The sequence below is a fragment of the Carassius carassius genome, chromosome 2 (genome assembly GCF_963082965.1).
Source record: "Carassius carassius chromosome 2, fCarCar2.1, whole genome shotgun sequence".
Lineage (NCBI taxonomy): Eukaryota > Metazoa > Chordata > Actinopteri > Cypriniformes > Cyprinidae > Carassius > Carassius carassius.
In genome coordinates this window covers 39160584-39232672 of record NC_081756.1, presented here as the reverse complement: position 1 = coordinate 39232672, position 72089 = coordinate 39160584, and the positions used below count along the sequence as shown (strand labels likewise).

The following is a 72089-nucleotide window of genomic DNA, read 5'->3' as shown; positions in this document are numbered from 1 at the left end:
GCGTTGTTCCTAGATGGACAGAGAGTAATAGATCAGATGAGGAGATGGAGATAGAGGAAGAAAAAGAGGGAAATGTAGAGGCACAAGTGACAGAAAGAGTGCAGGTAACAGCAAGCCAGGAGACAGAGGCTGGTAAGAAAGAGGAACATGTAGAGGCATGAGCGTTTTCTATAGTTTTTACTATAACCGCTGTTCTTTATTATTCTGTAGAACAGAGAAGAAAAAGCCATCAGGTTGGGACAATTTAAGACATTTCAGTTTCTAATCCCAGAGCTATTATTATTTTAAACTTAAAATTGTCTTCTCTATTGTTTCTTTTTCAAAACTGCATCAAAGCGTTTGATGCTGTATCAATACATAATCATCCATATCGATACGCGAATCAGCAAGGAATGCATCACAATATATTTCTGTATTGATATTTTGAACAGCTTCATTTAAAGTCTTGTTCCATGTGCCCCTTTTATACTTTGAGCACCCGCCCCTCCAAAGGTCTCTTCATGGCCCGGCTCAGAGGGAGTGTCAGCCAAGTTAAAAAAGTTAACTGCTTAAGTAATTTGTGGATTAATGCTTATTGGAGACGTGAACCGTTTCAAACGATTCAGTTCGATTTGGTGAATTGGTTCAAGAAGATCCGGTTACATCGGGTGATTCGTTCGTGAACCGGATATCACTACACTGCAGTGAACGCGCTCACAACAGACCGGAAGAGAAGACAATGCTGAATAAAGTCATAGTTTTTGTTATTTTTGGATCAAAATGTATTTTCGATGCTTCAAATAATTCTAACTGACCGTCTGATGTCACATGGACTACTTTGAAGATTTTTTTCTTACCTTTCTGGACATGGACAGTATAACGTACACACAGTTTCAATAGAGGGACTGAGAGCTCTTGGACTAAATCTAAATTAACTTAAACTCTGTTCAAAAGATAAACAGAGGTCTTACGGGTTTGGAAAAACATGGGGGTCATTAATGACATAATTTAAATTTTTGGGTGAACCAACCCTTTAAAGTTTGAGCATTGTTTGCAAACTGCAATTGAATTAAAATTAATTAAAAACAAAGTAGTTGATATGCTGTGTTGTTTTTGTTGTTTAGTAGCAGTAATATGCAGTTATTAGCCGTGTCCACTGTATTTTTTGTTGGTTTTCATGAGACCCCCCCCCCACCCCTTGAAATGACCAGGACCCCCCATTGCCCCCCCCAATCAAAACTGTCTGGAGCTGCCACTGTTCGTATGCTGGGTGCACATCCTGATTTTGCCAAGTCCTCGTTGTCCTGAGACCAATATTTTTTTATGATGACCCTGGGACATAAAATTCCTCATCCAATCAACGTTTATGATGTCATCACTATGTGCGCCCCACAGAGTCCGCCAAAATAACAGTAAGGCCCCTTACAAATTCCAAAAAAAAAAAAAAAAAAAAAAACAGCGGCTGCAAGCACCGTGATACCAGTGAAGATCGCAAGTAAAAAGGTAAGACTACAACTTTTTCATTTATCCTATGAATTTATATTATTTTATTAAAAATAGTACAATTCATATTTGTTTTTAGATTTGTGTTATTTTCACCACCGAAGTTTTAACGTTAGTTTGCATTGGAAAGTTAGCCTAAATAGCCGTTCCTACTAGTCCAGACTTATGTACCTCACTGTTAACTTTCTGGCTCCGGTTAAAACAATCTAATAAACATTGTTTTTAAATTTATTTTATATTTTATAGTGTGCCAAACTATAAAAAGGCTGCGATTAAATAGTGGCCGTATTGCGAGCTTATTTTCTGCCGGTTTAGCGCTCGGACTGCCGCCACCACAAATTTTCCTAATATTTCTGTCGTTAGCATATACCAGAGCCATATAGAGAAAGAGTTGCGACAACTCCATTGACTCCAATGAAACGCTTTTTTTACAGCAATGGCGGCTCGTGGAGCCTCTCAATAGTTCCCGGAAGTAGCAGCAAACCGATGCCGTGCCGTAGAGATGCAGCAGAACAAACCGTTTGCGACGCACTTTTAAAAGGTAAGACGTTTAAATAATACGATTGTAAATTATTAGTACATCTTAATAACAATAAACTGTAAGTTAAAACCTTCTAGTAGATTATAACTCATTAAATGAGTAGATTTAAGGGATGTTATCAGATAATTAACAGATTAGGCTAGGATTGTAACGTTAGCTGAATAAAGTTAGTAACGAACACCCTATTAATTGTCAAATCTGTTCTCTTAATTCAGTTTCATCCATCATCTTTGGAATTAGAGAAAAGCAGTCTAAAATTTTTTTTTTTCTGGGTGGGGAAAGTTAGCTAACGTTAAATAGCCTATTAGTTCAATATTAACGTTTGACCGCGTGTGACAGCGGTAACTGGAAGTGCTAAAATTAGGTTATAAAGTTTGTTCCTTATTACACGTATTAAATAATTAAAATCCTTAATAATAAAATGCACCCTATTGATGTAAATTTAGAGTGAATTGAGTTTGCAAAAACATGGGTGTAGTGTTTTTAGTCATTGTGATTCATTGACTATTACCTGTCTATATTATATAACCTATCTATATTATAATACTACTGTATTATATACTTAAACTTGTTAGTGTATAAAAGTAACATACTGTAACATTCTGTGGGTGCTGGTAGGTGGAGGATGAGTGGTGCCACTGGACTGTTCTGTGAAGGAGCATCAGTGAGGATGCAGGTCAGGAGTGCTGAGGGGACCATTTTTTTTTTAAAGCTGCATTTTCATTCTTTATTTTTCTTAGTGCTGCCTTTGCATTGTTTGATATTTTTTTTCTTGTCTCTTTAATTTTTTTAATAGACCCAGGTAACTGGCTGATGGTTCACTGGAATGCTGACTGGCTGCTGACTAACTTGCTGCTGGCTGACTGAGTAGTGTCAGCTGTCCCTGTCTCTCCTCTCTAGCCATGTCCTCTATTTCTGCACTGTCACTTTCCCTTCTCTAAGTGTCCTCATTCATTTTTTCCACAACCTTTGAAACTGATAGAGGCAGAATACATGGAATTGCTAATTTTAAATATTGAAAATATCACATCACTTCAAAATTAGAAATATTACTTCAACTAGTACGAGTTTGTACTTATTATATATGTATCACCTGAAATAATATAGCTGTAATCAGCAGCGATTTGCTGTATGTTTACAGGTCTAGGGGTGCATCGTGGAGCAGGGGCACTCCTTTTTTTGACCACAAAGGTTGTCGGAATAGCACCTGGTCTCAGCCTACTCTTTAATTTTTTGGTCATGACAAATTGGTTTTCCTCAAAATGTGCCTGCAGAGTGACTTGAGTTTAGTTTTCACACACAACTTTTTTTTTTTTTTTTTTTTTTTGTCTACCCACATATTAAATGCACAGTTATAGGTAACACTGATGACTCCCTGCAATGTCTCAGCTCCCTGGGTTTAAATAAATTTAAGTATACTGTAATTACCTAACAATTTTTTGTTGTTGTTGTAATTTTTATTTATATTTAGATTGCTGCTGCTGACTTGATCCAACCATTATTTTCTCCTCTCCATGTCAGCGGGGAAGCCATACATTCGCACACCTTCCTCTGACCGACTGGAGCATCCCCATGCAGCACAGCAAACCATGGTGGAGACTATGCAAGGACTACATGAAAGAAAGGACACATACAAAATGCTTGGCATGCTATTAAATTTATTAAAAATGTATAAATGAATAGCTGTAAATAGTTAATTGCATTTATTTCAATAAAAATACAAAGAAAAAGTCATCTCGTAATATATAATTACAATTTAAAATAACCGTTTTCTATTTTAAAATGTAATATACTCATGTGATGCCAAGCTGAATTTTCAGCATCATTACTTTTGAATGGCAGTGTACATGTTTGTATACGAGTATGCCTGAATATATTGTGTATATTAATAAGTACATAATTATATTAATATATGTAATTGTAAGAATTGTAAACAATAAGCTTCATTTTACATTTACTTAAAATGCTTATTACTGCTGCTAACAGTATAGTGCAGTGCAAGCTGAAAATCAACTGTCACCAGCCTGTCTGCACTATCTAAAAGTCATCAATATGACATTAGTTAACATGAGATCAGTGAAAAAAATAACAATATGTAACGTAAGGCAACCGCAACCCATGTTTATACAACTTAACGTTAGCCTGAAATAAGTTTTTAAAATAACGGTAAGTTAATTGAACACTAATCCTCAAAAATTACCTGATTTGATATTTTAAAAACAACATCGCTATAACTACATATTCATGCTACATACATATGTCGGTGTGTTGTATAAATATATAAAATAAATGCATTTATTGACTCCTTATTACCAGAAATCGCAGTTTTGTCACTCTACTCTTATCAGTTTGAATGGCCGCCAACGCACTTCCTGGAACTATCTGAAGTCTACATGAATCACGTGACAACCAAACATTTCGAACTTTCGTTGTCGCAACTCTCTCTCTCTATGGCTCTGGCATATACATCACTGTGCCATTGCCCGTTTGCGTTTCATTGTGTCCAGTTGCATTCAAAGACAAATGGCTGAAATGTGGAAAAAAAAAACAGCGCTAGTTTGCTCGCCGCACTGACCACTCAGCTTGGTCCACCATCAGACAGTACTGCGATTCGCTGCGAGATCCAGGTAGAAGAGATTTATTACTGATCTATTACTGTAATAATCTGTGAACACTGATTTATTATGTTACATATGAATATGATGACCACAAGTCATCACTGATTTATTCTGTTATTTATGAATATGATGACCTCAAGTCATCACTGATTTATTCAGTTACATATGAATATGATGACCTCAAGTCATCACTGATTTATTCCGTCACATATGAATATGATGACCTCAAGTCATCACTGATTTATTCTATTATATATGAAAATGATGACCTCAAGTCATCACTGATTTATTCTGTCACATATGAATATGATGACCTCAAGTCATCACTGATTTATTCTGTTATTTATTCTTTTAAACAGGTTTTGCACTCATCTTGTTTTCTTTATGACTGTAGTGATGTTTTTATGCACTAGTCAATAGCACATTTGTTGTAGATGATGTTACAAAATTTTGTGTATGACTTTCTATACAGATGACAGCAACCCATTGGCCCAAATCTCTTTGCCTGCATCAGATACTGCAGCACACTCAGGTAACTGTTTTGTTATTGACTGGTTGGATCTCTTGCACCAGTTGTTATGAAGTCTCATTTAGATTATCTCTCACATTTATGTCTTGTGTTTAACGCAGCTGACCCAAACCTGTTAGTCGAGCCCTCTAGATCTGATGAAAGCTCTGCACTACAAAAGGGTAACTTTTCAAATTCTTGCATTTGACTGACCTAACTGAACTTTGACTAAACCTCATTTACACTATTACAGTTACTTCACCTGGCATAGCCATTTTCAACCCTAAGTTTTCAATTCATATTTGATGACTCAGTGTAAACACTATGCACTCTAAAGCCAAGAAATTGCAGGCCAAAACAAAGCCCTAGTTCTCATATATGGTCTGTTTGTTGTTATTTTCTCTAGTGGTCAACCGATATATCGTCAAGAGCGATATATTGGTCGATATTTGTCATTTTTCATATCAGAAATCATGTCAGAAAAGGAGTGTCTGAGTTTAGTTTGTTTATGTGTTAGACACAAGTATTGTTTGTTTAGAAACAAGTGTTGTTAGCTAGTAATCACATACTGTCCCACTTTTGTAAACCTGTGATGTTGACATGGGTTCTGACATATTTTTGAACAGAAGAGAAAGTTATATCAGAGACAATTTATAAGAGACATGCCACTTCCTCAATCCTCAATACAACTATATAAGGAAAACCCGTAACAGCAAAGATGGCGGTTGTATACACATGTCCTGCCCCTCCCGCTGGAAAGCCAATCATCTGCTTTTAACAGTCATGCCGGAAACATTTAACCCTATCGTCTAGTTCCACTGATGTATGTGCACAGTTCAGGAACCCTTGCGCATGCATAGTAAAGGTATAACCTGTGGAGAAAAAGGCGTTTTAAACCTTATTTTGAGGTAAAGTCATCAAACTTTTTCAGCAATTTTTATCATATTTCACTGCTGTTTCTGTACATGCAGTTTTTATGTCCCAGTGACCAGTGAAAGTGCAGTTCTGACTCTATGCCCATTCATTTAGATAGGATCCTGGTCTTGTTAGTCTGAAATAGCTGCCCGGAGGCATTGCCAAGATGGCAGCCGAGTTGCACGACTTAAAGGACCTAAAAAGCCTAAAAGGACTTTGTTTATATCCATGTTGGAGGCTATAGGTAAACCTGTAGCCTGTTGCAGCGAGGAAGAGATGGAGGAAACCAAGGAGGAAGAGAGTCATAAGCACAATGGAGAAAGACATAGGGAACACGAGGGAGTGCAGGAAAAAGAAAAGAAAGTGTATAAAGTTTTAGGAAGGCTAACAGCACAAGGAAAGACCTACCAGGTAGATGAAGATGAGCTGAAGAGAAGGGTCAAAGGAGAAAACATGTCCACAAACGTGTTCAGAGTGTTAATAAGGGTTTGTATTGCATACATTTACGTATAAAAGCACAAAGGTAGTTATAAGATGTAGTGGCCAAATAAAATAGTTTCAGGGCTGCAAGTTAATAAGAAGCATAAATATCACTGTTTTTTTTAAATGCAAGGTGCATCATCTTGGATTATTAGTGGTCACAAATCATACAAAGTTTGCCACATTGCCTCTCATGGCAATTTATTATGGGTGTAACGGTACGTGTATTCGTACCGGACCGTTTCGGTACAGGGCTTTCGGTACGGTGCACGTGTGTACCGAATGACGGAATGCAATATTTTGTGCGCGGAACATAAGTACATTTTCGTGTTTCCAAACGAACATATTTAGTGGCGGAAGTCTCCGCGTTCAGTGCAAATCGTGCCCTGCAGCTGATTCTAAGGCCGGCGACACACTGGATGCGTGGCGCAAGCGTCTCAGCTGCGTGGCGTGTCCGTTTTTAATTCGGCTCAACAGGTTAGAGCTTGCAGACTGCCTGCGTGAGACGCGCATCTCAGGAAAACGCGTGCATGCTAGAAATAGAACCAACGCCTATTTTTCACGCGACACACAAGTGTGTTGGAAGCGTTTCCAGGCAAAATCGAATAGGAAAATATGTTTATTTGTCATTTTGTACACAAATACATATTAATTCATGACACTTTGATGTTTGAAAGTCTATAGGTTGACATAAATTCAGATATAAATGTAATTTAAAAAATAAATTAATAATTATTGATTTTCAAATATTGCACCTGTCAAACATAGTCTATTTTCCCGTCAATACTGTTGACGGTGTCCTTTATCAGTAGGCTTTATATTTATGCTCAACATGAAGTATAGATATTGTTGTCATGAAGACAACAGCCTGGTCCGTCGGCGGTCTCCCTCTATGTCACCTACAGCAGCAGCAGTACGCCAGAGCCGTGTCAGGCACGGTTCTGGTGAAGCAGGCCTACAAGCTGGGATTGGTAATGCTGCACTGTAATCATATTTATTTATTTATATCTTTCATTATATTGTATTATATGATATTGGTTTGAGACTGAGAGTATTTTATTTAGTGGAGAACTTTGCAGCAGTATTTTATTTCTTATTCTATTTTTATTTTATATATATTTTAAAAAAAAGTTTATAGTAATAAACAACCTGCAGTTTAATGTTTGCATTTCTTTCCCTTACTGTACCGAAAATGAACCGAATCGTGACTTTAAAACCAAGGTATGTACCGAACCGTGATTTTTGCGTACCGTTACACCCCTACTATTTATAGAATACATGAGTGATATTTAGAAAGCTCTCTGCTCACATGCTTTGCATCTGTGACACTGTACTTGTTTATACATAGGTTGGCAAAAAAGATGTTCCACCCCATGTGCTGCAGCAGCCTAGAAAGGCAAAGACAAAGGTGACGATAGTCAGCACTTTAACAGAGGGAGAGGCGGAAGACCTTGCCAAGGGGTTTGGTATGGCACTGACCAAACATGTGCCAAAAGACAAACTACTTTCCGGGATACCTGAAGAGGACATCCCAGCAACACTGTAAGTATGTCTGTGTAAGCTCTTTTTCTTCCTCTGTTTGGTATCATGTCTTATAATATATTGGTGGCTGCACCTTTATTTATTTTCTATGAGGAAAACATCCAGGAGTGAGTTAAGATGTGACACTGTATATCAGTATTTATTTTCCCAAAAAAGATTAATTAATTATTGTGTTCAGCCTGACATCCTTTTTGAAAAATAATGATTTTTAAACTCATGTCTGCTTTGCTGAACATTTAAATACATTTTAAAGACTGGGCATCTTGAATGTTGTTTTAGTGTAAGACCACTGGCAAAAGTTCCTTGCTTTTAAGGGCCAGATTTACTAAGGGTTTAGCACAAACCCTCTATTGGCATTAAAATCTTACAGAGTTTAAGTTTTTATTTGCGCACAGTGAAAAAATAGCACTTTTTGGAGATGTTTTAGTTCTTTGTTAAACTTAATTGGCCTAATGTGCATTTCATTCTTGCATTACCATAGTACAAATCTTTTTAGCCTGTCAACTAGTCCCTGTATCAAGAAGTCAGTTAATCAACTAGAGAGCAAAATATTTAATGGCTTTTGTGATTTATAACAGAAAACGGATGATAGCAGCTCAAGTAACATGAACATTTAAAAATGTTTTGCAGGAGGACCATTGAACAAATGAAGATTAATGTGCAAAACCTTGGCCCTGAGTCAGAGCTGGATTTGGCCACTCACCACTTTGGGCCTACAGCAGCTGATTTTTTCTTTTCCTTTTTAGAGGACTGTATGAAAAAAAATCAGCACCCATAAGGGGCACACATATACTAATGTGGAAGCCATCAGCTCAGATTTGTAAACAAAAACAGGAAAGTTCAGATTACTTGATCACAATTTGATGTTTATTTCATTTAGACAAATACAAAATATTTTTTTTTTATTTTTGTGGTCAGTTGTTTTATAGTAAATATTTGTTGGATTACTGAAGGTAACAGAGATGTATTAGATAACAAATACAAAGTTTGATAAAAATGGCAAAAATATGCACTTGAATAAAACATTTATTTTAAACCTTGTCCCTGTTCTTTTGACCAAGAGATATTAAATCCTGAATATGCTTGACTAGCTCTTGACTAATGTTTTCTAAGTGGCCCTCAGAAGAACTTTGATGGGTCATGACCTGAATGAATGGTGTAAAGCCTTTCGACTATAACCAGTTTGTTGAGCCAGTCTGTCCTCTTTTTAAAGGAAACATAGGCCTTGCATCCTTTGGCACATCGACTTCATTGCGTGCATGCTCTAGACCGTTTGCATTAAAACAAGAAATATCAATTTTATTGATTTTGCAGACTTGCAGAATTCACAGTCCTGAAGTTGGCATCTTTGGAGGTGTTTATGGTAGTGAGTCTTTGCTGTATAAATTCAAAGGCATCTAAATCCTTTTCTAAAACATGGACTGTTATATCGGTCTCTTTTTTGTTTCCTTTAAAGCGCTCCTCTTTGTAGACTTTTGTTTTTATGAATTCCTCCATCTGATGTCGAAAGCAAAGGTACCCAAACAATTAGACTAAACATCAATAATGTAAAGTTAAAATCCATTATAATCTCAAGAAAACAATGCTGTAACTTCTTCTAAACAGATTTAAAACAGTAATAATACATTAACATTCATATGATGACTTTAATAACAGACAGAATAAATCAGTGATGACTTGAGGTCATCATATTCATATGTGACAGAATAAATCAGTGATGACTTGAGGTCATCATATTTATATGTTACAGAATGAATCAGTTATGACTTGAGGTCATCATATTCATATGTGACAGAATAAATCAGTGATGACTTGAGGTCATCATATTCATATGTGACAGAATAAATCAGTGATGACTTGAGGTCATCATATTCATATATAACAGAATAAATCAGTGATGACTTGAGGTCATCATATTCATATGTAACAATAAATCAGTGAGGACTTGAGGTCATCATATTCATTTATAACATAATAAATCAGTGTTCACAGATTATTACAGTAATAGATCAGTAATAAATCTCTTCTACCTGGATCTCGCAGCGAATCGCAGTACTGTCTGATGGTGGACCGAGCTGAGTGGTCCGTGCGGCGAGCAAACTAGCTCTGTTTTGTTCCACATTTCGGCCGTTTGTCTTTGAATGCAACTGGACACAACGAAACGCAAATGGGCTATTTTGGTGGACTCTGCAGGGCGCACATAGTGATGACGTCATAAACTTTGATTGGATGAGGCAGTTGCTGTCCCATGGGTCATCATAAAAAAATATTGGTCTCAGGACAACGAGGACTTGGCAAAATCAGGATGTGCGTTTACCATGGTGTAGCATCTCCTTTTCTTTTCAAAACAGTTTGAAGACGTCTGGGCATTGAGGCTATGAATTGCTGGAGTTTTGCTGTTGGAATTTGGTCACATACTTGCCTTATATAGATTTCCAGCTGCTGAACAGTTCGTGGTCGTCTTTGACGTATTTTTCGTTTAATGATGCGCCAAATGTTCTCTATAGGTGAAAGATCTGGACTGCAGGCAGGCCAGGTTAGCACCCGGACTCTTCTACGACGAAGCCATGCTGTTGTTATAGCTGCAGTATGTGGTTTTGCATTGTCCTGCTGAAATAAACAAGGCCTTCCCTGAAATAGACGTTGTTTGGAGGGAAGCATATGTTGCTCTAAAACCTTTATATACCTTTCAGCATTCACAGAGCCTTCCAAAACATGCAAGCTGCCCATACCGTATGCACTTATGCACCCCCATACCATCAGAGATGCTGGCTTTTGAACTGAACGCTGATAACATGCTGGAAGGTCTCCCTCCTCTTTAGCCCGGAGGACACGGCGTCCGTGATTTCCAACAAGAATGTCAAATTTGGACTCGTCTGACCATAAAACACTATTCCACTTTGAAATAGTCCATTTTAAATGAGTCTTGGCCCGCAGGACACGACGGCGCTTCTGGACCATGTTCACATATGGCTTCCTTTTTGCATGATAGAGCTTTAGTTGGCATCTGCTGATGGCACGGCGGATTGTGTTTACCGACCTTGGTTTCTGAAAGTATTCCTGGGCCCTTTTAGTAATGTCATTGACACAATCATGCCGATGAGTGATGCAGTGTCGTCTGAGAGCCCGAAGACCACGGGCATCCAATAAAGGTCTCCGGCCTTGTCCCTTACGCACAGAGATTTCTCCAGTTTCTCTGAATCTTTTGATGATGTTATGCACTGTAGATGATGAGATTTGCAAAGCCTTTGCAATTTGACGTTGAGGAACATTGTTTTTAAAGTTTTCCACAATTTTTTTACGCAGTCTTTCACAGATTGGAGAGCCTCTGCCCATCTTTACTTCTGAGAGACTCTGCTTCTCTAAGACAAAGCTTTTATAGCTAATCATGTTACAGACCTGATATCAATTAACTTAATTAATCACTAGATGTTCTCCCAGCTGAATCTTTTCAAAACTGCTTGCTTTTTTAGCCATTTGTTGCCCCCGTGCCAACTTTTTTGAGACCTGTAGCAGGCATTAAATTTTAAATGAGCTAATTAAGTGGATAAAAGTGTAAAATTTCTCAGTTTAAACATTTGCTACGTTATCTATGTTCTATTGTGAATAAAATATTGGCTCATGTGATTTGAAATTCCTTTAGTTTTCATTTTATTAAAATTTAAAAAAAGGCCCAACTTTTCCGGAATTCGGGTTGTAAATCATCACACACTTAATAGTTATAAGCACAAATAGGTAAGTATTATGTTGCATTGTAACTGTAAAGAACATTTATCAGATGATACAACACAATATAATGTTGTTTATAAGGCATTGCGTGTGCATTATAATGCATTAAGAATACCCTTATGATGCATTATAAATGCAGGCTTCACTGAGTTTTATACTGCATTATACACATCAAATTTATAAATAGGTAAGTATTATAATGTATTGTAACTGTTGTTATGATTATTTCTAAGATTATATACCGTATTAAAATGTTGTTTATAAGTCATTATGCATGCATTATAATGCATTCAGAATGCCCTTATAATGCATTATAAATACAGGCTTCATAGAAAGTGTTACCGACTATTTTTGTTTGAAGTCATAGAAAATAACTACCAAAATATATGTTGGTAACTGCAGCTTGACTAAAACTACAGTATACACCTCATATAACTAAAATGTGACTAAGACTATTAAGCATTTTTGTCTTAATATAATGTCAAAGACTAAATCAAATATCCCTGTCAAAATTAACACCCAGGGCCGCTGCTGGCCAAATGGGTGCCCTAAGCAGGATTGTATTGTTCCTCAAATATGATGATGGAAAAAGAAGAAACACCAACAATAGGGGTGAAAATAGAGCTTTAATCAAACAAAAATTCATAAATTTTATTATTTGCAAATTACAATTGTAGCTCTCGACATTTACCTATGGCTATAACTTTATTATGACCTATGGCTATAAACATGCCCCGTCCCAACTATTTTGAGACCTGTAGCAGAAATCAAAATTGAAATGAGCTCATTTTGTGCATAAAATTGTAAACTTTCTCAGTTTATACATTTGCTATGTTATCTATGTTCTATTGTGAATAAAATATTGGCTCATGTGATTTGAAAGTCTTTTAGTTTTCATTTTATTAAAATTTAAAAAACGTCACAACTTTTCCGGAATTCGGGTTGTATAACACACTGAGCATATTATCTACTTAAGCTATAATGGGTTATATATTGTTTCACATTTTAATTTCTTGACATTGTTTACTTCAGATCTGCACAGTATCATACATCTTATTAGTGGTCTTTCACTGCTCAAAGTAAAGTGATGAAAACAAAGTATTTTAAACATCTAAAAAGCTTTGTAATGTGGTATCAATTTTTATAAGTGGTCTTTGTCTGCTTTAATATATTGTCTTCTTTTTAAACTGTCATAATGTATCATGAAGTGATTATAAGAAAGTAACAACAAAATGATGTGGAAAAGTACACAGAAACATGCAAATTATTTTTATTCATTAAAATGGTAAAATTACACAGTGTATTAAATGTATTGTTACCAAATAAATTTAATTATCCAATGTAAAGATTTATTAAACAGTTTAAGATGCACACAAATATGGTTCTTTGCAGTCCGGTTTACCACATTCATGTAAGTTTTATTTTCTAATGTCATGTATAAGGCAGCCAAGTATGTGTGAGGCATGGTTCCTGGCAAGCCAGTATTCCCATTCAATGACCTTGAGGTGCTCTTTCAAAAGTTTAGTTGTCCCGTTGCTACGGTGGTGCCATATATCCATTTTGTACGTCCTCCATGCACGCTCTAAATGTTGTGTATGGGCTCTGGTTACTGGATCAACAAAATTCTTCTTGTCGCACACTGTGTGATGACTGTGGTCATAGCCCTGCAATAAGCTTGCCATTCATCAGTAATTATGCTGGATCCTCTCCGGATGTGCTTCATAATTCTTGGCAAGAGATCATTTTTTGATCGTCTTCTTACTACTTTGAGAATAGGTTTTCTTCTTTCCTGCTCAACTACTAGCATGCCTGGAACCCATTTTTGTTACGTCACCATGCAGCACCAAATCTGCCATGGTTGTACTGTAAAACAAATTGTAGAAATCAGTACTACACAGTTTTATCACACATATGTCTAATCTTCATTGTTGAGTAAGATCACAATGTATATTGTTTAACATACTGTCTAAATGTACAACTGTAAAATTGTTCAGCTCTAAATATTCTTGTAAGTTGCCACTACAACAGACTTGTTGATGTCTGATGAATTTGCAGTACCTTTCTCTTATGTGAAAATTTGCTCTCATCTATAAGGAAAAAGCAGTGACAACCTTCAACCTTCATTTGTCCTAGGTGCAGAAGTTTATTAACTGCCCTACAGACCTTAGTAAAAAACAAAATATACTGTTTCAGTTAGACATTCCCAGTATGCACTGTGAACAAAACATTTTAAACAATATGGTGGACAGAAAACATTTCAGTAAATGTTCTATTCTTATTAAAGGGTTAGTTCGCCCAATTTGCAAAATTATGTCATTAATAACTTACCCTCATGTTGTTCCTAACCCGTAAGACCTCCGTTTATTTTTGGAACACAGTTTAAGATATTTTAGCTTTAGTCCGAGAGCTCAGTCCCTCCATTGAAGCTGTGTGTACGGTATACTGTCCATGTCCAGAAAGGTAAGAAAAACATAATCAAAGTAGTCCATGTGACATCAGAGGGTCAGTTAGAATTTTTTGAAGCATCAAAAATACATTTTGGTCCAAAAATAGCAAAAACTACGACTTTATTCAGCATTGTCTTCTCTTTTCCGTGTCTGTTGTAAGACAGTTCAAAACAAAGCAGTTTGTCATATCCGGTTTGCCGGTCATATTATATATTTTTCCAGTAACACTTTCTATGAAGCCCGTATTTATAATACATTATGAGTGTATTCTTAAGGCATTATAATGAATGCATAATGCATTATAAAAAATAAAAAAAACCTTATAATGTGTTGCATCATCTTATATATAATATATTATAATATTTGCTTATTTGTGGTTATAGCTTTTAAGAGGATGATGATGGCGGATGATTAGTGTTGCACGGTGCACCGATACTTCAAAAGTATCGCGATTCTCGGAAATTAAAAACGTCACGATTCCTAAATGTATTAGTATCGATACTTCAAAGAATGACTGCGTTCTAGATTAGTAAGAGACGTATTTCATGTTGGTGTGTGCAACGCACGCTTCCAGTCTATGTTTTTTTCTCCTCACGCAAGCAGCAAAAAAGCAGTGTGTAGTAGTGGCTTTACTAAACTGATTTGGCTTTACTAAAATGTGTGCATAATCGCATTTAATAGTTTAAATAAGTTGGTCAGATGAACAAAGCACGAGGTTTTCTTGCATAATTAACATTTTAATTGTTTGGTCAGACAGTTCATATTATAATATATTCACATTAATAAATCGGGGATTAAACTTGGAGTTATGTTCTGTATGCTAAATATGAAAACGAGCGTATCTGCACAGCACCTATAACTGCGCTTTGTATCTCCTGATTGCTGATCGAGATTTACATGTTCACTGACCCGGCATACTCTCAATAATTTCATTCACGAACGAGAGGTGTCAGTTCATTTAACTCATTCACGAATGAGAATATCTCTTGATCTCGTTCAGTGAAGGGCGTATGTACAGTGGCCCAGTAGTGCACAACACAACGACATTAAAAAAGCAAACATAAGCTCACAACACAACAACATTAAGCCACAACACAAATACATTAAGCCGCAACACAACGAAATTCTCACAACACAACGAAATTAAGCCACAACACAAATACATTAAGCCACAACACAACGAAATTCTCACAACACAACGAAATTAAGCCACAACACAACGAAATTAAACCACAACACAACGGAAGTGCTCCCGACCACTAGGGGGCAGTGTTGAAAGTTAAACACCGATATTTCATCGAGACGTATGTGTAACTTAATATGTGTAATCGATTTTTAAATGAAAAACTTGTTTTTATTAAATGTTTTGATATCCTGATAATCTTAATGTATCGATTCATGAATTGAGCAAAAAATAAATTGATAATATTTTCAATTTGGACCGTTTAGCTCTGCTCTTGTACACAATGTTTTTCCTCAGGGGGCTTATTTAAATCCGGTGCTGTGCGGGGAAACCATTGCTTTTTCCGTAGAGCTTTCAAATTGACAAAAGGAGAAGATTTTTCATCTTACAAGAACTTCCCCTGATGACTGTAAATGAATTTCATCGCGCGGAGAAGGGCATTAAACGTTACATCAACAACTTTAGGGTGAGTATTGTTCTATCGTCTTCTAGCAAATCTAGCTAATAAGGCTGGATAACGCTGCTGCACTGACTTGATCAGCTCAAAAATAGCAGGGCTAAGTTAGTTTAGCTTTAAACTCCGTCCACCTCATCTTTTTATAACTCGTAAGAGATAGGACTCCCGTTAATCCACGTTGATTTGCATCGGTGGTTCTGATAGGTGTTTGCTGTGATAGAAACTTCTTCACTTGATATAAAGTATTTTAAATACTGTTGCCATTTTTAGATTGCCATGTATCGTAATAAATCTCAAAGGACCGTTCACACCAAACTATAAAGAAAACGATAAAGATATTTAGTTTTAAAAATCGTTCTCACTATTTAAAAAAAGAGTCCACACCACAGCTATAATGATAAAGACATAGAGAAACAATATCATTGGAATCACTTTAAGAACTATTTTTTTCCAGCTGATGAACGATTGAAAACATTGACAGCCAATCAGAATCCTGCTATAATGAGCTCGAGAATGTAAAGCAGCGGACGAGCGTGTGCGCGCTTAGAATAAATCGAATATATCGTTCGCTGCTGTGGACGCTATCGTTATCTTAATAGTTATCATTCATTGTGTGAACGGGGCTTTAGGCTGACAGTTATTGTTATATTTTCAAATTATATTATCTGTAACCTGAAGCTTGAATTAATTGTTCACATTTATATAGCAGTTTTCCAGGGATCCCCAACACAAGCATGATAAAGCTATTCAGTAAAAAGCAAAAAAGATCAGAAATGGTTAAGAGAGATAGGGACATCCTTTGAAATATTACTGATCTCTTTACAGTCTATTGGCATGTTTGTAACATTATATAAAATATTAATTATTTGTCATAATTTATTTTAAATATAAGTAATTTACAATGTAATAATTTAAAATGCAACTGAAAGTAATTCAAAATGTATCTGAAATCAATTAAATATGTAAACCAATGTTATTATCTTCACAGATTGTTTTAACGGACTCCCATCCATACTGTTGCAGCACTGTAGCAGACAGCACACTATTCAGAACTGAGAATCAGTGCAGTTCCTCCTGTACAGAGCTGCACTGAAGGGAGCAGAGCTGGCACAAGCCTAGAACAATGGTAAGTAAGAGAATTATCAAATTATTTAATGTATGACATAACTAATAAACTTTGATTAATAATATTAACACGCCCCATTGGTATGCCTAGAGAGTCAAGCCAGGTCCTGTCAGTGGGATGGTGGACCTGTTTTCAAGAGAGGAAACTCACTGAGTGGTTAAGGTAGGAGGAAAGTGTCTAATATTGATACATCATCTTTTCATATCTTGCTTTTATTCATAATGTATAACATGCCTATTTGATTAGCCCTAACAGAAAAAAGACAAAAACACAATCATAATGATTATGGCTCTATTTATTATGCATGCAACTTGTAATGATGGTGGAAATTTTTTATTTTTCTTAATGGTCAATTTACACTATACCTTTGTTTTTCATCTCAGGAGAATGTTTACAGTGATGTCACCAGTGATCTGCCTGACCTATCAGTCCTCCAAGTGGCAGAAGTGTTATAAATATAGTAGTGTTATAAAAAATATAGTAACACACCATTACACTGTCATAGTTATTAGTATTTGTATTTTACATAACTATTAAAACTGTATCAAAGTTTAAAAAATTTAAGTGTGGATATTTACATGTTTACACTACACTGGTGAGCAAGAAAACATATTAAAGTTACATATATTTGCACTTACATAATATTTAATTTACAATTTATATTGTAGTCTGTACAAATAAAACCAAATGAATCCATCCCAAGTTTTTTGTGTAAGGCCAGATCTCTCTGTGGAAGATCGACTGAAAGGTGGACCATGAAGAGGAGGAACTCATCGAAGGGCTGCAGAGACTGACACTGTCAAAATAAATGTTAAATAATTATGATACATGCATGTAACGTGTGCATTAAAAAGTGAAAATAAATATAACATTTTCTTTCTCTGTCACAAACAATACAATATCAATATTTACCATTGCATTGCTTGTTATTCCAACTTCTCTCCTCGCTTTAGCTGTCCTTGCTCTGGTCTCACGAACCATGTGGAATGCAGGTTCAATAACTCTCCAAAAGGCCATTAAATGGATCTACTTCTCAAATCTAGATTGGATGAGATATGTTTTCAGAAAATACACACCAAACAATGTAAAAAGTTTGTTTGCCTACACTGAACCTGAAGGATACTTAAAAATGTATAATGTATTGACATACAAGTGGAAAAAAGGTAGGTCTGTAAAAATATTTTAGCTGGGGTTTTAGCTTATTCTCCCTCGTGTCATTCTAAACTGTTCTGAATTTATTCTGTGGGGTCTATCTAGATAGCTGACTGACGGTAACATTATTTACAACATTTCTGTATGCCAATGAACAAAGCAAGCCATATGGGTTTACAGCGACATAATGTTGAGTATATGATGACAGCTTTATTTTTTTATTTTTGGGCTAATCATCTATTAACACATATTGCCTTGATCCACGGAAGAGGTTTTTAAACAAACAGGCAACCACAGCGACAAAAAATAAATAATGACATTAAAAAAATTCACAATAGGCCTACATTGTGCTCGTTAATATAGTAATAAAGGTTTAGATCTTACCTAGTGTAAATTCGCATGCTGTTGTCATTCTTGAAGAGGCGCCTGCAGACTGAAGTATCAGAAGTGATGTTGAAATCCTTAAATCTTACATTACTAATTTGAATCCACTTATTTCGAGTTTCTACATCCAGGGGAGAAGTGTGAAAAACCTTTGAGGAGCCTCAAAAAACGGGTCACAGCAGTAGCTGTGTAAACCACCCTCACAGATGTTTATGGAACTCTTCATTAAATAATTATATTGCTGTGGTATACTTAATTTGTTGTATTATAGCAAAATGTATAAATATTATTTAATATTCATCGTTTATGGATAAAAGTTTGCAGCTGGTAATGCACTCACACAGAATAAAGACAGGAACCTTTTATTCGCCCTGAGATTTCACAGGAAATATGTAGTCTATTGCCCATTTCTGCAGACCAACTGCCCCCTAGTGGTCGGGAGCATTTCCGTTGTGTTGTGGCTTAATGTATTTGTGTTGTGAGAATTTCGTTGTGTTGTGAGAATTTCGTTGTGTTGTGGCTTAATGTCTTTGTGTTGTGGCTTAATGTATTTGTGTTGTGGCTTAATGTCGTTGTGTTGTGAGCTTATGTTTGCTTTTTTAATGTCGTTGTGTTGTACACTACTGGGCCACCGTACGTATGGGTTCCCTACATTCAACAAATCGCATGCTCCGTCACATCTTGAGTAACTCTTTGACAGGATGAAACAGTTCACAGAGCTGTTCACGAGCTGCGCATGCGCTGCTAATTAGCACCGTGCTCGCACGCTGCTGTGGAGGGAGGAACTTCAGGGAACAAGAAATATGAGTCAGTGGATAACCTGAACGAGAACGATTCGTTCACCTAAAAGATTCGTTCATGGACGAACCATCACTAGTGCAATTTCATATAGCCTATATTAAATATTTGGAATATATATTTTCATATTTTATTAGGTCCTTTGATAAGGTACAATACGAAGGTCTAAGTAGAAGCGTAACTTCCGTGATGCCCCTGATGCGTGGGTCGGGGTGGGTAAGGAAATTTTACTTTATTTGCGGGCTGGGGTGGGCCAAATAATTTCATAAAAGCAGGACCCCGCAGCTTTGAAAAAAACCCGACCCGCGCATCACTAGGCTGCGTGTGCGAGCATAAGTGATAGGGGCCGTTCACATATCGCACCTAAAAACGTGTGGAAAACGCTAGGCGCATCACTTTCTCCTTCTTTCCAGAACGCTCAGGCAGTTGCGCTCCTGAGGCATCTGTCGTTGCTAAGCAACCATAACCCACTCTCTCCATGTACACGCGGAAATTTCAGCAAAGGATAAATGGATTTGCAGCACTAAGAATCGCTTGCAGTAGCTCTGCTACTAAATTTATTTAAAAATGGCTATCCATATACAGCTATGGTCAGCTGTTCCTTCGTCTTGGCTGAGCTTTCAACTTTGTTACGGGAAAGGATGAAGCTGATTGGTTAGTTCTTGTCACATGACCCCCGTTGCGCTTGCGGCTCTCTGAAAAGTTGAGATGTTTTTAACTCGATGAGGTGCGGACGCGCCTGGAAAAAATGAGCGCGTCGCACTGCGAATTGGAAATAACGAACTTGAGCGCGCAAAAGACGCGATATGTGAACAGCCCCATACTGTGGCCGCCGGTCCACGACTGCTAGAAAAAGATGACGCTCACTTAAGATGACGCTCTTTAAAGCTCACTGGCTGAGTTTTCTCCTCTGAAAGAAAAGGTTGCACAACTGACAGAATAAGTTACAATATCTGAGATATTGCTGCTAAATTTTATTTGCTTTTTTTTTACTTGAATGCCATTGGTTAAATTTATATTATTTATCTTTTGACATTTAATCTTCTGAATTCAGAAACATAGTTTAATATAGTCGCTGTTCATATTTTTAGTTCAGAAGTTCAGAATCAAGATAAATGTATTACTCATGTTTATTATGATAACTGAGATAATGCTGCTAAATTTATTCTTTCTTCACCTTGAATGTCGTTGCTCTAATTGACCGGAGGCAAAAGGGCCAACAAGTGCTAAGCATCTCTCGGGGAACTCCTTCAAGACTGTTGGAAGACCATTTCAGGTGACTACCTCTTGAAGCTCATCAAGAGAATCCCAAGAGTGTGCAAAGCAGTAATCAAAGCAAAAGGTGGCTACTAAGAACCTATATATGACATATTTTTTCACACTTTTTTGTTATGTATATAATTCCATATATAATTCCACATGTGTTAATTCATAGTTTTGATGCCTTCAGTGTAAATCTACAATTTTCATAGTCATGAAAATAAAGAAAACTCTTTGAATGAGAAGGTGTGTCCAAACTTTTGGTCTTGTTGGGGAATTTACAGTTTTAACTGTTGGGGAATTTACAGTTAAAACCCGATGGAGTTCGTAGGCTGCCCCCGTACAACTCAAAATCAACCACAGTTATACCCTGACAGAGGATACTAATTGCGTCAATACATAAGTCAACAAAATTCTGATTGGTTCCAAAACCTAGATAAACTCTCCAAAGACGTATATCTGATACGCTGGACACTGGCAGTTGATCGTTTGTCCTGGGACTGTCTGAGCTTCTCCCTGTACAGAAAGATACTAACACACATACACAGAGAACTTATCTAAAATTCAAGGCTTTCTAGCACTGGCAAGTGTCTTATCATTACGGTTGGATACACACACATAATATGTGGACATTAACCTTGAGGAAAAGAAATACAGGGTAGAACAGGATTCTTTAATATCTCATAAGCGCACATAAGGTTACACATTTCACTCTTGCCATAACTTGATTAATAGTCAAACAAGAAATCATGTAATAATATAATTAATATCAGTATGAAGGATATGGCAACTCGGCATCCACTCCTTCAGTCTGTACTGTATATATCCGGGATGAAGATAAAAAAAATGTTTCTCTTCAAACTACGCAGAACAATAATAAATAATAATTGTTTCGACATTTATTCATACACTGAACCGAGAACCATTTCTGTCGGACGCGTCCGATTCGAGAACCAAGGAGCTGATGATACTGCGCATGCGTGATTCACCGTGAAGCGGACCGACACGGGAAGACTCCAAGATGGCGTCCTGCTAAGTTTGCCTTTATCGAGCTCTGCTGACAAATCCTCTTTTAACAGCCAAACTATACTATTTCCATTCCGTGTATTTGATTACATAAATACTTCATACTTGTCTCTCGATAACTTAAAGATGAAATCTTCTGCAGACAAAAGAAAAGAAAAAGAAATGTCTAGCGCTTCACGTGTGTCCGAGAATTTGAGCTTCCACAACTATACGTCTCCCGATGAGATCCTCTTATCTACTCCACCCCCGGAGAGCCCAGGTAAGCCCCCTTCAAAGAAAGGCAAAGCAGAAGACGACACCATGATTTCCACTCTCTCACAGCTGATAAATAATCGCTCGGATGCCCTGGAGAAAATGGTGGGTGAAAACCCCCTCAAAATTGAAGGGCTAAAAAAGACGGTGGACTTTGTATGTGCTGAGTTGAATGATATTAAGGGGAAAGTCGGCCATGTAGAAGCTAGACTAAATACTGAAGAAAAGAAGATGGAGCTCTGCGAAACAAGAATTGCTGACTTGGAGAGATACTCTCGCCGCTGGAACCTGCGTTTGCATGGACTACCTGAAAAGGAAAATGAAAATGTCAGAACGGAATCTATCCGCATTTGTCAGGCCACCTTTCCAGAGGAGAGCAAAACTCTTCCAGATAGAATTGACACTGTCCACCGCATTGGGAAGAGGCTTCCGAATATTTCAAAGCCGCGCGTGATCATTATTCAGTTTTCCTCACGTGTGATGAAAGATGGTGTGTGGAGGGCGGCGAAATTGTCAGAGCTCCTGCGGGCGAACGGTTTTCGATTCACTGAGGATCTCACTGCCTTTGACAGAGAACGGAGGCGGTTGAAAAGGCCCGCAAGGAGGGGAAAAGGGTGCATTTTGTCGGTCACCGTGCATTTATTGAAGGCTCTGAAATTAACCCTATGTAAGCCTGTTCAGACTGTTCTTCTCATTCCAAGAGAGCTTTTCAAGCTCCTTTTCGTTATGGAGCAGGACTTTTGATGGCTGTTACAACACTTGACCTGACTTTGTAGTCAGCTGCTTATGCGTTGTCAACCTCAGTTAGCTCAGTTTTTTGCTGTTCTTTGTTAAGAGTTATATTTGTATGTCTATTTCAGTTATTTCTCTCAATGCCAGGGGTCTAAGAGACATTACTAAATGGAAGGCTTTGTTTTTATATGCCAAATCGTTCAAAACTGATTTTTGTTTTTTTCAAGAGTCCCACTCCGTTGCCAGTGACACTGCGTTTTGGAAAAATCAGTGGAACAATGATGTTTGGATGGCTCACGGTTCGGAGCGTTCAGCTGGAGTTCTGACTTTGAAAAACCTTTTTGCTGGGGAGGTTTTGCACTACTTTAGCGACCCGAATGGACATTTTCTGCTTTTGGTTATTTGTTTAAACAACACTGTGGTAATACTAATTAATATCTATGGGTATAATAGTTCTCATGAGAATGATCTTCTGATTGATGTGATAGAAGGGAAAATTCTACTGTGGCTTAATGCATACCCAAATGCCTTAGTTTTCATTGGTGGGGACTTTAATATTGTCCTTGATAATAATCTCGATAGACTGCCACCTAAACAGACTGCCTCTGCTAATTCTAAATTAAAGATTTTAATGGATAAATTTGATATTATTGATATTTGGAGGGAAACATTTCCGAATACTAAATCCTATACTTGGAGTAACAAAAATTGTTCCAGACAGTCCCGAATAGACTACTGGCTTGTTTCACAAGCTGTTAGGGACTTTAATGTTTCTGTTAGCGTTCTCCCTTCACCCATGACTGATCATAAAGCAACTCTTATTCAATCCCATCTATCTTCGGTTATCTCTTCTTCAAAACCTAGAGCCTCTTATTAGAAACTTAACTCTTCTTTACTTAAACATGACCAATTAAGGAAAAACATTTTATATTTGATTGAATATTACTGGATCAAAACACAAAAGGAAAATAAATTCAGCCTCAATTGGGAATTACTTAAACATGAAATTAGCAAGTGTGCTAGGAATTTTGGCAGCCTTCTAGCTAAACGTAAACGACTTGAAGAGGAGTCTGTCATTTCCAAAATAATGACTCTCTCTGGTAAAATGCAGTTTAGTTTGCCAGAAGCTGAATTGGCAGAATTTATTGATAGGCAAACTCAGTTAGATTCAATGTATAAGAATAAGGCAGAGGGCGCTTTTATTCGCTCTAGAAAAAGGTGGCTAGAGCAAGGAGAACAAAGTACAGCATATTTTTTCAGAATGGAAAAGAATAATTTTAGAAATCTAACTATTAACTCTTTAAATTTAAACAGTAAGATAAGTTCTGATCCTAAGGAAATCGGCACATTTTGTGCAAACTTCTACTCAAATCTTTACGACTCTAAATATTGCAAAGACTCTGCTTTGTCTTTTTTCCAATCTCTGAAAAATGTTAGGACATTATCTACAGATAAGAGCACCTGCGATAGGGATATATCTATTGATGAAATAATTGAGTCTATTGAAGCTCTTAAGAACAATAAGTCTCCGGGCACAGATGGGCTGACAGCCGAATTGTATAAAGATTTTGCTATAGAGTTAGCACCTTTCTTGCTTGAAACTTATTTGGAGAGTATTGCGTCTGAGACACTTCCACCTACTATATCACAGGGATTACTTACTTTAATACCCAAACCTAAGAAAGACATTCTTTTGATTGATAACTGGCGTCCAATTTGCTTATTAAACTGTGATTATAAGATTTTAGCTTTGTTACTGGCCAAAAGACTGAAAACTGTTTTGAGTACAATAATAGACGAGACTCAATCAGGTTTCATCCCAAAATGGCATATGGCTAACAATATACGCCTTGTTTTAGATTTATTGGACTATGATGAACTGATTAGGGATGAAAGTTTTATTCTTTTTTTAGATTTTTATGAAGCCTTCGATTCCCTTGAACATGAATTTATTTTACAATCCCTGTATAAATTTGGTTTTGGTGATTTCTTTTGCAAAATTGTCCGTACGTTATAGAAAAATGGAAACTGCTCAATTAATCTGAAATCTGGCACTTCTTCAAGGTTTAATGTGTTTAGAGGGGTGCGCCAGGGTTGCCCGGTATCGCCTTATTTGTTCTTGATAGCCGCTCAACTCCTTACTACTTCCCTGTTGCATAGCCAATTACTAGGGGTTAATATAGCAGATAAACACATTATTATAACTCAATTAGCTGATGATACCACACTCTTTTTAAAAAACGACTTGCAGATCCCTATCGCTCTTGATCTTATTAAAGTGTTCTCAAAAGCATCTGGCCTTTCTTTAAATTTAGATAAATGTGAACTTCTTCCCTTAAAATCTTGTTCTGCTCCATTCCTGCACAATATTCCTGTTAAGTCTCAAGTGAATTATTTGGGTGTTACAATTTGTAAAGATGTCAAAATGAGAGGAAAATTAAACTTTGATCCAGTAATTACTAAAGCTAAGAAAAAATTAAATTCCTGACTCCAAAGAGACTTGTCTTTACAAGGAAGGGCTCTCCTTGCCAAAGTGGAGGGTATTTCTAGATTGACCTACCCTGCTCTTTCTTTGCATGTGGATAAGACATTTTCTGTAGAGGTTGATAGAATGATTTTCGATTTTTTATGGAAACACAAAAGACATTACATCAAAAATCTGTTGTCATAAATAGCTTCAAACATGGCGGTTTTAACTTTCTTGATTTTGCTTCCTTAAACGATACGTTTAAGATCAATTGGTTGAGGCAGTTCTTGAACGATTCTGATTCCTTATGGAATGCTATTCCCAATTATATTTTTTCTAAAGTTGGTGGTCTTCCCTTTCTGTTAGTATGTAATTATAATATTTCTAAATTGCCCATCAAATTGTCAAATTTCCATAAGCAGGTACTTCTGGCCTGGCACTTGATTTACAAACATAATTTTAGCCCCCACAGGTATTTTATATGGAATAACTATGATATCCGTTACAAAAATAAAACACTCTTTTTTTCAGATTGGTTTAATAATAATATTCTTTTGGTTTCTCAACTTGTAAATTCAAATGGTCATTTGTTTTCTTATTCTGAATTCTTAACTAAATATTGTATTCCTGTCCCCCCACGAGACTTTGCCATAGTGATGGATGCCATTCCCAGTGGAGCTATTGCACTTTTGAAAAACTCAGGCGATACTTTACTCTCTTCTACCTCCTGGTTACATCCTTGCGGACAGCAATAGGGAAGATCTGTTTTTTATCTAGTCCCTCTCTTAGGAATAGAAAGATTAGACAACTTTTTCAGAATGATATTATTACTGTCCCTTCTATAATATCATATTGGAGTAATTGTTTTAATGATATTCCTTGGAAGAAAGTGTGGTCTCTGTCCAACAAATATATAATCACTAATAAGGTTAAAGAGGTATCCTTCAAGTTGCTACATCGATTTTACCCAGTCAATCTTTTTATCAAAAAATGTTTCCTGAGTTGGATCCCTTATGCTCCTTCTGTGGAGTGGAAGACGAGTCTATACCTCACCTTTTTTGGGATTGTGTTCAAGTAGCTACTTTTTGGGAAAAATTTTGCCTATTTGTACCTGCTTCCTTATTAGTCAATTTTTCTATGGGGTTTAAGGATGTGTTATTTGGATCTTATAACTCTGACAAAAATCTGAAAGACAAGTATCTTCTTGTAAATCTTTTATTTTTCTAGCCAAGTTTTCTGTACACAAGTGTAAATTTTTGTCTGTCAAACCTCTTTTTATTGTCTTTTGCAATGACCCTAAATATTATTTGAGTACTATATCTTCTTCCAACAATGCCAAAGCTGTAAAATCAGTTACATTATGCACAAAGTATAATATTTATGCTTTTTTATAATGTAAACAAAAGGGACTCGAGGCATGTCTATCTTTCTTGAATTTATTTAAAGGATATGTTACCCCTGGCTCAATTATAATTTATTTTGTAAATGTATTATTTTTTATTTTGTTATTATTTTGTTTTACTTTTGTCTATTTTACTTGCTTTTTACTTTACTTGCTCTTTGTCTACTGTTTATAATTATATTATTTTTTGTTTTTGTAGATGAAACTGTATTTGCTGTTATGTTTGTTCAATAAAAAAAAAAAAATAAAAAAATAAAAAAACCTGCCCGACACACATCTTGTCTGAACCGAACTGATTCTTTTGATGATTGATTCTGAACTGATTCTGTGCTAATGTTATAAGCGCGGGTAAACCAAAGGCTTAAATGAAGGGCAGTCATCGCCAATGACATTACATCAAGCGCAAAAGAAACGGTGAACCGTTTTTTTTTTTTCAACTAGTTTATTTGATCGAACTGTCTGAAAGAACCGGTTCCTTTGCCCCTTAAGTGCCCTTTTGTCAAAGCAAAATTTCCTCGAATTGTTTTTGTAATAACATTCCCTTTTGTGAATGCCTGCCCACGCCCAATCATAATATTAGTACAATTTATTAATAATAATTTAGCCGTAAATAAAATGACCAACATGATGACCTTTCACCTGACGACAACGACCTCATCTGAGCGGGACGATTCCTCACGCCGCACGGGCATTTTTTAATTGCTAGAAGATATTTTCAACACCGCAGAAGCTGGTAAGTGGTGTTTCATTCTCAGCGATGTGATTTTGATGTTTATTTATCTATTATTATTTTACAAGAACGATGTAATGTGAGAATATGCAGATATGTTTTTTATATTGCTGTGTGTAGCCTGTAGTGTAGAAGTAACACTAGCGTGCTATTTGAGGGAGAAAAGTTTCACAGGCATAGAGGGGTCTGGTCTTTTTTATGTTATTTGACTAAACTTTTCTTAAATTACAGTACTTATTTATTTTTTAACACATAGAGTGCCTTAAAAATAATTATCACAACACTGGTTAGGCTTATTCAGATTTTTTCATTCTCTGAATTATCATTATAAAAATAAAAACAATTCAGAAAAGATTTAAAATATAATTATATCTTTATATCTATATTTTTCTATAATAGCAACAGTGTTTACAACAGCAAGACCACTTTAGCCTGTAAACTCAATAATATCTCTCTGGAAATAAATGTAAAAATATCAATTTCAATAATAAATGCATAATATACCTGACATCAAAGTGCAGTGTGAAGGATATGAATAACAAATGTAGCCTGTCATTTGTTTACATTGCAACGGTGTTCAATTTAAGACAACTACAACAGTAATAATAATATTAATAACTATATTCCAGTGTATCAGTTTTTTAATGTTTTGTATCAATATTTAAGGTGGATTTAGGGCTGCTCCAATCACGATCGGCCGATCATTAATGCGCATCTCGTCAGTAAAACCGGTTCTCTAATCAGCGGTAAATTCCCTCAGGTGCGTGATTTCACATAGAGCAACTGTTACTACACAGAGCCGTTGTTAACTGAGAAGATGCACAAATAAACGCTGAAAATGAAGTGGATTTGCAGCCCTAGTGGACTTATTGATTAGGTGCAAGAGTAGTAGTGATGGTTAAAATAATAGATTAATGCTGAAATAGTAAATTGAGCCTAGATGGACAGTGAGTGGAAAGTAATAGATTGTTTATTGAGCATATTGTTTGCAAACTGCAATTGATTAATTAATTAAAAACAAAGTAGTTGATATGCTGTGTTGTTTTTGTTGTTTAGTAGCAGTAATATGCAGTTATTAGCCGTGTCCACTGTATTTTTTTGTTGGTTTTCATGAGACCCCCCTTGAAATGACCAGGACACCCCATTGCCCCCCCAATCAAAATTGTCTGGAGCCGCCACTGCAGACGGGACAGGGGAAAGGGGAAAGGGGGTGGGGTCTTGATTTACGTAAAAGACAGTATTGACAGTCACCAAATAGACATTCCAGATCAAACTATTGAGTGTGTTACAATCAAACTATCGCCTCAGATTTCATTTATTGTACTTTGTGTATATAGACCACCAAATGCAACAAGTGATTTTTACACTTGTTTAACAAAAATTCTAAAAACATATGAACGAAAGGAAATATTGCTCATGGGTGACCTCAACATAAATTGGCTTGATAAAGGCAAGAGGAAACACCTAAAAGATATTGCAAACTCGATACAAATGACACAATTGATTAAAAAGCCTACTAGAATAACAAAAACGTCTCAAACTTTGTTAGATTTAATATTCACCAATAAACCAAACAGGATAGTTAAAACATACAACCTAATAACTGGACTATCCGATCATAATTTTGTTCTAATACCCAGGAAATTAAATAAATCAAGATACATAAACAAAGAACAATCAAATAAACAATGCAAAATCATATCCTCATATTCCTAAAAGAAATCAAGAACACCGTAAAATGATTTAAATGAAATTGACTGGGCCTCCAAAATTGATAAAGAAAGCGGAGTACATACATGCAACAATATTATAACTGCTATAAAGAATAAAATTAACAAACATATACAGCACAAACATAGAAAATCAAATAAAAAGAGTCTCCCGTGGTTTATTGAATCCCTTTGCGATACAATGAAACAAAGAGATAAAGCTCTCAAGGTTTCTCTTAAAACTAAATTAAACACTGATTATTACATTAATAAATCTCTGAGAAATAAAGTTACCATGCTGCTTCGAAAAGCAAAAGCGAATTTTTTCCTAAACTTAATCAAAGAGGCAAAAGGTAATTGTAAAAATCTGTGGAGAAGCATGGACAAACTATCGGGAAGGAAAAAAAATAAATCAGGAGCTTTTACAGCTCAAAATCAATGGAATTGTTCAAAATGAGAGCTCTATTTTGGCTAAACACTACAATGATTATTTCTTGGATTCTGTATTAGACCTGGCAGAGACTTTCCCTGAAGTGAACTGCTGCAGAGATGATCATGGGGATGGTAATGCGTCTTACTGTAGGTTGCAGAATATAGATGAAGACAAAATTTTCAAAATAATGTCAGATTTAAAAAATAGTAAAGCAAAGGATATATTCGGACTTGATACATCACTTTTAAAAGAACACAAAACTATTCTAACTTCTCCACTCACAATAGCTGTGAATCAATCTATAAATGAAAACAATTTTCCTTTGGCGTTAAAAAAAGCCGTAGTCAAGCCGATTTTCAAGCCAGGAGATAAACTCTGTGTCTCAAACTATCGACCTATTAGCATTCTACCAGCCATCTCCAAGATCTTTGAGAAGGTGGTGGCAGAACAGCTAGTAGAGCATCTCAACCACACTGATGCATTACATCCTTGCCCGTTTGGGTTCAGGAAAAGATACTCCACAGAGTCTGCGTGCTGCTACCTACTAGAAGACATCAAATCCAGTCTTGATGGTGGAGGTGTTGTAGTGGTGGTCTTTTTACCCTTTACATAAATGACCTACCAACTGTGTGTAAGAGTAGAATTATTATGTATGCTGATGATACGGTGCTATATGCACATGGTAAAACTGCAGAAGAAGTCGCTCACAAACTGACCAAAGAGATGAAGAAAGTTTCTTTGTGGCTGAAAAACTCATGCCTCACTCTAAATTTAGATAAGACTGTTTCTATGTTTTTCACAAATCGTTTTAAAATACAAATTTACCCTAATAGTTTAATTGATGGACAAATCATTTCAAATCAAAAACAGGTAAAATATTTAGGTGTCATATTGGAACCAAATTTAGGCTTTAAAAAGCATATAAAAAAAGTTAACAAATACAGTAAAATTTAATATGGCACAGTTCAGATACATTCGAAATTCCTTTACAATCGAGGCCTCAGGGCCTATCTAAATGCAATGATTGTTCCTAATTTTCGATATTGTATGACAAGTTGGTCACAGGCTACTAAAACTGCCCTCAAGTCACTTGAGTCATTATATAAAAGCTCTCTAAAGATTCACGATAAGAAAAGCAGATGATTCCATCACTGTCATATTCTTGTAAAATACCAGTTTCTCAGCTTTGAAAATCTGATAATTCACACCAATCTGTGTTTGATGTATAAGATCCTTTATGCAGGGTTCGTACACCTTTTCCAAGATCAAATTCAAAAACCTTTCAAGCACTTTCCAGGTCCATTTTCCAGCACCTTACACCACCGTAAATTATATACCAAAACATAGTCAAAATTAATATTTAGTTTTTTTTTAATCGCATTAAAAGAGATAATACTATAAACAGCGAAAATTGTTTTTCGAATAGCAGAAGGAACAGATATTTAAGAAAATCACAAGTTTTATTTTTCAAAATGTATCAGTGTCTAAGTAGACTTTGCTTACCATTTTACCTGCCTGAGTCAATGTAAAAACAATTACCCCAAACAAAATCACTCAACAGGTTCATTTCACTTTCAATTAATTTAGTGAAAATATAAAAAATGCAAACATTTGTCTTTGAGGTAGACAGTCAATCAGATTCAGCTCACTCACCTTTTTTTACAATACTGTGCAAATCAAAACAACTTGAGTTGTCAAACACAGAATTAACAACACAAAGTAGTGCAAAAGAATATGCGGCCAAAAGTGCTACATGTGCTTTATAAAGATTAGGTCAAAGGTTGCATTTTATGTATATGGTCTATAACCTCAAAGTTCATATTTAATTTAACAATCAACTCAACAAATAAAGAAATCAACTTAAAGTTGACTTCAGTGGACCTTATCCACTCCTGTTGTAAAAAAAACAAAGCAACAACAATAGAACAAACAACAACAAAACATACACCAAACAACACGGAATACTGCAACACAAAATCTGCAAAACTAAACAAATCAACTTAAGTGGCCTTTATAGCTCTCTGTTGAATAAAAAAAAAAATATGGTACCTTAAGGACCTATGAAGGGGAGTATTTGAGCTCCATCAGTTTGTCGTTTAGCTGTATTTCTACAGCCTCCAGACTTTTTTGTTTTTCTTTTGCAGCTCTCCGAAGACAATTTGATTTTGAGATGAAGCTGAGTTTTCCAACCGATTCAGCTTTCTCTGCATTACTATCTGCCCTTATGTCCTCCTCCATCCTCTTCTTTTTAGCCTTGATCTGACCTATCTCCTCCATTACTCCCTTCCTCTTCTGAGCAGTCTGCTCATCTTGTTTTCGACGTTTTTGGTCATCCAGATAATTGTGATATTTCTGTCTGGCAGCAGCTGCAGACAGAACATAGTCTCAACATAATCTTGTGTAGACTATGTTGAGCAGCCCTCCAATATGGTTCACATGGTCATGAATGATCCGCTGAGCAATCAGAGAATGCTCTTTCAGGTTCTCCACCATCACCTCTTTGTAAACTGAAAACCCTCTCTCAACAGAGGCTTGACCATGTGAGAGGACCAAGACGAGTTTTACTACCTCCCAGAGATGGTAAAACTCTGCCTTGTTTGATAAATGTTCATCATAGAATTCATCCAACCTTCCCATCTGTGGGTTGAAATTCCTGAAGGAATCTGATGCACACATCAGATTGTGGTCATAAAAGTGGCCAAACTCCCTCAGAATGTCATCACAGCTTTGTTCTTCAATGTGGCCAGATTCCACGAAGAGTCGTAAAACAGTGCTGAGTTTTCGGACACTTGTCTCTTTGCTTTTGAGAAGCACTCTTGGATCAAGGACAGACAGGCCTCTAACAAGCAGATATTTAAGTGGTGCCTTTTCAAACAGTTTGGACACCATCTTCAGTAAAAACAGCTTGCAGTTCTGTCTGAACTCCAGGCTCAGCTTCTCAGAGGAGTTTTGTTTCATGTGCTCTAGGACTCGCTCTGTGACAAATCCAATTTTCAGTTTGGTGACTTCTATGTGGTTGACTGTGTAGCAGAAATGACTCGAACCAGACAAATTAAAGAGTCGATCAGGGCTGTGTTTGAAACACGAGCCGAATTCCTCAGGATGTCATAAAACATTCTGTGCCACAAGTCTCAAGCAAGATAACCAACCAACCAAAGCTTTCACAGAACAGCTTTCAACATTAACACCACTAGAACAATTATTGACAATTTCAATTCGGAGAAGAGATTTGTCAAATTTGTTGTTCATAATTGAAATGCAACGCTGGACATGAGACCCATGAGAGTTAAACACTTCCATTGACTTCCCCCCACCTAACAGAACCAGACTGAAATTCCTAAGGGGGAAGGGGCTTTGAACCTCTGGTCTCCACAGAAGTCTTTGTCAATTGTACATATATATGGACCAGAATGAACTCAAAAAGACTTATAAATGAATCAGTCCATCGCTTAACTCCATATTCATTTATATGTAACCCACACATTTGACTATCATGTTATAATCACTAATTGTGTATGTCTTTTAATAACTATGGGATAACTTAAGGATTCATAATCATGTTTGGTATGTTTGTGATGGAAACTGCTTGCTTGAAATAGTACTGACAATCAATTATTTCTCAAATGTATCATAAATATGTTATAGGAATCATGTCCAAAATTATACCCTGCAAGAGCGGGAAAATTCGGACCACATGCTTGGTAAGATAAACATATGATTTATGATACCCCCGAGCCAAGACTATATCTGATTGGTCAAGACAACTTTTGAGGTGTGGCCAACAGGCCAGTTTAAATACCCAGGACACCATAAAATCTTGCGTTTACTCTCTAGCTTTGCTTCTGCTACTAGTCATGTTTGCTTTTAGTCTCTAGCTATGCTTCTGCTATTAGTCATGTCTGCTTTTAGTTCTAGCCTTGCTTTTGCTACTAGTCATGCCAGCTTTTAGCTTGGCTTCTTAGCTTTAGCTTTTAGCCATGCTGTTTGTCATCATTGTTCTTTGAGCGCGGTTCCAGCATGCTTTAGCCTGCACGCCTGCTGCTACTTAGCCACGATGAGAAGAAACACCACATAGTCTCGTCAAACTTTATTTCTTTTCTTTTCCGTTAGAGAGTTTCATGTTCTGAGTTAAGTTTTGTAACGCCGTCTGACCTCGTCTGCCCGTTCAACTTCAACCAGCGCACACAACTCTGCAACTTCAGCCAACGACCCACGGGCCTTCCCAAGACGTCACTTCAGCGACTACTGAACTTCCAGCCAATCAGCGACAATTTTACACAGGCAATGTACCTTCAGACATTTGTGCTGGTGTATCTAATATAATTTTAACCTCATTGAGGAACTCAATGCGAGGGTTGATTAAGTGATTGATGGCTGTTCATGTCTATGCAATTTAACGTATTGCTGTAAACTTGGGATTCCACATTTCCATTCTCTTAAACTCATCTTTCCCTTACTTTCGATCTTCCTGCAACTTGTGTGAATGTGTGAGTGCGTCTTAGATTTATCTAATAAATCCTTATTCATATTGAAAAGAGAAGTATCTTGTGTTTTGTGCTTACAAGTTAATGTCTTAAACTGCCGATCTTGTTACTGTGCTAATTGATAGTGTTTTCACTATAGTTTGGATATTAATATCCAGCGCAGATTTGATGTTAAACGGCTCGTTCAGTGAATCGCAGGGCGTCTCAGTGATCAGCCGTGAAACAGTGATTCTGTTCAAATTCCCTTTAAAATCTTAAATGATTCCCTTTGAGCTAAATTGACCTGTTTCCCTTACAACTGTGTTAGCATAGTCAACTTAAAGAAGCTGTACAGGAGTAGTTGCATCCTTCATGACACTGGGCTTGACAAACTTCTCCATTAGACTTCCTCAGCATATTTGTGAGATCACCGCACATAAACGGCAGCATGGGTTTGTCCGTCTGGTATAACTTTAAAAATGGTGTGATTTCCTTAGCTACCATTAGAAAGAAGTTCAGCTTTGCTGGGAAGAGGGTATCTTGCACAACCATCTCAGCCGTCTTGAAAGACTTTGTAAGTGGTCCTTTTACAGTTTTCATTTTAGCAGCACTGATGTATATTTTCAGAGAGGGACAAATCTGAAGGGCACGCTCAGCCACCTCCACATTTTCCAGCCACCGATGACTACAGAAGTCAAGAGGGAAGGATGTGCAACCAGTGACTTCTGTGTAGTCCTCCCTGCGAGCTGGAACATCCTTGATTAGCCATTTAAGGCTTGACAGAGCGTTTCCCAGCTCCCAGTCTGTGGATGCACAGCCTGCTCTGAAGGAGTTGTGTAGTATATGCAATCCACAACTTCCAACATTTAACATTTTCTTGCCTGTTTGTTTGTCAATGTTCTGCTGGGCCAGTGAGAAGAGCTTCAAATTCACATTTGGGCCATCCATCGACAGCTGAATCAGGTTCTGGAAGCCTATATCTGAACACACACTGTCAACCTTCTCATGCATTTGTTCTGCAGTGTGATGACCCATAAAAAATGATGTCAGGTACCTCGAGTTTACTTGGTTACCATCCCAAAATCGTATGTGCATGTCAAGCTGGCTTTTCTTAATTTCCCTATTTAGACTTTCATCAAACAGAAGTACATATTCAGACTCTTTCTTGGCTTTGGCCTTCATTAGTGAAGAGAAATGAGGAGCAATCCCAAATGTGGTGAGGTATGCTGCTTTTCTCTCCCCACAAGTAAACTGCTTTGGAATGTCACTGTAAGGAAACATGGTTCTGAAAACATCTGCTGCATTCTCGCATGATTTGTAGGAATAGTGGCTCATAACGACTTTTGTTGCCCAGCATATTTCTGCTTGAAGTGTTGGATTAGAGCTGACAAATGATTTTATGGTGCTTGCGGTCTTGCTGGTTGCCTGATGTGGATTAGAAGACTAGACTGGAGGAGTGGATGTGGATGGTAGAGGGGCTACTCCTCCGGCTGCTTCCACTGCAAGGTCCCTGCTGGTTGTATTGCTGGATGTAGCTGTGCTTTTCTGCCCAAAAAAATCACTTACTACTGGACCTGTATTCAGATGACTTCGCATCAGGTCTTGATGTTTTTTCCTATACAACAGGAAAAATAGGAGGGAAATGTTATTTTTTGTATTAGGTTTTGTTTATTCTCAATACAATTATCAGTAAGATGCTGAAAATGACAGTTGTCAGTTAACTATGTTGTTGTATAAATGCTGAATTATCACCTTTAAAATGTTTAATCTCTTCATGGTTCATAACAGACATGGGGACTTGTGACTTGGTGACTTGGACTCGAGTCGACTTGAGTCGCTATTTTTAAGACTTGTGACTTGACTTGACAAAAAATAAAATACTTGAGACTTGACTCGGACTTGGAAGTTAAAGACTCGGGACTTGACTTGACTTGAGACAGGATGACTTGAATGACTTGAGTGTTAATCACATTATGTTTTCAGTTTGAATATAAAATATATAAATTATTTTTTAAAAATAAAATTGATTACTCAGCTGGAGCGCAGGCTGAGAATCGCGTTGTCATGTCATGACATCATCAGTCATGCCCTCTCTACCTTACGCAGACCACGCCCACTTAGATCAGATATCACATCACATCAACATCTCAGCTTGAGGGGTACTGAGGGTCATCGCTTTTGTCGTCAATAATTCGCGCCTAAAAACGCGTGGAAATCGCTAGTCGCGCCGCTTTCTCCTTGTTTCCAAAGCGCTCGGGCAGTTGCGCCCCTGAGGCGTCGAGCGTGTCTCACCGCGTGCGCGTCGCGACCGCGTTGCTTCCATTATGGGCGCGCATACCGGTGGCGCATACATGGTGGGATAGGCCACATCGTGCTCGGCTTGCAGACAAGACTCTCGAATTTTATATTTTGCAAGTGCAATACCTTGTAATAGAGGTAATGGCTTACGGATGTACTCTGAGAGAGAGATTGTGTGTGTGTGTGTGTGTGTGTGTGTGTGTGTGTGTGTGTGTGAAAGAGAGAGAGAGTGAGAGAGAAACACACTCATGCTTCACCTGATGAAGGAAACCCAAACTGAGTCTGACTCCAATCATAACCCCAACATTCAGAAACTAATTGACAAAAAGCTGAAGTATAATTATGATGAAAAAAATGAATTTGAGCTCCAAACCAAACTCCAGTGTTATTCGGCCCTAAACAGAACCACAAAACTGGCAAATTACTTATCACTCAAGCAATTAAAAGAAAGACAAATCCTTTCAAAATATCGACTCAGTGATCATGATTTGGAAATAGAGATTGGTAGACATAAAAGATCCTGGCTACCGAGAGAAGAGAGACTGTGCAAACACTGTGAGCTGAATCAAACAGAGGATGAGAAACACTTCCTTCTGGTCTGTCCCAAATACAGCACTCCGGGGCGCTGGACTGGGGGTAAAACCAGTACTGATTACCAGGGCCCCAAAGGAAGAGAGGGCCCTTGAAAAGTCTGGAATATATATTTTCAAGGGGAGGGGGGCCCATTAGGACTGCCTATGCATAGGGCCCAGGATCTTGTGCAGCGCCCCTGACAGCACTACAAGAGAAAACATTCTTCCCACAGTTTGAAGCTTTGAATCCTTCATTCTTGTCTCTAAATGACTCGGAGAAACTACTCTATATACTTGGAGAGAATGAGACGGCAGTCACAATAGCTACTAAATATTTATACACCATACACACCATACGAAAGGGATAATTTATTGTATTCAACTGTTTTATTTTATATTCTTAATTCTATATAATTACTATTATTAATATTAGAAATATTATCTGCTGCTGCTATTTTTATTGTATTTTATTGTAATCATATTTTATTCTGTATCTAAATGCTAAATTTGGCAATACTGTAACTCAAATGTCATGCCAATAAAGCAACTTGAACTTGAACTTGAGAGAGAGAGAGAGGAGAAATGTAAGAAAGTTTAATGTTGTATGTAAACTGTGTTTGAGGGGAAGTTGTGGCCTAATGGTTAGAGTCGGACTCCCAATCAAAAAGGTTGTGAGTTCGAGTCCCGGGCCGGCAGGAATTGTGGGTGGGGGGAGTGCATGTACAGTTCTCTCTCCACCTTCAATACCACGACTTAGGTGCCCTTGAGCAAGGCATCGAACCCCCAACTGCTCCCCGGGCGCCCCAGCATAAATGGCTGCCCACTGCTCCGGGTGTGTGTTCACAGTGTGTGTGTGTGTGTTCATTGCTCTGTGTGTGTGCACTTCGGATGGGTTAAATGCAGAGCACAAATTCTGAGTATGGGTCACCATACTTGGCTGAATGTCATGTCATGTCACGTCCTTTGTGTGTGAGAGAGAGAGAGAGAGAGAGAGAGAGAGAGGGGGGGGGGGGTGTTCAGAGAGGAGTCTGTTGGATGTTTACCTGTTATTTGTTTTATGGACTCAATGTTGAAAATGTAAAACATTTCTGTTGGCAGAAGTGAAAAATAAATAATTTTATGAAGTTACAATTTTGTTTGATTCCATGATGTATTTTACTGAACATGAGTATTTACAATGCAAATCCAAATTATTTTAATTTACTGTTACTTATATCTTGTCTTTAACTTTATTAAGATCAGATTCTTATGGAGGTAAATCAGTAGCTAAACTCGAGAGGTTGAAGATCTGATTGTGAGAACTTGTCATATTAATATTTGTATTTGTAAGTTAAAATTTACACTCACAGCTCTGATGTGAAAAGCTGAATCTTTCAATTTGCACACACAGACAATGATCAAAACACCCGTGTTTTGAATTGGAAGTTGTAGATTAATAGTCACAAATGTGTAGAATGACATTCACACAAAGAAAATGACATACACACATGTTTACGACATATTTACTTTTGCACTTTACGTCAGTTTCGCTGCACAACGTCAAGTCGGCACTTACAACCTCTCAGATCTGGAAGTACAAGTTCAAATCCTAGCGCTCTGGCTTTTGCTACTCTTTTTGCGGTATTCTTGTTGCAAAACTCACTTGTGAACTTGTATATGCAGATGTGAGAGAGCAGAGCTGTGGGCGGGGCTTTGGTGCGAATGAAGACATTTTATTGGTCGATGCCCGACCAATGAACAACGCCAACTGTTTTCACTGAATATCCTTAGCTTTGACAGGATTTTAAGACACTGCATTCATTTTGCCATTCAGGTATTATCTAGTAGACAAATAATGCAACATATTTTATATGTATATATGAGCGAATGTCATTCTACACATTTGTGACTATTAATCTACAACTTCCAATTCAAAACACGGGTGTTTTGATCATTGTCTGTGTGTGCAAATTGAAAGATTCAGCTTTTCACATCAGAGCTGTGAGTGTAAATTTTAACTTACAAATACAAATATTAATATGACAAGTTCTCACAATCAGATCTTCAACCTCTCGAGTTTTGCTACTGATTTACCTTTATAGATTCTGCAGGTAAAATTACAATAATAAGGTGACTTGACTTGGACTTGACTTGACTTACTACAGGACTTGACTTGACTTGACTTGACATAACTTGTGACTTGACTTGACTTGCCCAAGAAAAAAATACTTGGGACTTACTTGAGACTTACTTGAGACTTGCACATGTGTGACTTGGTCCCATCTCTGGTTCATAACATAACATACAGTAAGACAAGCTATGGAGAGTAGCACTGAATGGAAGGATTTGAGCCAAATGACATGCAGCTGGGTCATTCGGTGTCAAATCAGACAAAATCCAGGAAAACAGTTGCTGCACTCTTAGATTTTGCTCAAAGTTTATGCTACCATGAATGTCATAGGCATAGACAATAGCATGATATTGTCTACACTGGCGGCGCGATGTGATGTGACACAACAAATTCCCAACAGTAAACGGATTCCCTGTCCTTTTTCTGATGTAGTCCAAGTGCTTTGCAATGACCGGTTTGTAGCCTTCAGTGTAGACAGCTTTTATCTGTTGCGGTATTATGTGATGCAATGTGACAACAATTGCTTCTGGTGTACACACAGTATTAGAAAGCAGGTAGGTAGGTGCAGTGCAGCTCACTAGGTTTTGGGATAGACCCTAATTTCTGTTTTAAGCCTTCACAAACCAGCATTTGTGGCAAACAAGCAGTTTATTTGAAATGTTATCATCATAATTCAAGACAGATTGCAAGGAAGTCTACGTTCTGCAAAGACAAGCCCAAAAATGTATGGTAATCATAATTGTATTGTTGCTTTATACCTTTCTTACTACTGCAGTCATTTCATTTAAGATAGAGTTCTGCTGCTTGAAGCCACACCATCCTCCATCAGGTCTATCTGTCTCATTCTTAGACCTTGGGAAAACCTGAGGGAAACCAAAAGAAATGTTAATAATGATTTAAACATTAAAACAATATGAAAACTATACAACTAAAAAAAAAAAAAAAAAACATATATATATATATATATATATATATATATATATAGGGTAATACATTTAGCAATACATGTATTTATATCCAGGGGCGCCATAACGGCCCTGAACGCACCCCGACAAAATGTATTATGGTCTAAGAATCTGACATGTTTTTATAATTTTGACAAAATACATATCGTCTGAAAGGTCTCAAGTCTCGAGTCTTTTCAAGTTATTTTTGACAGAACTATACTGACAAATAAGTTTTGTAATTTGTATCGGAAAAAAATTTAAAAAATGCTTGTGGTATAGCTTTTTATATTACAAGGGTTACTCCACCCCAAATAGGTGGGAAGTTGTGGCCTAGTGGTTACTCAAGTAAAGTCAGCTTTATTGTCAATTCTTCCACATGTACAGTACATACATACAGAGAATCGAAATTGCGTTACTCTCAGACCCTCGGTGCATACAGATAACACTAACAGTAGAGCCTAAAAATCTAGATCAAATATAAAATATAATATACAACTATACAATCAGGGTATGTAAAAAAGAAATAATAAAAATAAAGTTAAATAAAGCAGCGCAAGGCACATGGCAGATAGAGTGCAGACCAGTGAAGTGAACAACAGTGCAGATAAAAAGCGTATTCAGTCTGATTAAAGTGAAAAAGGGCTCAAGAGCAGTTATTTTATTTAAACTGACTGATGAGGTGGTAGAATGACGTCAGTTCCATGCTGAATGAGGTAGGGAGCAGACCAATAGTGCACAAAGTGACTGGTGCATGTCTTCGTATGTTATTGGGGGGGGGGGAGGGGTTGGGAGCACGGAGCGAGACAACAGAGATCCAGTAACAACTATCTGACAGCTAACAAGACAAACACAGGACTATTTGTAGACCCACAGAACAGGACACACCTTCCGCTGATCTGATTGCTCGTCAGATAGACAATCAGACCTGAGCAGTAAACACCGAATGAACCGACAAATCTGTGTACTATGACAAAACAGGAAGGCACTTCATTTACAGCGATATTTTTGACTTGCTTGCAAATGATTGCACAGATACTATTTAACCTGAACTGAGATGATGAAATCACTGAATTCAATGATGAACTGCCTTTAACTGTCATCTTGCATTATTGACACATTGTTTATATACATAGTTATATATATACAGTACAGACCGAAAGTTTGAATACACCTTCTCATTCAAAGAGTTTTCTTTATTTACATGACTATGAAAATTGTAGAGTCACACTGAAGGCATCAAGGGCTATTTGACCAAGAAGGAGAGTGATGGGGTGCTGCGCCAGATTGCCTGGCCTCCACAGTCACCGGATCTGAACCCAATCAAGATGGTTTAGGGGTGAGCTGGACCGCAGACTGAGGGCAAAAGGGCCAACAAGTGCTAAGCATCTCTCGGGGAACTCCTTCAAGACTGTTGGAAGACCATTTCAGGTGACTACCTCTTGAAGCTCATCAAGAGAATGCCAAGAGTGTGCAAAGCAGTAATCAAAGCAAAAGGTGGCTACTTTGAAGAACCTATAAATGACATATTTTCAGTATTTATATGTATATATATATATATATATATATATATATATATATATATATACAGTACAGACCAAAAGTTTGGACACACCTTCTCATTAAAAGAGTTTTCTTTATTTTCATGACTATGAAAATTGTAGATTCAGACTGAATAAGGCATCAAAACTATAAATTAATCCATGTGGAATTATATATGGAATTATATACATAACAAAAAATTGTGAAACAACTGAAAATATGTCATATTCTAGGTTCTTCAAAGTAGACAGGTCATCTGGCACAGCACCCCATCACTCTCCTTCTTGGACAAATAGCCCTTGATGCCTTCAGTGTGACTCTACAATTTTCATAGTCATGAAAATAAAGAAAACTCTTTGAATGAGAAGGTGTGTCCAAACTTTTGGTCTGTTCTGTATATATATATATATACAGAACAGACCAAAAGTATATATATATATATATATGTGTGTGTGTGTGTGTGTGTTGTATATAAACACTGTATATGGGGTAATACATTTAGCGATACATGTATTCGTTATCCAGGGGTGCCATAACGGCACGGAACGCACCCCAACAAAATGTATTATGGTCTTTTAGAATCAGATATGTTTTTATAATGTTGACAAAATATCATCGGAAAGGTCTGAGACTCAAGATTCCATATTTGGTTATTTTTTGACAAGCAATACTGACAAAGAAATTTTGTAATTTGTGACAGAAAACTGCATAAAAAAAAGATGGCACCTGGTGGCTGCTTGTGGTATAGCTTTTTATATTAAAGGGTTACTCCACCCCAAAATGAAAATTTTGTCATTAATCACTTACCCCCATGTAGTTTCAAACCTGTAAAAGGTTTTTTCATCTTCTTAACACAATTTAAAATATTTTGGATAAAAAACAGGGAGGTACTTCATTTACAGTGATATTGTTGACTTGATTGCAAATGGTTGACACAGTTTTCCTAATTAATGTTGATCAGTTGCTTTGACACAATCTTTTTTGTTTAAAGTGCTATATAAATAAAGGTGACTTGACGACTTGACTTGTGACTGTCTCATAGACTGCCAAGTAACAGTGTCAAGGTCCATAAAAGAAATGAAAAACATCGTCAGAATAGTCCATCTGTCTCCTCCGTGTCACTCCACATCAGTGTAGCGCCATTTTGGTGAATCTGAGCTGTATGCAGGCAGCGTTTTCTATGTATATTCATGCTTTGATTTGAAAGAAAACATCCTGTGTCATGGCTGACACAGAAGAGCGTACAGCTACGTTGATGTGGAGAGACACAGAGGAGACAAATTGTTGAATAAAGTTGTTATTTTTTGTTTTATTCGAAAACAAAAAGTATTCTCGTCAATTCATAACATAACAGTTGAACCACTGATGGCAGATTGACTATTCTGATGATGCTTTTCATACTTTCCTGGACCTTGATAGTGTAACCTACTTGGCAGTCTATGGGACAGTCACAAAGCTCCCTGTTTTCATCCAAAATGCTTTAAAACGAGTTTGGAACGACATGGGGGTAAGTGATTAATGACAAAATTTTCATTTTAGGGGTGGAGTATCCCTTTAACTTCAAATTTGGAAAATAACTTATTTAGACACAAGACTTTAATTTTATAGTAATTTTGGATTCAAAAATATGACAAAATATTTATTTTATATGAAATACAATAAAAATGGTACAGTGCATTTTCTTTAGAGTAAATTTAAACTTGTATAACTTTTCGATACTTTAATATTTTGAAATTTTTTAAATTCTGCAGTGATCTGAAGATTATCTTCTTTAAAAAGATTCCAAAGCATTCATGAATTATAACAATTTAAGTTTGGATAATGCACCTTTTCAAAAATGGGGGGTGACACTTAAGGGGTTAAAGGTTTGCACACTCAACTGTTAAAGGGATACTCCACAGTGTTTTCATATTAAACTATGTTTTTCCCTTACCTAAGACGAGTTGATACATACCTCTCTCGCGCATTTCTAAGCGTGTAAAATGGATAACTATATTGTGTGGCGGAATACCATGGCAAGTGCTTGTAAGCACTTCGTCTTGGCGCAGTAATATCTTCACTAGAGGGAGCGGGGGCCGGTGAGAGGATTTTTCACGAGTGAAGATATTACTGCGCCAAGACGAAGTGCTTGAAAGCACTTGCCATGGTATTCCGCCATACAATATAGTTATCCATTTTACACGCTTAGAAAAGTGCAACGTTTTGTTTTGTGTTACCGTCCTAGGTCGAGTTACACTACGCGAGTAACTGTATTTAAATAGGGAAAATGTGGAGGTGTTTGGTAGCTTCTCTGCTTGGCCCATATTGAATGAATGGGCTAAGCTAAGTGCTTTCAAAGTGTCACCGCGCGCCAAAGCGATTGAGTGCATGCACTGAGACGAGAGAGGTATGTATCAACTCGTCTTAGTTAAGGGAAAAACATAGTTTAATATGAAAACACGGTGGAGTATCCCTTTAAATAAAGCTTTGTGTTCGTGTACCCTACCTCTCTCATTTGGCACAAATCCAAATATTTCATAATATTGGCATATTCAAGATGCTCCTTTGTGTGTGTGTGTGTGTGTGTGTGAGTGAGTGCGCCGGCGTAAACACTTCTGCAGTTTCCTTATTCAGGAGCACTTAAAATACTCCTGTCTATTGTCATAGAGATTAATAATGAATCACTGTAAGGGTCTGCTTTTGTGTGCACTCACAATGAAAACAAAACATTGTGTTTTTTTATAAAATAAAGAAAACAAACTGAATTTCGCTTTCTGCCATTTGAGTTTCCTTGCTGTGAACAAATTAAGCATGTCACAATAATTAACTGAAACTTAGTATTAGGGCTGTAGCTATCGTATATTTTAGTAATAGAGTATTCTACCAAAAATTACATCGATTAATGGGGTAATCGGATAAAATGTGTTTTTGCTTAATTAAAGTGCAATATTAATTATGCAAGAGAAAATAAGACTCCTGGGTCTCTTACAATGAACAACTAAGTTTCCTTTTTTAGAAAAAAATATTTTTATTTTTTAAATGCATAGAATGCAATGCATACATCAAAAATAAACATTTAATTAGTACCCATTGTTTCTCTGTCTGTACTTGTACTGTGAACAATGACAATAAAGTGGACAGATGAATTAAGTGCATTTAAGTGCCATTCAGTTGGGGTTTTAAATAAAGCATTTTCTGAGATGCACAGAAAACATTAAACACATAAAACATTAATTTAATTTATCTTTTAATTATTGAAAATTAAGCAAACTTAACTTTTTGGTACTAAACCGCAATAACTAAACTAAACTGGACTTTTATTTTGACGGGTTGACGTACCTTTACAGTTCTGTGTATGTGATGCTAGTTTTACTCAAATCAAACGGTCAAATATGAAGGCATTTTAGTCCTTCATAGTCAAATGCTCATGAAGTGACTGTCAGAGCAGTTCTGGAGATGTTGTTCATGTGTTCACGTCCTTATTTAGTGAGACAGCAGATGCTGAAATCACTGCGAGCGTCACGCACGCTTCAGTGTGTGTTTAATGAATGAAAATGCGCTTCTGCTCCATTCATTAACACAGATACACAGAACATGCAGGATTCATATTTAAATAGACTGTTCCGGCTTAATATTTACAGATATTAGTCCATATCGTGATTTGATGTAAGTGCAATGACCTATTTTTGATTAATTCCTTAAAAATTTGGCAAATTTTTTGTAATCGAGTTACTCGAGGAATCGTTTCAGCCCTACTTAGCATATATAGGCTACTAATGTTACTTGTCACACTGTTTTATTTTTATTTTTAATTTAACTAAATCAAATATATTTTGAGTATGTATGTACAGCAAATTTTAGATATAACATTTTAATTTAATATAATATGTACAGTAGACTTTTTAGTCGTTGTAATCCCTCGATGGCAGCAACGTCTGTTAATCCTGGTGAAAAACAATATTATACTTATAAAGCTTTTTCCCCATATATCATAAAAATAATAGTCTGCCTAAGTATTTTAGTCATTTGAAAAACACGTAACTTACCAATGATATCCATCTCGACGTGGCTGTTTTCAAGTTTCATTTTTTCTTTGCATTTGCACATTGCACATTCTCCAGTGCAAAAGAGTTTTCTTCTGCATCCACAACACTTTTGTTTGTGCTACTAGGTTTTCGAAATAAACACAAAACTTCCTTTACTAATCTGGACATTTTAAAATAAACCAGAAACTATGGGCGCAAGCTCACTCCAAATCCATTCAAAAAGAATCGGCTCTTCTTTTCAAGATCATAAGACCACTCCAAATTGTGATGGTAATTAATTCCACTGGCATGCTGCAGGCATGACATGATCCTTTAAAATCAATAATTAATACTGGGAAGTTATTGCACTATTAACTTTGCATCTCATTGTGTCTTAAGAATCGAGATCATTAAACCGGAATCAACTTTTTGAAAACATGATGGAATCGGAGACAGAGTTGATTTGAAATCTAACACTCCTAAACCTGGGAAGAATTTAGCATGTGCGTTACAATCTACGCATGCAGCAGCATTGCTTGGTAACTGTCGCACTCGAATCTGGACAATAGTCAAACATTGTGACTGATTTTCTACAAAACGAATTTGTATAATCAACGAAAATTGTTGTTAAAACAAAAGACTCTCTCACTCACTATACCGCAAACCTCTATTTCCACCTACTGGCCAATATGCACAAAAGAACACAACAATTGTAACTGATTAAGTGAGTTTCTTTAAACATAATCGTATCCATATCATTTAAGTTGTGGATATGTAAGTTTTTAACATTTAGAATTTATTTTATGACAGAATAGCTATGAACCGAAGGTGGGACCGGAGAGCAACTAACGTTAATTCCCCTGACAACATAACTATTGATGATTCAACATCACCGGAAAACGGTGAGCAGATGTGTTACTACCAGTGAAGTATTCCATCCTTAAACTCTGACTGTACAATCAATAGCACGTTGAATGAAGTTTAAGGTTAGTATAATAATAGGATATTATTATACTAATAATAGTATAATATTTTTTTTTCTTGATTAGACAAAATAATAAAAGGCTAATATTTAAATTGATGTATTACTTATATACATATATATTGAATCCAATATGTACTGTATATATTTAAACTTAAAAGTTAATGAAGTGTTTGAAGACTCAGTTAGTAGATTCAATGACTTACAAACATATTAAACTGAATCATTTCATTGATATAATAGCTTCATTCTTGAATTAATATTTGGCCAATCTAGTTAAAGGGCCAGAATAATTGTATGGTTTGTAACATTTTTGTAAATTTTCATATCCTCCTGCTCCAACTAACACACATGAGCTGGCAACACTTAAAGAGTTGGTAAAGAAAGACAGCTTTATCAAAAAACTAATAAAGAAAAATGAAGAAAGGAAACCAGGTATACTTATTCTTTTGAATAGTGATTAATAGACGTTGACCACGATCTGCTCTATTTGCTTTATCTGCTTAATTTTACGACAAGACTGTTTGCTTAATAAATACATGATTGGGTCTCATTCACTATATATAAGTACGCACAAATTTGTGCAGGAAATGTTTGTAGAAACGATTTTAAAAATATATCATGGTACACCAAAACTTTTGTGTATATTTAGGACAAAATATAGGAACAACTGAAACCACATGTGTGCAATGTATCCATTAAAGTATGCATACTAATTAATTGTAATGTACAATGCATATATAAAATTAGGTAATAAAATTGTCAAATAAAACAAATTAATTTAATCTTAAATATATTTCATCATATACAGTGAAAGTGACAGCTGCAAGGTTTTTCAATAATGCAGTTACGTACAGCTGTTTCAAGAGAGGTCTATTGTCTGGCTCTGTATGAAGGTCTTGAACAGGTTTTGACAATAGCAGAATTGGCATTGCTAGAGGATCGGGTGAAAGCACATCTGCAAACAGCGGCAGGTAGATGAGAGCGATATTAAGCTGTAAGGATCACTGTTGTGGAAAAAACTTGATGGTTTAGGCGTGCTTTATGCAAATAACTAACCTTGTGTACATGGCTGCTTATTTAGAATTACTCCAAATTAAAAAAAAATATATAAGAATTAAAGCTGCAAGCAGCGATGAACGGGCCCTCGCACCCGGGCTCACCGACAGCGAGTGGCTTTAGTAAATAGGTGAACGGTGAGAAATATGCATTTAAACTCATAAATATAAGTGGAATATATCAATGTTTATTCCACATATGTGGCGATCTTTCTGTTGCCAGCAGGTGGCGCTATCATTATAATGGAATATTGGCCTTCAGATGTGTTCAGGCCAGGACTCTTATCGAACATGCGGAGTCTGGGGAAGATTGAACATTTTATGCCTGAGTTACAACAACTTCTCTTGCTGTGGCGAGACATCAAATTTTGTCATGGCGCCATGGACACGCCCTTTAACAAAAACTGAAGATCTCCACAATTTAGCATTGCACAGGCCTTTAGATTAGACTGACCAAAAAAAATACATTACTGTCAAAAGATTTTTAGGAGTAGTCTGTCGCAGCGTAAAACATGTCACTTCCTGTTGCCAGCAGGTGGCGCTATGACTATAACTGAATATGGGCATGTAGATCTGTTAAGGGCAGAAGTCTTATCTAACATGTGAAGTTTGGGGCTGATTGGACATTGTATGTCTGAGTTACAGCAACTTCCTTTTTCATGGCGAAACATCGAAATTTGTCAGGCCGCCATGGACACGCCCTTTAACGAAACCTCAAGATCTTGGCAATTTAACATTGCAAAGGCCTTTAGATTTAACTGACCAAGTTTGGTGTTGATCTGAATAAATCTCTAGGAGGAGTTCGTTAAAGTACAACCCCTGAAAATGGCAAAAACAACACCAATTTTGCAGAGAAAATTCTAAATAACTGACTTCCTGTTGGGATTCGGATTTCGTACCAAGAGACTTTTTTGTAGGTATTGGTGTGTTACATGTGTGTACCAATGTTTGTACATGTACGTGAAACGGAGCTCGAGGCGCGCTATATTGGAAGTGTATAGGTGGCGCTATCGAGCCATTTTGCCACACCCGATGGAATATTGGCCTACAGATGTGTTCAGGCCAGGCCTCTTATCACACATGTGAAGCTTGGGGAAGATCGGACATTTTATGCCTGAGTTATAACATCTTTTATTCCCATGGCGAGACATCGAACTCCGTCACGGCGCCATGGACACACCTTTTAACGAAAACTCAAGATCTTCACAACTTAACATCGCACAGGCCTTTAGATTAGACTGACCACAAAAAAGACATTGATGTCATAAAATTTCTAGGAGTAGTTCGTGGCAGTGTAAAATATGTCACTTCCTGTTGCCAATAGGTGGCGCTATGACTATAACTGAATATGGGCATGTCAATCTGTTCAGGTTCGGAGTCTCATCAAACATGTGAAGTTTGGGGCAGATTGGACATTGTATGTCTGAGTTATAGCAACTTCATTTTTCATGGCGAATCATCGAAATTCGCCAGGCCGCCACGGACACGCCCTTCAACGAAAACTCAAGATCTTCGCAATTTAACATCGCAAAGGCCTTTAGATTAGGCATACCAAATTTGGTGTTGATTTGAAGAAATCTCTAGGAGGAGTTCGTTAAAATACAACACATGGAAATGACCAAAATTACACAAAATTTGCTCATAATATTAAAAATAACCGACTTCCTGTTGGGTTTAGAATTTTGCTCTAAGAGACTTTTTTGTAGGTATTGGAGAGTTACATGTGTGTACCGACTTTCATACATGTACGTGAAACATAGCTCGAGGCGCACACCGTTGAACATGTATAGGTGGCGCTGTCGAGCCATTTTGCCACACCCACTTCTGAAACCCATATCAGATGTACATTTTCGCCGGTTCTGAGGTGTGTGCAAAGTTTCATGACTTTTTGAGTATGTTTAGGCCCTCAAAAATGCGATTCATCCTGGAGAAGAATAATAATAATAATAATAATAATAATAATAATAATAATAATAATAATAATAATAATAATAATAAACGGAGCAATTCCAAGAGGGTCCTCACACCATCGGTGCTCGGGCCCTAATAATAATAATAATAATAATAATAAACGGAGCAATTCCAAGAGGGTCCTCACACCATCGGTGCTCGGGCCCTAATAATAATAAACGGAGCAATTCCAAGAGGGTCCTCACACCATCGGTGCTCAGGCCCTAATTAAAGCTGCAAGCAGCGATGAACGGGCCCTCGCACCCGGGCTCACCGGCAGCGAGTGGCTTTAGTAAATAGGTGAACGGTGAGAAATATGCATTTAAACTCATAAATTTAAGTAGAATATATCAATGTTTATTCCATATATGTGCCAATCTTCCTGTTGGCAGCAGGTGGCGCTATCATTATAATGGAATATTGGCCTTCAGATGTGTTCAGGGCTGCACTCTTATCAAACATGTGAAGTTTGGGGAGGATCAAACATTTTATGCCTGAGTTACAACAACTTCTCTTGCTGTGGCGAGACATCAAATTTTGTCATTTTTGCCATGGACACGCTCTTTAACAAAAACTCAAGATTGCCACAATTTAACATTACACAGGCCTTTAGATTAGACTGACCACAAAAATACATTAATGTCAAAAAATCTCTAGGAGTAGTTTGTCTCAGCGTAAAATATGTCACTTCCTGTTGCCAGCAGGTGGCGCTATGACTATAATTGAATATGGGCATGTAGATCTGTTAAGGGCAGAAGTCTTATCTAACATGCAAAGTTTGGGGCAGATTGGACATTGTATGTCTGCGTTACAGCAACTTCCTTTTTCATGGCGAAACATCGAAATTTGTCAGGCCGCCATGGACACTCCCTTTAATGAAATCTCAAGATCTTCCCAATTTAACATCGCAAAGGCCTTTAGATTTAACTGACCAAGTTTGAAGCTGATCTGAATAAATCTCTAGGAGGAGTTCGTTAAAGTACAACCCCTGAAAATGCCAAAAACAACACCAATTTTGCAGAGAACATTCTAAATAACTGACTTCCTGTTTGGATTCGGATTTCGTACCAAGAGACTTTTTCGTAGATATTGGTGTGTTACATGTGTGTACCGATTTTTGTACATGTACGTGAAACATAGCTTGAGGCGCACTCCATTGAAAGTGTATATGCACTCAGTTGAAAGTGTATAGGTGGCGCTATCGAGCCATTTTGCCACACCCAATGGAATATTGGCCTTCAGATCTGTTCAGGCCAGGACCCATATCACACATGTGAAGTTTGGGCAAGATCGGACATTTTATGCCTGAGTTATAACATCTTTTATTCCCATGGCGACACATCGAACTTCTTCACGGCGCCATGGACACGCCTTTTAACGAAAACTCAAGATCTTCACAACTAAACATCACACAGGTATTTAGATTAGACTGACCACAAAAATAACATTGATGTCATAAAATTTCTAGGAGTAGTTTGTCGCAGTGTAAAATATTTCACTTCCTGTTGCCAATAGGTGGCGCTATGACTATAACTGAATATTGGCATGTAGATCTGTTCAGGTCAATAGTCTTATCCAACATGTGAAGTTTGGGGCAGATTGGACATTGTATGTCTGAGTTACAGCAACTTCCTTTTTCATGGCGAAACATCAAAATTTGTCAGGCCACCATGGACACGCCCTTTAACGAAACCTCAAGTCCTTCACAATTTAACATCGCAAATGGCTTTAGATTACACTGACCAAGTTTGGTGTTCATCTGAATAAATCTCTAGGAGGAGTTCGTTAAAGTACAACCCCTGAAAATGGCAAAAACAACACCAATTTTGCAGGGAAAATTCAAAATAACAGACTTCCTGTTGGGATTAGGATTTCGTACCAAGAGACTTTTTTGTAGGTATTGGTGTGTTACATGTGTGTACCAATTTTTGTACATGTACGTGAAACATAGCTCGAGGTGCACAACGTTGAAAGTGTATAGGTGGCGCTATTGAGCCATTTTGCCACACCCGATGGAATATTGGCCTTCAGATCTGTTCAGGCCAGGACTTTTATCACACGTGTGAAGTTTGGGGAAGATCTGACATTTTATGCCTGAGTTATAATATCTTTTATTCCCATGGCGAGACTTTGAATTTTGTCACGGCGCCATGGACACGCCCCTTAACGAAAACTCAAGATCTTCACGATTTAACATTGCACAGGCCTTTAGATTATACTGACCATAAAAAAGACATTGATGTCAAAAAATTTCTAGGAGTAGTCTGTCGAAGTGTAAAATATTTCACTTCCTGTTGCCTATAGGTGGCGCTATGACTATAACTGAATATGGGCATGTAAATATGTTCAGGTCAGGAGTCTTATTAAACATGTGAAGTTTTGGGCACATTGGACATTGTATGTCTGAGTTATAGCAACTTCATTTTTCATGGCGAATCATCGAAATTCGCCAGGCCGCCACGGACACGCCCTTTAACGAAAACTCAAAATCTTCGCAATTTAACATCGCAAAGGCCTTTAGATTAGGCATACCAAATTTGGTGTTGATCTGAATAAGTTTCTAGGAGGAGTTTGTTAAAGTACAACCCCTGAAAATGGCAAAAACAACGCCAAGTTTGCAGAGAAAATTCTAAATAACCAACTTCCTGTTGGGTTTCGGATTTCATACCAAGAGACTTTTTTGTAGGTATTGGTGTGTTACATGTGTGTACCGATTTTTGTACATGTAAGTGATACATAGCTTGAGGCGCACTCCGTTGAAAGTGTATATGCACTCAGTTGAAAGTGTATAGGTGGCGCTATCGAGCCATTTTGCCACACCCAATGGAATATTGGCCTTCGGATCTGTTCAGGCCAGGACCCTTATCACACATGTGAAGTTTGGGCAAGATCGGACATAACATCTTTTATTCCCATGGCGACACATCGAACTTCGTCACGGCGCCATGGACACGCCTTTTAACGAAAACTCAAGATCTTCACAAGTAAACATCACACAGGTCTTTAGATTAGACTGACCACAAAAATAACATTGATGTCATAAAATTTCAAGGAGTAGTTTGTCGCAGCGTAAAACATGTCACTTCCTGTTGCCAGCAGGTGGCGCTATGACTATAACTGAATATGGGCATGTCAATCTGTTCAGGTTCGGAGTCTCATCAAACATGTGAAGTTTGGGGCAGATTGGACAATGTATGTCTGAGTTATAGCAACTTCATTTTTCATGGCGAATCATCGAAATTCGCCAGGCCGCCACGGACACGCCCTTTAACGAAAACTCAAAATCTTCGCAATTTAACATCGCAAAGGCCTTTAGATTAGGCATACCAACTTTGGTGTTGATCTGAATTAATCTCTAGGAGGAGTTCGTTAAAATACAACGCATGGAAATGACAAAAATGACACAAAATTTGCTCATGAAATTAAAAATAACCGACTTCCTGTTGGGTTTCGGATTTTGCTCCAAGAGACTTTTTTGTAGGTATTGGAGAGATACATCTGTATACCAATTTTCATACATGTACGTGAAACGTAGCTCGAGGCGCACACCATTGAACGTGTATAGGTGGCGCTGTCGAGCCATTTTGCCACACCCACTTCTGAAACCCATATCGGACGTAAATTTTCGCCAGTTCTGAGGTGTGTGCAAAGTTTCATGACTTTTCGAGCATGTTTAGGCACTCAAAAATTCGATTCATCTTAGAGAAGAAGAATAATAATAATTAAAGCTGCAAGCAGCGATGAACGGGCCCTCGCACACGGGCTCACCGGCAGCGAGTGGCTCTAGTAAATAGGTGAACGGTGAGAAATATGCGTTTAAACTCATAAATATAAGTAGAATATATCAATGTTTATTCCATATATGTGCAAATCTTCCTGTTGCCAGCAGGTGGCGTTATCACTATAATGGAATATTGGCCTTCAGATGTGTTCAGGGCTGCACTCTTATCGAACATGTGAAGTTTGGGGAAGATCAAACATTTTATGCCCAAGTTACAACAACTTCTCTTGCTGTGGCGAGACATCAAATTTTGTCATTTTTGCCATGGACACGCTCTTCAACAAAAACTCAAGATTGCCACAATTTAACAGTACACAGGCCTTTAGATTAGACTGACCACAAAAATACATTAATGTCAAAAAATCTCTAGGAGTAGTTTGTCTCAGCGTAAAATATGTCACTTCCTGTTGCCAGCAGGTGGCGCTATGACTATAATTGAATATGGGCATGTAGATCTTTTAAGGGCAGAAGTCTTATCTAACATTCAAAATTTGGGGCAGATTGGACATTGTATGTCTGAGTTACAGCAACTTCCTTTTTCATGGCGAAACATCGAAATTTGTCAGGCCGCCATGGACACGCCCTTTAACGAAACCTCAAGTCCTTCGCAATTTAACATCGCAAATGGCTTTAGATTACACTGACCAAGTTTAGTGTTCATCCGAATAAATCTATAGGAGGAGTTCGTTAAAGTACAACCCCTGAAAATGCCAAAAACAACACCAATTTTGCAGAGAAAATTCTAAATAACTGACTTCCTGTTTGGATTCGGATTTTGTACCAAGAGACTTTTTCGTAGATATTGGTGTGTTACATGTGTGTACCGATTTTTGTACATGTACGTGAAACATAGCTTGAGGCGCACTCCGTTAAAAGTGTATATGCACTATGTTGAAAATGTATAGGTGGCGCTATCGAGCCATTTTGCCACACCCAATGGAATATTGGCCTTCAGATCTGTTCAGGCCAGGACCCTTATCACACATGTGAAGTTTGGGCAAGATCGGACATTTTATGCCTGAGTTATAACATCTTTTATTCCCATGGCGACACATCAAACTTCGTCACGGCGCCATGGACACGCCTTTTAACGAAAACTCAAGATCTTCACAACTAAACATCACACAGGTCTTTAGATTAGACTGACCACAAAAATAACGTTGATGTCATAAAATTTCTAGGAGTAGTTTGTCGCAGTGTAAAATATTTCACTTCCTGTTGCCAATAGGTGGCGCTATGACTATAACTGAATATTGGCATGTAGATCTGTTCAGGTCAAGAGTCTTATCCAACATGTGAAGTTTGGGGCAGATTGGACATTGTATGTCTGAGTTACAGCAACTTCCTTTTTCATGGCGAAACATCGAAATTTGTCAGGCCGCCATGGACACGCCCTTTAACGAAACCTCAAGTCCTTCGCAATTTAACATCGCAAATGGCTTTAGATTACACTGACCACGTTTGGTGTTCATCCGAATAAATCTCTAGGAGGAGTTCGTTAAAGTACAACCCCTGAAAATGGCAAAAACAACGCCAATTTTGCAGGGAAATTTCAAAATAACCGACTTCCTGTTGGGATTAGGATTTCCTACCAAGAGACTTTTTTGTAGGTACTGGTGTGTTACATGTGTGTACCGATTTTTGTACATGTACTTGAAACGGAGCTCGAGGCGCGCTATGTTGAAAGTGTATAGGTGGCGCTATCGAGCCATTTTGCCACACCCGAAGGAATATTGGCCTACAGATGTGTTCAGGCCAGGACTTCTATCACACATGTGAAGTTTGGGAAAGATCGGACATTTTTATGCCTGAGTTATAACATATTTTATTCCCTTGGCAAGACATCGAACTTCGTCATGGCGCCATGGAGACGCCTTTTAACGAAAACTCAAGATCTTCACAATTTAACATCGCACAGGCCTTTAGATTAGACTGACCACAAAAAAAGACATTGATGTCATAAAATTTCTAGGAGTAGTTAGTCGCAGTGTAAAATATGTCACTTCCTGTTGCCTATAGGTGGCGCTATGACTATAACTGAATATGGGCATGTCAATCTGTTCAGGTCAGGAGTCTTATTAAACATGTGAAGTTTTGGACACATTGGACATTGTATGTCTGAGTTATAGCAACTTCATTTTTCATGGCGAATCATCGAAATTCGCCAGGCCGCCACGGACACGCCCTTTAACGAAAACTCAAAATCTTCGCAATTTAACATCGCAAAGGCCTTTAGATTAGGCATACCAACTTTGGTGTTGATCTGAATTAATCTCTAGGAGGAGTTCGTTAAAATACTACGCATGGAAATGACAAAAATGACACAAAATTTGCTCATAAAATTAAAAATAACCGACTTCCTGTTGGGTTTCGGATTTTGCTCCAAGAGACTTTTTTGTAGGTATTGGAGAGATACATGTGTATACCAATTTTCACATATGTACGTGAAACGTAGCTCGAGGCGCACACCGTTGAACGTGTATAGGTGGCGCTGTCGAGCCATTTTGCCACACCCTCTTCCGAAACCCATATCAGACGTAAATTTTCGCCAGTTCTGAGGTGTGTGCAAAGTTTCATGACTTTTCGAGCATGTTTAGGCTCTCAAAAATGCGATTCATCTTAGAGAATAATAATAATAATAATAAACGGAGCAATTCCAAGAGGGTCCTCACACCATCGGTGCTCGGGCCCTAATAATAATAATAATAATAAACGGAGCAATTCCAAGAGGGTCCTCACACCATCGGTGCTCGGGCCCTAATAATAAACGGAGCAATTCCAAGAGGGTCCTCACACCATCGGTGCTCGGGCCCTAATAATTAAAGCTGCAAGCAGCGATGAATGGGCCCTCGCACCCAAGCTCACCGGCAGCGAGTGGCTTTAGTAAAGAGGTGAACGGTGAGAAATATGCGTTTAAACTCATAAATATAAGTAGAATATATCAACGTTTATTCCATATATGTGCCAATCTTCCTGTTGCCAGCAGGTGGCACTATCATTACAATGGAATATTGGCCTTCAGATGTGTTCAGGGCTGCACTCTTATCGAACATGTGAAGTTTGGGGAAGATCAAACATTTTATGCCTGAGTTACAACAACTTCTCTTGCTGTGGCGAGACATCAAATTTTGTCATTTTTGCCATGGACACGCTCTTTAACAAAAACTCAAGATTGCCACAATTTAACATTACACAGGCCTTTAGATTAGACTGACCACAAATATACATTAATGTCAAAAAATCTCTAGCAGTAGTTTGTCTCAGCGTAAAATATGTCACTTCCTGTTGCCAGCAGGTGGCGCTATGACTATAATTGAATATGGGCATGTAGATCTGTTAAGGGCAGAAGTCTTATCTAACATGTGAAGTTTGGCGCAGATTGGACATTGTATGTCTGAGTTACAGCAACTTCCTTTTTCATGGCGAAACATCAAAATTTGTCAGGCCGCCATGGACACTCCCTTTAACGAAATCTCAAGATCTTCCCAATTTAACTTCGCAAAGGCCTTTAGATTTAACTGACCAAGTTTGGTGTTGATTTGAATAAATCTCTAGGAGGAGTTCGTTAAAGTACAACCTCTGAAAATGCCAAAAACAACACCAATTTTGCAGAGAAAACTCTAAATAACTGACTTCCTGTTTGGATTCGGATTTCGTACCAAGAGACTTTTTCGTAGATATTGGTGTGTTACATGTGTGTACCGATTTTTGTACATGTACGTGAAACATAGCTTGAGGCGCACTCCGTTGAAAGTGTATATGCACTCAGTTGAAAGTGTATAGGTGGCGCTATCGAGCCATTTTGCCACACCCAATGGAATTTTGGCCTTCAGATCTGTTCAGGCCAGGACTCTTATCACACATATGAAGTTTGGGCAACATCGGACATTTTATGCCTGAGTTATAACATCTTTAATTCCCATGGCGACACATCGAACTTCGTCACGGCGCCATGGACAAGCCTTTTAACGAAAACTCAAGATCTTCACAACTAAACATCACACAGGTCTTTAGATTAGACTGACCACAAAAATAACATTGATGTCATAAAATTTCTAGGAGTAGTTTGTCGCAGTGTAAAATATTTCACTTCCTGTTGCCAATAGGTGGCGCTATGACTATAAATGAATATGGGCATGTAAATATGTTCAGGTCAGGAGTCGTATTAAACATGTGAAGTTTTGGGCAGATTGGACATTGTATGTCTTAGTTATAGCAACTTCCTTTTTCACGGCGAAACATCGAAATTTGTCAGGCCGCCATGGACACGCCCTTTAACGAAACCTCAAGTCCTTCGCAATTTAACATCACAAAGGCCGTTAGATTGGGCATACCAACTTTGGTGTTGATCTGAATGAATCTCTAGGAGGAGTTCGTTAAAATACAAGGCATGGAAATGACAAAGATGACACAAAATTTGCTCATAAAATTAAAAATAACCGACTTCCTGTTGGGTTTCAGATTTCGTACCAAGAGACTTTTTTGTAGGTATTGGTGTGTTACATGTGTGTACCGATTTTTGTACATGTACGGGAAACGGAGCTCGAGGCGCGCTATGTTGAAAGTGTATAGGTGGCGCTATCGAGCCATTTTGCCACACCCGATGGAATATTGGCCTACAGATGTGTTCAGGCCAAGACTCTTATCACACATGTGAAGTTTGGGGAAGATCGGACATTTTATGCCTGAGTTATAACATATTTTATTCCCTTGGCGAGACATCGAACTTCGTCATGGCGCCATGGACACGCCTTTTATCGAAAACTCAAGATCTTCACAATTTAACATCGCACAGGCCTTTAGATTAGACTGCCCACAAAAAAGACATTGATGTCATAAAATTTCTAGGAGTAGTTAGTCGCAGTGTAAAATATGTCACTTCCTGTTGCCTATAGGTGGCGCTATGACTATAACTGAATATGGGCATGTCAATCTGTTCAGGTCAGGAGTCTTATTAAACATGTGAAGTTTTGGACACATTGGACATTGTATGTGTGAGTTATAGCAACTTCATTTTTCATGGCGAATCATCGAAATTCGCCAGGCCGCCACGGACACGCCCTTTAACGAAAACTCAAAATCTTCACAATTTAACATCGCAAAGGCCTTTAGATTAGGCATACCAACTTTGGTGTTGATCCGAATTAATCTCTAGGAGGAGTTCGTTAAAATACAACGCATGGAAATGGCAAAAATGACACAAAATTTGCTCATAAAATTAAAAATAACTGACTTCCTGTTGTGTTTCGGATTTTGCTCCAAGATAATTTTTTGCAGGTATTGGAGAGATACATCTGTATACCAATTTTCATACATGTACGTGAAACGTAGCTCGAGGCGCACACCGTTGAACGTGTATAGGTGGCGCTGTCGAGCCATTTTGCCACACCCACTTCTGAAACCCATATCAGACGTAAATTTTCGCCAGTTCTGAGGTGTGTGCAAAGTTTCATGACTTTTCGAGCATGTTTAGGCTCTCAAAAATGCGATTCATCTTAGAGAAGAAGAATAATAATAATAATTAAAGCTGCAAGCAGCGATGAAGGGGCCCTCGCACCCGGGCTCACCGGCAGCGAGTGGCTCTAGTAAATAGGTGAACGGTGAGAAATATGCGTTTAAACTCATAAATATAAGTAGAATATATCAATGTTTATTCCATATATGTGCAAATCTTCCTGTTGCCAGCAGGTGGCGTTATCACTATAATGGAATATTGGCCTTCAGATGTGTTCAGGGCTGCACTCTTATCGAACATGTGAAGTTTGGGGAAGATCAAAAATTTTATGCCTGAGTTACAACAACTTCTCTTGCTGTGGCGAGACATCAAATTTTGTCATTTTTGCCATGGACACGCTCTTCAACAAAAACTCAAGATTGCCACAATTTAACAGTACACAGGCCTTTAGATTAGACTGACCACAAAAATACATTAATGTCAAAAAATCTCTAGGAGTAGTTTGTCTCAGCGTAAAATATGTCACTTCCTGTTGCCAGCAGGTGGCGCTGTGACTATAATTGAATATGGGCATGTAGATCTTTTAAGGGCAGAAGTCTTATCTAACATTCAAAGTTTGGGGCAGATTGGACATTGTATGTCTGAGTTACAGCAACTTCCTTTTTCATGGCGAAACATCGAAATTTGTCAGGCCGCCATGGACACGCCCTTTAACGAAATCCCAAGATCTTCCCAATTTAACTTCGCAAAGGCCTTTAGATTTAACTGACCAAGTTTGGTGTTGATTTGAATAAATCTCTAGGAGGAGTTCGTTAAAGTACAACCTCTGAAAATGCCAAAAACAACACCAATTTTGCAGAGAAAACTCTAAATAACTGACTTCCTGTTTGGATTCGGATTTCGTACCAAGAGACTTTTTCGTAGATATTGGTGTGTTTCATGTGTGTACCGATTTTTGTACATGTACGTGAAACATAGCTTGATGCGCACTCCGTTGAAAGTGTATATGCACTCAGTTGAAAGTGTATAGGTGGCGCTATCGAGCCATTTTGCCACACCCAATGGAATTTTGGCCTTCAGATCTGTTCAGGCCAGGACTCTTATCACACATATGAAGTTTGGGCAACATCGGACATTTTATGCCTGAGTTATAACATCTTTAATTCCCATGGCGACACATCGAACTTCGTCACGGCGCCATGGACACGCCTTTTAACGAAAACTCAAGATCTTCACAACTAAACATCACACAGGTCTTTAGATTAGACTGACCACAAAAATAACATTGATGTCATAAAATTTCTAGGAGTAGTTTGTCGCAGTGTAAAATATTTCACTTCCTGTTGCCAATAGGTGGCGCTATGACTATAACTGAATATGGGCATGTAAATATGTTCAGGTCAGGAGTCGTATTAAACATGTGAAGTTTTGGGCAGATTGGACATTGTATGTCTTAGTTATAGCAACTTCCTTTTTCACGGCGAAACATCTAAATTTGTCAGGCCGCCATGGACACGCCCTTTAACGAAACCTCAAGTCCTTCGCAATTTAACATCACAAAGGCCGTTAGATTAGGCATACCAACTTTGGTGTTGATCTGAATGAATCTCTAGGAGGAGTTCGTTAAAATACAACGCATGGAAATGACAAAAATGACACAAAATTTGCTCATAAAATTAAAAATAACCGACTTCCTGTTGGGTTTCAGATTTCGTACCAAGAGACTTTTTTGTAGGTATTGGTGTGTTACATGTGTGTACCGATTTTTGTACATGTACGGGAAACGGAGCTCGAGGCGCGCTATGTTGAAAGTGTATAGGTGGCGCTATCGAGCCATTTTGCCACACCCGATGGAATATTGGCCTACAGATGTGTTCAGGCCAAGACTCTTATCACACATGTGAAGTTTGGGGAAGATCGGACATTTTATGCCTGAGTTATAACATATTTTATTCCCTTGGCGAGACATCGAACTTCGTCATGGCGCCATGGACACGCCTTTTAACGAAAACTCAAGATCTTCACAATTTAACATCGCACAGGCCTTTAGATTAGACTGCCCACAAAAAAGACATTGATGTCATAAAATTTCTAGGAGTAGTTAGTCGCAGTGTAAAATATGTCACTTCCTGTTGCCTATAGGTGGCGCTATGACTATAACTGAATATGGGCATGTCAATCTGTTCAGGTCAGGAGTCTTATTAAACATGTGAAGTTTTGGACACATTGGACATTGTATGTGTGAGTTATAGCAACTTCATTTTTCATGGCGAATCATCGAAATCCGCCAGGCCGCCACGGACACGCCCTTTAACGAAAACTCAAAATCTTCACAATTTAACATCGCAAAGGCCTTTAGATTAGGCATACCAACTTTGGTGTTGATCTGAATTAATCTCTAGGAGGAGTTCGTTAAAATACAACGCATGGAAATGACAAAAATGATACAAAATTTGCTCATAAAATTAAAAATAACCGACTTCCTGTTGGGTTTCGGATTTTGCTCCAAGAGACTTTTTTGTAGGTATTGGAGAGATACATGTGTATACCAATTTTCATATATGTACGTGAAACGTAGCTCGAGGCGCACACCGTTGAACGTGTATAGGTGCGCTGTCGAGCCATTTTGCCACACCCAATGGAATATTGGCCTTCAGATCTGTTCAGGCCAGGACCCTTATCACACATGTGAAGTTTGGGCAAGATCGGACATTTTATGCCTGAGTTATAACATCTTTTATTCCCATGGCGACACTGTGACGAGTGGGGCGGGGCCGAGGGACATGGGAGCGAGGCCGGGGGAGTGATTGGAGATGAACTACACCTGTTCGTCCCACCGGTCTCGAGCGTCCATGGCGGCACACTCCTCGCCAGCTCGATGGCACCGCGGATTCACCACAGCGGCGAGGGATCTTCAGCAGCGCGTCCCTCCTTCTCCCGGGTTTTCGGCACCACTGTAACGATATCAACCTTCATATTCATCCGGAAGAAGGAGGCGGGAACCGGCGGACAATCAAAAACATTTTAATAACAAAATAAACACAAAACAGCGCACCAGCCCCTCACGGACGACTGGTGCGCATAAAATAAAAACCAAAACACAACTAAAAGCCCAGGCCTGGTCCTCTCTCCTCCTTCACTGTCGTCGCTCCAGTTTTATATCCTTCCATCTCCTCCATGGGCCTCGAGACCGGTGGGACGAACAGGTGTAGTTCATCTCCAATCACTCCCCCGGCCTCGCTCCCATGTCCCTCGGCCCCGCCCCACTCGTCACAGACACATCAAACTTCGTCACGGCGCCATGGACACGCCTTTTAACGATAACTCAAGATCTTCACAACTAAACATCACACAGGTCTTTAGATTAGACTGACACCAAAAATAACATTGATGTCATAAAATTTCTAGGAGTAGTTTGTTGCAGTGTAAAATATTTCACTTCCTGTTGCCAATAGGTGGCGCTATGACTATAACTGAATATTGGCATGTAGATCTGTTCAGGTCAAGAGTCTTATCCAACATGTGAAGTTTGGGGCAGATTGGACATTGTATGTCTGAGTTACAGCAACTTCCTTTTTCATGGCGAAACATCGAAATTTGTCAGGCCACCATGGACACGCCCTTTAACGAAACCTAAAGTCCTTCGCAATTTAACATCGCAAATGGCTTTAGATTACACTGACCAAGTTTGGTGTTCATCTGAATAAATCTCTAGGAGGAGTTTGTTAAAGTACAACCCCTGAAAATGGCAAAAACAACACCAAATTTGCAGGGAAAATTCAAAATAACCGACTTCCTGTTGGGATTAAGATTTCGTACCAAGAGACTTTTTTGTAGGTATTGGTGTGTTACATGTGTGTACCAATTTTTGTACATGTACGTGAAACATAGCTCGAGGTGCACTTCGTTGAAAGTGTATAGGTGGCGCTATCGAGCCATTTTGCCACACCCGATGGAATATTGGCCTTCAGATCTGTTCAGGCCAGGACTTTTATCATACATGTGAAGTTTGGGGAAGATCAGACATTTTATGCCTGAGTTATAACATCTTTTATTCCCATGGCGAGACTTTGATGTTTGTCACGGCGCCATGGACACGCCCCTTAACGAAAACTCAAGATCTTCATAATTTAACATTGCACCGGCCTTTAGATTATACTGACCATAAAAAAGACATTGATGTCAAAAAATTTCTAGGAGTAGTCTGTCGAAGTGTAAAATATGTCACTTCCTGTTGCCTATAGATGGCGCTATGACTATAACTGAATATGGGCATGTAAATATGTTCAGGTCAGGAGTCTTATTAAACATGTGAAGTTTTGGGCACATTGGACATTGTATGTCTGAGTTATAGCAACTTCATTTTTCATGGCGAATCATCGAAATTCGCCAGGCCGCCACGGACACGCCCTTTAACGAAAACTCAAAATCTTCGCAATTTAACATCGCAAAGGCCTTTAGATAAGGCATACCAAATTTGGTGTTGATCTGAATAAGTTTCTAGGAGGAGTTCGTTAAAATACAACTCATGGAATTGGCAAAAATGACACAAAATTTGCTCATAATATTAAAAATAACCGACTTCCTGTTGGGTTTAGAATTTTGCTCTAAGAGACTTTTTTGTAGGTATTGGAGAGTTACATGTGTGTACCGATTTTCATACATGTACGTGAAACATAGCTCGAGGCGCACACCGTTGAACATGTATAGGTGGCGCTGTCGAGCCATTTTGCCACACCCACTTCTGAAACCCATATCAGATGTCCATTTTCGCCTGTTCTGAGGTGTGTGCAAAGTTTCATGACTTTTTGAGTATGTTTAGGCCCTCAAAAATGCGATTCATTCTGGAGAAGAAGAATAATAATAATAATTAAAGCTGCAAGCAGCGATGAACGGGCCCTCGCACCCGGGCTCACCGGCAGCGAGTGGCTTTAGTAAATAGGTGAACGGTGAGAAATATGCATTTAAACTCATAAATATAAGTGGAATATATCAAAGTTTATTCCATATATGTGCCAATCTTTCTGTTGCCAGCAGGTGGCGATATCATTATAATGGAATAATGGCCTTCAGATGTGTTCAGGGCTGCACTCTTATCGAACATGTGAAGTTTGGGGAAGATCAAACATTTTATGCCTGAGTTACAACAACTTCTCTTGCTGTGGTGAGACATCAAATTTTGTCATTTTTGCCATGGACACACTCTTTAACAAAAACTCAAGGTTGCCACAATTTAACATTACACAGGCCTTTAGATTAGACTGACCACAAAAATACATTAATGTCAAAAAATCTCTAGGAGTAGTTTGTCTCAGCGTAAAATATGTCACTTCCTGTTGCCAGCAGGTGGCACTATGACTATAATTGAATATGGGCATGTAGATCTGTTAAGGGCAAAAGTCTTATCTAACATGCAAAGTTTGGGGCAGATTGGACATTGTATGTCTGAGTTACAGCAACTTCCTTTTTCATGGCGAAACATCAAAATTTGTCAGGCCGCCATGGACACTCCCTTTAACGAAATCTCAAGATCTTCCCAATTTAACTTTGCAAAGGCCTTTAGATTTAACTGACCAAGTTTGATGTTGATCTGAATAAATCTCTAGGAGGAGTTTGTTAAAGTACAACCCCTGAAAATGCCAAAAACAACACCAATTTTGCAGGGAAAATTCAAAATAACCGACTTCCTGTTGGGATTAGGATTTCGTACCAAGAGACTTTTTTGTAGGTATTGGTGTGTTACATGTGTGTACCAATTTTTGTACATGTACGTGAAACATAGATCGAGGCGCACTCCGTTGAAAGTGTATAGGTGGCGCTATCGAGCCATTTTGCCACACCCGATGGAATATTGGCCTTCAGATCTGTTCAGGCCAGGACTTTTATCAAACATGTGAAGTTTGGGGAAGATCGGACATTTTATGCCTGAGTTATAACATCTTTTATTCCCATGGCGAGACTTTGAATTTTGTCACGGCGCCATGGACACGCCCCTTAACGAAAACTCAAGATCTTCACAACTTAACATCGCACAGGCCTTTAGATTAGACTGACCACAAAAAAGACATTGATGTCATAAAATTTCTAGGAGTAGTTAGTCGCAGTGTAAAATATGTCACTTCCTGTTGCCAATAGGTGGCGCTATGACTATAACTGAATATGGGCATGTCAATCTGTTCAGGTTTGGAGTCTCATCAAACATGTGAAGTTTGGGGCAGATTGGACATTGTATGTCTGAGTTATAGCAACTTCATTTTTCATGGCGAATCATCGAAATTCGCCAGGCCGCCACGGACACGCCCTTTAACGAAAACTCAAAATCTTCGCAATTTAACATCGCAAAGGCCTTTAGATTAGGCATACCAACTTTGGTGTTGATCTGAATTAATCTCTAGGAGGAGTTCGTTAAAATACAACGCATGGAAATGACAAAAATGACACAAAATTTGCTCATAAAATTAAAAATAACCGACTTCCTGTTGGGTTTCGGATTTTGCTCCAAGAGACTTTTTTGTAGGTATTGGAGAGATACATGTGTATACCAATTTTCATACATGTACGTGAAACGTAGCTCGAGGCGCACACCGTTGAACGTGTATAGGTGGCGCTGTCGAGCCATTTTGCCACACCCACTTCTGAAACCCATATCAGACGTAAATTTTTGCCAGTTCTGAGGTGTGTGCAAAGTTTCATGACTTTTCGAGCATGTTTAGGCTCTCAAAAATGCGATTCATCTTAGAGAAGAATAATAATAATAATAATAATAATAATAAACGGAGAAATTCCAAGAGGGTCCTCACACCATCGGTGCTCGGGCCCTAATTAAAGCTGCAAGCAGCGATGAACGGGCCCTCGCACCCGGGCTCAATGGCAGCGAGTGGCTCTAGTAAATAGGTGAACGGTGAGAAATATGCGTTTAAACTCATAAATATAAGTAGAATATATCAATGTTTATTCCATATATGTGCAAATCTTCCTGTTGCCAGCAGGTGGCGCTATCATTATAATGGAATATTGGCCTTCAGATGTTTTCAGGGCTGCACTCTTATCGAACATGTGAAGTTTGGGGAAGATCAAACATTTTATGCCTGAGTTACAACAACTTCTCTTGCTGTGGCGAGACATCAAATTTTGTCATGGTGCCATGGACACACTCTTTAACAAAAACTCAAGATTGCCACAATATAACATTACACAGGCCTTTAGATTAGACTGACCACAAAAATACATTAATGTCAAAAAATCTCTAGGAGTAGTTTGTCTCAGCGTAAAATATGTCACTTCCTGTTGCGAGCAGGTGGCGCTATGACTATAATTGAATATGGGCATGTAGATCTGTTAAGGGCAGAAGTCTTATCTAACATTCAAAGTTTGGGGCAGATTGGACATTGTATGTCTGAGTTACAGCAACTTCCTTTTTCATGGCGAAGCATCTAAATTTGTCAGGCCGCCATGGACACTCCCTTTAACGAAACCTCAAGATCTTCCCAATTTAACTTCGCAAAGGCCTTTAGATTTAACTCACCAAGTTTGATGTTGATCTGAATAAATCTCTAGGAGGAGTTCGTTAAAGTACAACCCCTGAAAATGCCAAAAACAACACCAATTTTGCAGAGAAAATTCTAAATAACTGACTTCCTGTTTGGATTCGGATTTTGTACCAAGAGACTTTTTCGTAGATATTGGTGTGTTACATGTGTGTACTGATTTTTGTACATGTACGTGAAACATAGCTTGAGGCGCACTCCGTTAAAAGTGTAAATGCACTCTGTTGAAAATGTATAGGTGGCGCTATCGAGCCATTTTGCCACACCCGATGGAATATTGGCCTTCAGATCTGTTCAGGCCAGGACCCTTATCACACATGTGAAGTTTGGGCAAGATCGGACATTTTATGCCTGAGTTATAACATCTTTTATTCCCATGGCAACACATCAAACTTCGTCACGGCGCCATGGACACGCCTTTTAACGAAAACTCAAGATCTTCACAACTAAACATCACACAGGTCTTTAGATTAGACTGACCACAAAAATAACATTGATGTCATAAAATTTCTAGGAGTAGTTTGTCGCAGTGTAAAATATTCCACTTCCTGTTGCCAATAGGTGGCGCTATGAATATAACTGAATATTGGCATGTAGATCTGTTCAGGCCAAGAGTCTTATCCAACATGTGAAGTTTGGGGCAGATTGGACATTGTATGTCTGAGTTACAGCAACTTCCTTTTTCATGGCGAAACATCGAAATTTGTCAGGCCGCCACGGACACGCCCTTTAACGAAACCTCAAGTCCTTCGCAATTTAACATCGCAAAGGGCTTTAGATTACACTGACCAAGTTTGGTGTTCATCTGAATAAATCTCTAGGAGGAGTTCGTTAAAGTACAACCCCTGAAAATGGCAAAAACAACACCAATTTTGCAGGGAAAATTCAAAATAATCGACTTCCTGTTGGGATTAGGATTTCGTGCCAAGATACTTTATTGTAGGTATTGGTGTGTTACATGTGTGTACCAATTTTTGTACATGTACGTGAAACATAGATCGAGGCGCACTCCGTTGAAAGTGTATAGATGGCGCTATCGAGCCATTTTGCCACACCCGATGGAATATTGGCCTTCAGATCTGTTCAGGCCAGGACTTTTATCAAACATGTGAAGTTTGGGGAAGATCGGACATTTTATGCCTGAGTTATAACATCTTTTATTCCCATGGCGAGACTTTAAATTTTGTCACGGCGCCATGGACACGCCCCTTAACGAAAACTCAAGATCTTCACAACTTAACATCGCACAGGCCTTTAGATTAGACTGACCACAAAAAGACATTGATGTCATAAAATTTCTAGGAGTAGTTAGTCGCAGTGTAAAATATGTCACTTCCTGTTGCCAATAGGTGGCGCTATGACTATAACTGAATATGGGCATGTCAATCTGTTCAGGTTCGGAGTCTCATCAAACATGTGAAGTTTGGGGCAGATTGGACATTGTATGTCTGAGTTATAGCAACTTCATTTTTCATGGCGAATCATCGAAATTCGCCAGGCCGCCACGGACACGCCCTTTAACGAAAACTCAAAATCTTCGCAATTTAACATCGCAAAGGCCTTTAGATTAGGCATACCAACTTTGGTGTTGATCTGAATTAATCTCTAGGAGGAGTTCGTTAAAATACAAAGCATGGAAATGACAAAAATGACACAAAATTTGCTCATAAAATTAAAAATAACCGACTTCCTGTTGGGTTTCGGATTTTGCTCCAAGAGACTTTTTTGTAGGTATTGGAGAGATACATGTGTATACCAATTTTCATACATGTACGTGAAACGTAGCTCGAGGCGCACACCGTTGAACGTGTATAGGTGGCGCTGTCGAGCCATTTTGCCACACCCACTTCTGAAACCCATATCAGACGTAAATTTTCGCCAGTTCGGAGGTGTGTGCAAAGTTTCATGACTTTTCGAGCATGTTTAGGCTCTCAAAAATGCGATTCATCTTAGAGAATAATAATAATAATAATAATAATAATTAAAGCTGCAAGCAGCGATGAACGGGCCCTCGCACCCGGGCTCACCGGCAGCGAGTGGCTCTAGTAAATAGGTGAACGGTGAGAAATATGCGTTTAAACTCATAAATATAAGTAGAATATTCTATGTTTATTCCATATATGTGCAAATCTTCCTGTTGCCAGCAGGTGGCGCTATCACTATAATGGAATATTGGCCTTCAGATGTGTTCAGGGCTGCACTCTTATCGAACATGTGAAGTTTGGGGAAGATCAAACATTTTATGCCCGAGTTACAACAACCTCTCTTGCTGTGGCGAGACATCAAATTTTGTCATTTTTGCCATGGACACGCTCTTTAACAAAAACTCAAGATTGCCACAATTTAACATTACACAGGCCTTTAGATTAGACTGACCACAAAAATACATTAATGTCAAAAAATCTCTAGGAGTAGTTTGTCTCAGCATAAAATATGTCACTTCCTGTTGCCAGCAGGTGGCGCTATGACTATTATTGAATATGGGCATGTAGATCTGTTAAGGGCAGAAGTCTTATCTAACATTCAAAGTTTGGGGCAGATTGGACATTGTATGTCTGAGTTACAGCAACTTCCTTTTTCATGGCGAAACATCGAAATTTGTCAGGCCGCCATGGACACTCCCTTTAACGAAACCTCAAGATCTTCCCAATTTACCTTCGCAAAGGCCTTTAGATTTAACTGACCAAGTTTGATGTTGATCTGAATAAATCTCTAGGAGGAGTTCGTTAAAGTACAACCCCTGAAAATGCCAAAAACAACACCAATTTTGCAGAGAAAATTCTAAATAACTGACTTCCTGTTTGGATTCGGATTTTGTACCAAGAGACTTTTTCGTAGATATTGGTGTGTTACATGTGTGTACCGATTTTTGTACATGTACGTGAAACATAGCTTGAGGCGCACTCCGTTAAAAGTGTAAATGCACTCTGTTGAAAATGTATAGGTGGCGCTATCGAGCCATTTTGCCACACCCAATGGAATATTGGCCTTCAGATCTGTTTCAGGCCAGGACCCTTATCACACATGTGAAGTTTGGGCAAGATCGGACATTTTATGCCTGAGTTATAACATCTTTTATTCCCATGGCGACACATCAAACTTCGTCACGGCGCCATGGACACGCCTTTTAACGAAAACTCAAGATCTTCACAACTAAACATCACACAGGTCTTTAGATTAGACTGACCACAAAAATAACATTGATGTCATAAAATTTCTAGGAGTAGTTTGTCGCAGTGTAAAATATTTCACTTCCTGTTGCCAATAGGTGGCGCTATGACTATAACTGAATATTGGCATGTAGATCTGTTCAGGTCAAGAGTCTTATCCAACATGTGAAGTTTGGGGCAGATTGGACATTGTATGTCTGAGTTACAGCAACTTCCTTTTTCATGGCGAAACATCGAAATTTGTCAGGCCGCCATGGACCCGCCCTTTAACGAAACCTCAAGTCCTTCGCAATTTAACATCGCAAATGGCTTTAGATTACACTGACCAAGTTTGGTGTTCATCTGAATAAATCTCTAGGAGGAGTTCGTTAAAGTACAACCCCTGAAAATGGCAAAAAAAACGCCAATTTTGCAGGGAAATTTCAAAATAACCGACTTCCTGTTGGGATTAGGATTTCGTACCAAGAGACTTTTTTGTAATTACTGGTGTGTTACATGTGTGTACCGATTTTTGTACATGTACTTGAAACGGAGCTCGAGGCGCGCTATGTTGAAAGTGTATAGGTGGCGCTATCGAGCCATTTTGCCTTTGCATTATTATTATTAGGGCCCGAGCACCGATGGTGTGAGGACCCTCTTGGAATTGCTCCGTTTATTATTATTATTATTATTATTATTATTATTATTATTCTCCAGGATGAATCCTGGAGATTCATAATATACTGTTCACTCTGCATTTTGAACAGTTTTGAGATATTGAGCTTCAAAGTTTTTGCATCCCACAGATATTTGTAGATAGGGCTGTGTAATTAATCAACTTCGATTTTCATGCGCATCTTGTCAGTAAAGCCAGTTCTGTGATTAGTAGTAAATCTCCATAATTGCAGATGATTTGCCTTAGATTATGAACATGATATTGCCTAGCTTCTCGGTGAACTACAAGGTGATGGCGATTTACTACTAATCATAGAATCTGTAGTACGTAGTAAGTTACATTGTGGATAAGTCGCTGCTTTGGAATTAAAAGGTTCTATATGCAATTTTTGTCAAAATTGAGTAATCGTGCAGCTCGTCAGTAAAGCAGATTCTGTGATTAGTAGTAAATCGCCATCACCTTGTAGTTCACCGAGAAGCTAGGCAATATCATGTTCATAATCTAAGGCAAATCATCTGCAATTATGGAGATTTACTACTAATCACAGAACTGGCTTTACTGACAAGATGCGCATGAAAATCGAAGTTGATTAATTACACAGCCCTATCTACAAATATCTGTGGGATGCAAAAACTTTGAAGCTCAATATCTCAAAACTGTTCAAAATGCAGAGTGAACAGTATAATTAAAACAATAAATAAAAGGCAGCGAAAGGGCTGTTGAAGATTAAATTTATAACTAAAAATATTAGGTTTTGTGATAGATGAACCAATATTGTAGAGAATTTGAGAACTATATGAAAATGCCTTTGAAAAAGTAACAATAAGCATAACAATATATATGAATAACAATATTTATTTTTATTCAGTGAGGAACACCCGAGGCATCATTCGCAGATAACTTGATGCACTAGAAGCCTTCAAGAAGGGGAAATCAATGAAAGCTGCATTTGATGCTATTGGAGTGGACAGAAATACAATTGCAAGAACTACAATTATTGCAGAATTGCATCTTGCTGCCCCTGATGTTTTGAAGTCCATGGGCCAGTGGAACGATAAAACGGAGACATTGAGCACATTTATTGGTAGATGTCGTTCTGCACTGACCACTGAAATTAAAGAAAAAAAATACTCAAATGAAAACAGGTGGAGTGCAGGTTTTGATACTTCTTTTAGGAGATGTTAACAGGGCTGCCTGAGTAATGTAATTAGAGAGGACTGTTCCTGTGTTTGGTTTCACTTGCCGTTCCAGCAAACGCCATGGTTTTACTCATGTCTTTTGCTTAGCTAAGCATTTTATGACTTTGCATATTCTCATAACACAAATCAGAGAGACAGAAAAACAGTTTACAGTTCCATTGCTTAGCCTGCAGGTAAGCTGTTAATTTATTTCTATTTGAGTATTTCTTATTAGGTTAATGCAAATTTCCCTGTGAGCTACTTAAGAGTAAGCTCACTGGAAACCCTTTACATTTTAAACAATACAGTATTGTTTTGTTGATTTTACATAATGGAGCACATTTTATTTTTTTTTTAGTTTTGCAATTTAAATGTTCACATTAAATAAAAAAATACAAAAAATAAAGTTCAAAGCAAATGTGTCATAACCCATTCATGATATCTTATGTATGTTTATAAGAATAACTAACTTTTGTCACTTTACTTAAAGCAGACAAAGACCACTTATAAATATTAATACCATATTATAAAGCTTTTTAGATGTTTAAAAGACTGTTGTCATCACTTTACTTTGAGCAGTGAAAGACCACTAATAAGATGTTGCATGATACTGTGCAGATCTGAAGTAAACAATTTCAAGAAAGTAAAACATGAGACCATAGGATATATAACCCATTAGAGCTTAAGTAGATAATATTTTCAGTGTGTTATAAATCATCACACACTTAATAGTTATAAGCACAAATAGGTAAGTGTGTTTAAGTTGCATTGTAAATGTTTTTATGAGTATTTATTAGATGATACAACACATTATAATGTTTTTAAGGCATTACGTGTGCATTATAATGCATTATTCACATCAAAGTTATAAGAACAAATATGTAAGTATTATAATGTATTGTAACTGTTGTTATGACACAGGAGTAAAGGGTACATCTAACACAAATCTTCAACTATCAGAACTTCAGTACATAATATCAGGATACATAACATATTTAACATCAATC

At 37.9% G+C, this 72089-nt stretch overlaps 1 long non-coding RNA gene across 1 annotated transcript; it reads left to right on the top strand.

Annotated features, from left to right (window-relative positions):
• The first annotated feature begins 47114 nt into the window (after positions 1-47114).
• LOC132098059 (uncharacterized) lies at positions 47115-71048 on the top strand. The gene is made up of 2 exons (XR_009422829.1): positions 47115-47262; positions 70773-71048. It is a non-coding gene; the product is annotated as an uncharacterized LOC132098059 (long non-coding RNA).
• Positions 71049-72089: the final 1041 nt, after the last annotated feature.